Consider the following 62,933-nt stretch of genomic DNA (forward strand, 5'->3'; position numbering starts at 1 on the left):
TCCTACACTGTAAAACCAAGTTAACATGAATGCCAGTGTCATGAAGTCAGCATCTATGTCCTCGCACCAAAATATGGAAAACATGAGGTTAAGAGCAAGCAGCAGGCATGCATGACTGCATAGAGAAGAAGGATCTGGACTGAAGAGCAATTCATAAGAGAAACGAGAAGCCCTTTTGAACAGTTTTCTCTTAGCCTTTGAAATCAAGAGCCCTTATCCTACAGTCAGGTACAGCAATTGGGTACCTGTGGCCAGCCATGGATGAAACTTTCTAACATGGGGGGACTAAAGTATATTAACAAAATGTATGAATGGAACAATATTTCAAAGTAAATTATTTTTGTTTTTACAATTCCCCTCCTATGTCCACGCTACCATTAGCAGTCAGGACTGAGCCTTTTTTTCTGTTTCTTGCCATTTGTAAGTGTGTAGTAGAAATATCTCAGAGACTTGAGCAATACTATCTCATAGATAGTTCAGACCTAGAGTATGACCTCACTATTGTGTCTTAAGGAGAGGGATAAAAGGTTTTTTACTCCTTTTTAATACCTGAGCCTGAGCACACACTCCCATATCAAAATAAGTTAATCATATAGCTGCAAAATCTTCCCGTTTATATCAGAACTTTATTCTTCCACCTCCCCCCCCCACCACCTCCCACCTCCCCCTTCCCCCCCTACTGCCAGCAGAAATAAAAATTTACGCCTATAATATACTTAGCAGGAGTGGAAAATGTCTTTATCCCTACAGAGGTACACAGAACCTGGACCTGGACCAGGAGATACTCTGAACATTAGAGGAGGAAAACTAACCTTGGGTGATGCTTTGAAAAAGACAATGTGAAGCTGATAGGCCCTGGTTTCCAATACCAAAAGAAACAAACAGACTGAAACTTCACTACAAAAATAAATATTTTGGTCTCCATTGTACCTCTGAATGCTACATTAAGTATCAGTTCTTTTCAGTTGAGCAACAGCATTTTTTTTTTTTTTTAGATTTCTCAAAGGATTTGGATGCTCCATTGTGGCCAGACTGTGATCTGGCTTCACTTCCCACAAATCAGCATCAAATGCAGAGAAGCAACCTGCTACACAGGCATTTTGCAGACAAAAATAGTGCAGAGCCTAATCAGGAATCTCACGGCAGGAAACAGGCCTTCCTACAACAGGAAGCGTAGGAAAGACTACTGGAGACAGCCGTCCAAAAGCAGCTGCCTTGCCAAAAAAGACAAAATGGCTGTATAGTGGCAACTCTTGCAGCAGGAAATCACTGAATTTAGTACTCAATCTACTGAGCAATTTAGTATGTCATCTGTTCCTGGCAACAGATATTTGGAATCATTTTACATTGCATTTCAGCTGTATCTCATAATTGGGTTGAGTACAGTGTCCTCTCCAGCAAGCAAAGAGGTCAAGGTCAGAGGTTTCTCTGACTCCTTCCCAAAATAAATATTTTTTAACCCTTTTCCTTTCTTCATTTTCATCATTTTATCATTTCTAATTTAGGGGCCTGACATTCCTGTTTCTAGTCTGATATGGGGCCAGGGCAGACTGAGTCACTGATACAAGTCTGCCAAAGTTAACTGTGGTCTCCATGGGGCAGTACAACAGTCTGATAGGAGATAAAAATCAGGTCACAGTGAAACAGGGAAAAGAAGACCAGTGATTCTCCCTGTGATTTTTTTGATAGAGTGTCAGGAAATTTTCAGGAAGTTTCTTCTCAACGTATGTAAAAAGGTAGAGGAGAGTGAGACAGAGAGGAAGACAGAAAGGGAGTGAGGTGGAAGAGGAAATGAGGGAAAGGAAAGGAAGGAAAGGAAAGGAAAGGAAAGGAAAGAAAGGAAAGGAAAGGAAAGGAAAGGAAAGGAAAGGAAAGGAAAGGAAAGGAAAGGAAAGGAAAGGAAAGGAAAGGAAAGGAAAGGAAAGGAAAGGAAAGGAAAGGAAAGGAAAGGAAAGGAAAGGAAAGGAAAAGGAAAGGAAAGGAAAGGAAAGGAAAGGAAAGGAAAAGGAAAGGAAAGGAAAGGAAAGGAAAGGAAAGGAAAGGAAAGGAAAGGAAAGGAAAGGAAAGGAAGGAAGAAAGGAAAGGAAAGGAAAGGAAAGGAAAGAAAGGAAAGGAAAGGAAAGGAAAGGAAAGGAAGGAAAGAAAGGAAAGAAGAGAGAGAGAGAAAGAAAAGAAAGAAAGAAAGAAAGAAAGAAAGAAAGAAAGAAAGAAAGAAAGAAAGAAAGAAAGAAAGAAAGAAAGAAAGAAAGAAAGAAAGAAAGAAAGAAAGAAAGAAAGAAAGAAGAAGAAAGAAAGAAAGAAAGAAAGAAGAAGAAAGAAAGAAAGAAAGAAAGAAAGAAAGAAAGAAAGAAAGAAAGAAAGAAAGAAAGAAAGAAAGAAAGAAAGAAAGAAAGAAAGAAAGAAAGAAAGAAAGAAAGAAAGAAAGAAAGAAAGAAAGAAAGAAAGAAAGAAAGAAAGAAAGAAAGAAAGAAAGAAAGGAGAAAATATTTCTTTAAACATGTATAAACAGTATACATGTATTGATGCAGACAGTTGACAAATTTAGGTATTTATTCAATCCTTACCTGATATATGCTTGCACATCTCACTGAAGACACAAATTGCAGTTTCTGTTCCTTCACTGTTCCTTAACACAGAACAGCTGAGGTTGGAAAGGGCCTCTGGAGGTCATCAGGTCCAAACCCAGTCAGTTACAACATGTCTAAAAGCCTTTGAATATCTTCATGGATGGAGACTTTACAATCTCTCTGGCCAATACATGCCAGAGCTCAGTCATCTTCAGAGTAGAAAAATGTTTCCTGATGTTCAGATGTCATCTCCAGCATTTCAGTTTCTGTCCATTAATTCTTGTCTTAGTCACCACCAAAAAGACCCTGGCTCCATCCTCTTTACATCCTCCTTCAGGCATTCATATATATTGAGTATATTAATACTAATACAATAATATTGTAATTGTAATTAATATTGTAATATTAATACATATATCCTTTAGTATATGTTAAGGACCCATTGAACATGGTTTTCTCTAGGATGAACAATCCCAACTCTCTTAGCCTTTCCTCATAGGAGAGATGCTTTCATTCCTCAATTATCTTTGTAGCCCTTCACTAGACTCATGTGTGTCAATGTCTTTTCTGTACTGGGGACCCCAGAACTGGATCCAGCACTCCAAGAAGGGACCCACCAGTGGTGGGTACAGTGGTAGAATCACCTCCCTCTCCACACTGGCAACACTCCTAATGCAGCTCAGGGTACCACTGGCCTTCCTTGCAACAAGACATGTCTAACACAGTCATTGTGGTTTTATCATTGGCTTTTGAAAGTAGACAATAGACTGTGGATAAAAGAAGAAAGAAGAGAGAAAGAAGCCAGACAACAGATAATCACAATGACAGAGTACAATTTTCTGCTGTCGCATAGCAAAACGTGCATCCCATATTTAAAAAGAAATCACGTCATTGTGGCCAAAGGAGAGAGAATGTTGCAGCCAATTAGTTGTGAATTTTTTAGCACAGTTATATAAAGTAAATGAGTTTGCATAAAGTGACTGATGCCAGTTAGATTTGCTGCTGTCAGTGATGTCCATCTACTACTTTGGTCACTACAGAAAATCTCCCAGTTCAGGAGATCTGGAAGTTGTGAAGTGCCACGTGCTAGAGATTTTTAGGTGTCTTTAATATTTGTTGAGTCAGGAGGCACAAAGTCTATGACAAAATTAGTCTAACAGCAATAATACCTAATTGAGTTTCAACAGTTCTAAGAAAAAAATATCTCTGGTTTCTTACTCTATCCTAATAGTTTCAACATACATTAAGAGCAGGTTTTTGTGTCTGAAGAGACTGGCTTACAACATCATATTTACAGCAAGCAATGGAAAATAGATTTTTGAGGAAAGCTTACTCTTACAAAAGGATATGTGCCAAGTTTATAATATAAATGAGCCAGGAGGATCATGAACACTTCATGCTTTGCTAGAAAGAAATGACAAGCAAATTTTGAACTAAAATTTATTAATGTGGACACTAAAGTTTTAACCAAAACTTCAAAGAACAGTCTGACAGTTCCTAAATCATGTGTTTGCTTCTTTCATTTTGCTTTCTTGTTTTGTTTTTTTTTTCTGTCACATTCTTTGGTTTCTTATTTGTCATGTTTTTAAATGCCTCCTGTGACAGAAACAACTCCTATGGCTATGAGCATTAAACACTTGGCCAAGTTTCAGTGTCAGAATAAGAAACTGCACTTAAGTTAATGTTTTTGCAGTAAAGAGTTGTTTGACAATTAAACATTACTGGGCAATTCTGCAGAAAGGGCTGATGTGTGACAGGATTGGATGAATTTCTATGTGTGCAGGTTTCTGTTCTATTTTATTCCATACAGCAGGGCTCTGCCAGGTAAAAAAAATCAGGAGATGATCAGGATGAAAGCTGAACTATTTAAGGATGAAATAAACACTTCTGAAGTCTTGGCCTTGTGTTAGAATAAAATTTATTAATTTGTTGCAGTTTCCATTGTTTCTGTTGTCTCATATTCTTCTGCTTTGCCTCAGAAATAGGAGGATGTGCACTTCAGTGAGATGATTTTCCTATGTTAATGTGAAGGGATGAAGCATGCGGCTTTTTTTCACCCTGCACTGAAAATACAAAAGAGCATGTCTATTGTCTTGTCTCCTTAAAACCCCATCCCTGGGCTTGGAGGCATTTGAGTCCTCAGGGCTTCTTCCAGCTACTTGCAACACATCTAGAAGTTACATTCTCCAAATATATATAAATCAAAGCAAGGCCAAGACAGCCTGTGTCTAAAGAATCCTTTGGCTCCCTGAGTTGTAATAATAGGGCAAAAACCAAATAGGTAAGTTTTTTCAAAGTGAACCCACAAGGATCTTGTCCTTGTCCTAAACTCCCTGCCAGTAGCTAAGGTCCCTGATCCATCTGAGCAGCATTTAAATTTAGGGCTTTTGCTCAGCCTGAGTATACCTAAGACAGCATGTGTTCAGTGAAGTCTCTAAACAGATACAGAAGGGCAACTCTGCCTGAAGGAATTCCACTTTGCATAGACCAGTTGAATAATTATTGGACCAGAAGGAGAGAGAAAACAATGCTACAGCCTAGGATCTGGGACAGCCTCTGACAGTGCAAGCAAGGTAAAATGTTCACAGCGGACAGAGGAAAGAAACAGAGGCCAGTGCCTGCTGCCCCATGTGCAGCCAGGCTTGCTCTGACCACTAATATAAATCTACCAATGCTGTCACTTCTGCCTAGCTCCTCTCCTACACATTTAACTGAGGCCCTGACACCAAAAAATATTCAGTCAGTAATTGAAGACTCCTCTATAGCCCAGAATGAAACTTCAGCTGGGAGACTTGGCCAGCTCTGCACCAGGAATCCCACCTGGCTGCTGTGCCCTGATCTGCTGCCGAACACATCCTCTTGAACATCTTCTCTCGGCAGTTGATTGTAAAAACAGGCCATGCTGCAAGTACCATAAAAGTTCACAATGCAACCTGATGCTTCTTTCCTGCCAGATGCCCTCTTGATTGTTCAGTTTTGGCCTCTCCTGGCATGAGGGAGATTTCCGATAGACCAAAGGAGTGAAGGAAAAGGAGAGAAACTAAAAGGAGAAGACAAAATAAAGAAAAAGGGAAGTTTGGACTGAGAACAGAAAGTGAAAGGCCTTTGGAAGAGGGTAATGTAGACAAGGTGTGTAAAGTCTGGTGTTCCACTGTGTTGCTCTAGTTCTGCCAAGACACAGGTAGGAGATGTGGACATAAAAATATGGCAAGGGCTCCTGGAAGGACTGACCTCTAACTGGCACCACACGTCTCTAATGCTTCGTCAGTGTTAATGACTGTGCAGAGCTTGCAGGGAACACAGAACACAATTGCCCAAGGTCCTACTCCATTCAAATCATTATCAGTTCCCTTTCTGGCCCTTTCCTTCCTGCTAGACACAGAATTATAGCAAAATCCCAGTATCTAATGTCCCTGAACCACAAGGAAATTTTGATGATCAACCTCTAACTTCTATGTGCTATGATCCTTGAATTACACACGCATGGATGGAGTCCAGATGTTGACCCAAACCAGGATTTTGCAAGTTGGAAACACTTGAAATTCAAAAGAAAGTTGCAAATTACAAAAACAGCTCAAGTCTCCCTGTGTATTGTGGGACAGACATCCATTAGCACAATTTCACATGGAAACTAGGTGGGTGGGTAAAATGATTGAGTTGAAATGCAAGGGTGGATGATGAGAGGTGAATAGGGAGCTGAGGGTGGAATGTTAGCAGCACCACCCTTGATTTCCTTTCAACCTACTATAGCCAGGCGTGTATCCACCAAGCAGTGCAGCACGTAACCACCGACTCCTCCATCTGAGAAAAAGAGAAGAGAAAATTTAAATTAATTTTCACAACATTCTCTTTGTGCTTTCTCTTTTCTCATATTTTTAACTTTCTAAGACAGCTTAAGGCAATAAACACAATGACAAAGAGGGAAATTAAATAAGTTCTAAGTATGATGCAAATGCCACATGTGCAGCTTACATGTGCATTGCAACGGCATTGTTCCTTTCAGTAGCAGAGCAGCAGAAATTATTTTAATGGCAGTGGTCATCCTAGTCCTCCAAATGTGGATTTATTCAAGTAGGCAACTTAGAAACGTGGCAGAGCCATTCAGAGGTGCTCAGCACCAGGTGAGCTCCTCAGAAAAGGACTTGGTCAATACTTAGTTGGGTCAAGAAGTTCCAAAATTCTGCACCACCCTGAGAAGCTTCAGCACTTCATAGTCACCTGCCAATTTGTGTCTTTGATAAACTTTGGTTAGTAGGGAATGCTGCTGCTTGTGGCAGTGGTCTCCCACTTCCCAGGCTAAGGCTTGATCCCTAGAATGTCATAAGGAATACAGCACTTGAGCATAGCAAACAGCAGGCTTACACAATAGTGACTGCATTGCAGAGCATGGAACTGCAAATAGGAGAGGGCAAAAAACTCCCCTTCAGTCCCCTTTACCACAAGACAGTGGTAAAGAATGAACATTAAATTAACATTAATTTTTTTGGTATAAACACCTCCTGTAGAGATCTAACAACGAAAGCCTTACTTCTTCCTAGCCCAACCCTGAAACCATGAGAGAAAGAATTGACAGGCTGAGGACATTTGTAGGATGGACAAACACATTGCTCCAGAGGTTTTGACATTTTCTATCTGAACCTTAGTAAAAAAACTCAGTTGTGGAAGTCACACAGTGCAGAAAGCACAGCATGCCCTGCTGTGAAAGAAATGAGTCTGACAGTCAAGTTGGAAATTGCAATGCCACCCTGAATGAAACTGAAGTTGTTATGCAATATCTATTAGGGCTGGTGGCTTGGGGGCATAAAAAGGTTTACCTCTCCTCGACTTTTAGAGACAAGCTTCACTTGTTCTTTGAGTATTTGTGTCTGCACACAATACCAGAAACTATTAAACACAGGTTTTTATGTTGTGTGTATAAAAAGTAATACTTGTTAGTTTTTTTAGAAAGGCCAGAAAAGCCATTGTGAAAGCAGTTTGAGTGTTACAAATGAAAACGGCAAGTTAAAATCTACAAGCATAATAGCCCATAGCAGGACCTCTAGACAAATTCCTAAAAGGTCACAGAGCCATTATCTGGTAAAAAAGTCCCAGCAGGTATCTTATTCCAAGTAACTTTGTTTTTAAAATACAATTCTTCTTTTCTAGCACAAATAACTCCACTGAGAAACAAATGACCACTTCCACAAATATTTTAATACACCTACTTTGTCAGCATTATATCACAATTTCAGCAGAAAAAATTTTTTGTAATAAAATTATCTCTACCTACTATTGTTTAAAACCTTCCTAACTACCACAACTGGCACAAAACCCCACTGAACTGAATCTGCTAGTCCAGCAAAAGCTGCAGCTGAAGCTCCCTAACTATCTAAGTAGTAGGTAGAAAGACAATACTCATCTGCATCTTGAAGTGGTTACATACAGATTGCTTCCCATCCACATTTCCTCTAGCAGAATAATGTATGCCACTCTCACTTGCCTTCTGATTAATATCCCCAAACCCTGAGAACACAATTAAAAGCTCGACAAAATATTGCTATGTCGTCCTTACCCTTTGGCTTCCAAAGTATGATTACTGATCTAATAAAACTCTATTTCATACCAAAACACAAAACTATTGCTGACTGGGTCTCTTAGACAATTGACTGAAAAGTCTGGCAGCATCCCAACTATTTTTAGCTGCTTCATTTATACAAAAGAACACAATGTTATTATTTGATTTATGTGAATTTTCTCCTCCCTGTTTAAAAAGCCCGGTTAAGCATGGTCAGTAATATTAAATGAGTAAAAAAAAAAAGCACACGACTTAAATAAAAAGTAGTCAGTGTTCGTAGTCCATTCTGCATGAAGGCTTTATGTCACAACTAAGTCTTTAAAGTCCCACTATGCTTTGTAGCTATTTATAGCCATGTATGTCCATCATTTGCATCCTATGGTTTGGGGTTTCTTTTCCAGATATAAGCAGAGCTTCCTCCCTGTCTTTGTTTATGTGTCTGTCTGCCTGTCAGCGCAGCGCCAGCCACTGTCTCTGCACTGGGCTGCTGCTGCTCCCTCATCCTGTTTATAGGTCAGCGACGGCTTCCATCGCCTCCCCACTGCTGAGCAGAACTTCCCATAGCACTTCAGGATGTTTTAGTCACTTCAACCTGTGCCGCCTGTCTGGAGCCAAATGTCTCCTCTTTGAGCTAGTGATGATGCAGGCAGCATCTGCCTCAGCCAAACTCAGCTTTTGTGTCCTGGCAGGCCCAAACCTTTTCAGCTGTTCCCCGCATGGAAATGTCACTGGGTCCTATTCATTGTCCCATCCCTTGCAAAGACCACAGACAGACACACAGTTGAAGGGTGAAAAATTTCTTGTATCCTTTCAGTTCCAAGCACATAAAGCCTCACAGTGGACAGCATCCTTGCCAACCACTGAACATGGAGAAAAAAAATTAGGTGGATATTAGTTTTTATTTTTCTGATCTAACGATGTCGAAGGTCCTTAATACAACAATCCTTTAGGTGTTTACATCAACAGGAGACACAGTGAGAAAAACAAGCCAGTAACATCATGAGATGAACATGCACAAGACACTGGAGGAAGAAGCAAATCAGCTGTTGAGCACAAAGCCAGTTGCTGAAATGGAGCCAGAGAGAAAAGTGTCTATATCCTCACAGCACTGGGAGAGGATTTTCCCTCCAAGAAAGACAGAAGAAGATTAATAAATCAGGGACCTCTGAGGAACATTAGGACTTTGTGTTTTATGAAATCCATAGGAATAGGAGTGCAGCACTTGTGCAGATCACCTTTTTCAGTTACAAATACATAGTAGCAGAAAACTATTTGTAAATTCAGAATATTTTTGTAGGAGGTTGTTGAAAGACAATAATGTCTGTCTCCACAGCCCACAACCTCCTCCATATTACTGCATTATAATTCAGGGTCCATCTGCATCTGTCAGGCAGGAGTATGCAGACATCTCCTTTGACAGCAAGTTCACACAATCAATTTAACAACACACCCAGCTAACAATTGTTGCGGGGGTTGTGATGTGTTTCACAATTGTTCATGTGCTACCTTGCTGCATTTTGCTATTTATAAAGACACCCAAAGAGCATATACTGTTTAAACTTCTCTTTAGGCTGGAAGATGGAGTGCAACAAATCAAAATAACAATGAATGAGGGTCCTCATGACCTGATATCTGCCAGAAACTACTGCAAAATCTCTGCTAGATTACAATCTCTGCAGAATTCAGAAAAAACCTAAATGACAATTATACACCTTATTTTCACAAGTTTAACATTGATAGTGAGGTTCTTAGCTATCACTTCTGCGTTTTAAAATTTTTCTTCCCAGTCTTTACAATAATGTCAAAAAACATGATGCACAAGAAAAATCAACATCTCAAGTTAAAAAAATATTTTATCAACACTTGAGCAAAATGAATATATTATCAAAGCATTGTTGGAATGCAGATTAAGTTAAGCACATGGTACAAATGCATATTCTTAGAAAAAAAGGCTGATCTAATAATTATGTTTCTTTAGATTCCAATGTAAACTTTTACAAACCTTTTACTATAATGAAAATTTGATGATTCAAACATCCAGGCAGCTTCCTTTGCACTCAACAGCCACTGATCTGTGTTGAGTGACAAGATCACAATTTCACATGACCCAGTGTGACCAAGCTTTGCAAATGCTGTTATGAATCCCATGATGTACTTTCTCTGTGATAAAACCAGCTCCTGGAGTCATATGAACAAGTATGAAACTGTTTGGGTTCTCTGCTTCATAAGAAAGCGTATCTTCATCCCACATTTCGGGAAGATGAAAGATCTGAAATGATTAGAAAACATGCAAGATCCTAATATTTAAACTTGTTTTTTTTCACCCCAAGGTATGCTTAGATTTCACTTCCTGCTATACTCCATGGCTCTGTTACAGTGCAAGAGATTATAGTGATGTTTATCATTTCCTCGCCCTGTGACACTGAAACAATTTCACTCACAAAAAAATTACTCACTTCAGTAGTGCTGAGGGAGAGAGGTCCATTTTGGTTTGGTTCAATATCTTATCAGAAGACTAGTCTAACAGCTAATTGTGATAATTTTCATTAGCATAAACACTGTCTTTCTGTGATAGATTCTTTTGTTTTTTTTCTTTTGTATTGTTCCCCTCTTCATTTATGTAGATCTGTATTCATTTCACAAGCAGCTTCTCTCTGAATCTATTATTCAACTGCTCTCCTATTCTCCACTTTCTTTTCAAAGGTTCCAAATACATGTAAAAAGATTTGATGGTCCAAAGAGATGCATATACTTGATATGTTCCAAGATGCTCATCTGTGCATTACATTCTTGGTTTCCTAAACAAAAAGGACAACAAACCAGAAAGGATCAGTGTACCTGAGCATGCCCCTGTTATTATCAAGCACCCACTGAGTAATGCTAAACTTATCTAATGTCTCTGATGAAAAAACATAATGACAAGCTACCTAAAGGCAGGATGACACTTAACTCGTTTCCATTACTTCCCAGCCAGCTTCTGATGGTGTGCAGTGATACAGCTCACTCATAGAAGGAATGACTCTTCTGTTTGTAGCTGCTCTCAGTGCCAAGGCCTACAGATGTTCAGAATTTTCCCTGTGTGGATGGGATATGAGGTACAATCTTACCTTCACATCTAGTCCTGAGAGAAACCAGAGGTGAGGTCTACAAAGCAGAAAGGGACCCTTGTTTTTGAGGAACTGATAATAAGAGTTTAATGGGGGAAGGACCAGGGGGAAGTGAGACTTGGGCCTAGAGCTCCCTCAGAAATGATGGCCCAGGAATAAAATAATTTCTCACTGATCTTTTTATGCAATTTCTTCACATAGAAGGATGCTCAGCTTTCTCTTCTGGAGACTCCCAGTGATTTGGAAGGAAAAAGTCTAGAAAACTAACAAATTCAAAAATATGTCTAGATAGGTCAGAACATGAAAGGACAAGGAGCATTTCAGTGAGACAGGGAAAAACTGGAGTCAAATAAATGCTACACACCCAGGAGTTAAAATTTATTGAAATTAGAATAGTAAAAGAAAGTGATCTAGATCTGCATAAAAGGAAAGTATGGGAAAGAAAGAGTCATTGGAGAGGAAAAGGAAGGGGAGGGGAGGGGAGGGGAGGGGAGGGGAGGGGAGGGGAGGGGAGGGGAGGGGAGGGGAGGGGAGGGGAGGGGAGGGGAGGGGAGGGGAGGGGAGGGGAGGGGAGGGGAGGGGAGGTGTTTAATTCAACCCCTTAGTACACCTTCCATTGGTGTGATCTGGCTCATGGATATGTCGTGCTCTCCAGGCATATTCAGCGTGAGCCCCAGGAGGCAGAGTGGGAGGTGCCTTGTCACCTGCTTTTCCAACTCATTTAAGTTAAGACCAAATCAATATTTGTCAAAAGTCAAAACTGGTTCTAACTCACTTTTAATTTTTTTCCTGCTTTCAACATGAGTGTAAGGGTTATTTTTCAGTGTATACAGATTTACATATAAATGCATAGATACATGTATATCTGCACACATGGATGTACATATATCTACATATTACATTGCATTATTATATGCCTACCAAAACAATTTCAGACAATTCCAACCAGTGCAAGGGAGCCAATTTGAACAGCTGAAAAACTATCAACATACATCGATTGATTCGTAGGATGTCATACACGGATAAGGCATCATGGGTTAGAGCTACTCACAGCTTTTTACAGTGGTACTTCTCAAAGGACTTTTTCTTTCCCCTAAATGCAAATAACTTTATTTACCTTTACAGAAAAGTATTTACCTTTGCAGAAATACAGATTAATGTGTTTGCTTATTTGTTATCAGCTGTGCGTTGTGTCCTGGGACAGGACCATTGGCTGCTCCACTCGGCCAAAACCAACAGTTCAAACAGCGTCTTGCTCTAGGAACAGCTTTTCCCAGGTGCAGACAGCAGTGTAAGAGCGCCTTCTATGCTTAGGCAAAAGAAATGCAAGGCAAAAAAGCCATGGGAAACTTGAGACTACAGTACTAAAGCCCATGTCTCTTGGGTGAAAGTTGTTCTATTCTTAAGTCGGAGAAAAGAAGGGTAGAAGAGCTCTCTCTTTGTTAAAGAAATGGGTCAGGTTCATCCTCAAGGTAGGAAGATATAGCTGTCATCTTTGGAGTATGATTACAAATACTTCATACTGCAGCGTAGGTGTAGTTCTCTGAGGAGTCTCAGTTCTATTGCCAATTAAATTTTAAAATAAATTTTTAATACATGTATAGTTTTCTCTGTGGCTTTTAAGGACCTATATGGACATTAATAGGGTGGGTTCACAGGGCAAAATGCCAAAGAGAGGTGTGAAGAAGCTCTCATTACAGAGAACTACTTTTTCTCCTGGATCACTTCAGTGATTCAGTTTCCCAGGCAGCTCCACAACCAGCTGTAGTTGCACAACTAAAGTAGCAGCAAGCTGTGGTGGAAAAACACAGAAACCAAACCCACAAATAGCTGGAAGGACAGGATGGGAGCTACCTGAGCTAACACAATGCTGATGCCTTAATTTTTAGCTTTCATATTTTCCGGATTATGTTCTGCCTTAGTGTGTAACTCTGAACTTCATACAAAGAGTTAGCAAGTTCTCTTCACAGTGTAGGTAGACAAAACAATCCTTTTCCAGCCCAAGAATCAAGGACACCATTGCAGCTTCAGGCCCAAAATGTACAAACAGCAAATTGAGAAGAACAGTCTGGGAGGATGGGATTTCATAACCTTGAAGCTGTAATTGCACAATTAACCAGAATGTGTAAATGGACTGAAACTTATAAAAGTGTGAAAACAAATGGCTATCCATTTTGTGACCATTTTGGGTCCATCTTGGGTGAAGCCCTGGCCAGGCTTTTATATTTCCCAAGGTGTATCCTTTCAAGGCCTTTTAATAAACACTGATTTTATTCCTTTAACTCTGTCCAGCATCTGTTCTAGGTCACCTCTTAAGGCATCAATGCTATTGCATATAAAACTAAGCAGAATTTGGACACCCAATAGCCACCTTCTACGTGAGAATTTAATTCCTAAGATGGAAAACCATGTTTTTATTGGTGGACAGATCACCTAGTAATGTTGTGGCTTAGCAAAGCCTTAGGAATATGTTCAGTTTAAACTGCACAAATATGCCATGTCAATGGGACAGCCTGCATCCTTAATGCTGAGTGTCTTGGCAGCTGGACTTACTGTAACCCATATACAAAGGGCACAGAGCTAATTCCCTTGAAATCGACTGCACACTAGTCTTGCATTTCCATGCAACAGTTCTACCTTGATTTCAAACTCCCTATATTTCTTCATTTTACTTTTTCTGTACACCTTGGTTTTGAAATAGACTCCTAATCCATACATGATCTCCATATGAACAGAAATAAGTATAGGCAGAGTGAGTTACTTTCCTACTCCTCTCTGTCCTTCCATCATTCTAGTACATTCAGTACATCCAGTTCTTACCCATTAGTAAATACTTTTGTGATACAGCTCTCATGGAGCTGAAGGCAGCACCACAGCACTGTAGCAGTACCATTTTGCAACCCTAACTGCTGTCTGTATACTTCTAGCCAAGACAAGAATACAGAGCCCACACTACTGTCCTTACATGCCCTAGAGGAGATTTACTAGCTAAACTATCCTGGAAAACTCTCTTAATAGAAATGAGACATATACCAGCAAAGTATTTCCCTCCCTAGAGTTTACACAAAAGCTTTCCACATCAGTTCCAGGTCTTAGCCAGGCAGCTCCTTTATTTGGTTGTCTGCCTTGTGACTCAGGTGTGGTCTACTTTTGTCAGAATATTATTCTTGTTTGGGAGCAGAATAGGTGAGATATTAGACCAGAAAAGAAACTATAAATATCACTGGATATAATCTTAAATGCCCTCTCACTAACTGCAAAATGAAAGATTTAGTGTAATCCTTAAAGGATGTTTTCTTGGCAGCTAATAAAGTAATCTCACACACACACACAAACACACATGTGAAAGGATAGGATATAAAACTCAGCATTAAGGCAAGGCATAGATTTTTTAACTTAATACAGCCATTTCAAAATATATCTGTCTCAAAGGAGAAGAAAGATGTGACTGGCTGAACAGTACAAAATCTAAATCATATAATGCTTCATGTATTTTGGCCACTTCAGTCTTCATCTGTGACACTGGCTTTTCTAAAGACATTTTAATCTTCTTGAAAATTAACAGTAGAGGCTTTTTATAAAAAATACTTTCATTGTAGGCTGCAGGCAAGGGATAGTATGAGATCATTTGTCAACCACAATGAAACAGGAGGCAAGAAAACAGTTTCTATGCAATCTTGGGCTTTCCTCCACCCCCTACATGTATGTGTTTCAAGCTTACCACCCTTTAGACAGCAGTGCAGTTATTCATCCAGGGATGTGCTGGAGACAAATTGGTTCATGTTTTAAAAGAGTGATGAGAGGTGGCTGTTATGTAAAGTTCATAATATTCAGCATCCTACCTCTGCTACTTATTTGATCATCACAAAGCAATCCAGTTTGATTTTAAATACTGCATATTAATCATACAAATCTGAAATTTTTTTTTCTCTGTTTTGTCACTCACCTCTTGACTTCATATGTGGGAAAGTAGTTCTGCTTCTCTCTTCCTCTTCATCTATCTTGTTGATTGATGCTGAAAGTTCTTTGGAGCCATTTCTGGACTACATTTCATGTATGGGTCCCATCGGCTGAAAGATGTCCTGGGCTTCCCTGCAAATTCTCTGCATCACTGCAAAATATTAATAATTACATGTGCTTGAAGAAATTTGGTCTGACAAAGACAAAGGTGGTAACCAGTAATTTAGCAAGCAGCTAGCTGGCTTAAAATTACTCTCTCAGATCTCTCACAGAGTAAGTTAAATATACAACTCGAGAAGTTTTGTTATTCTTGGAGTATATTACCAGAAAAAAATCAAATTTTAAAGCTCTTGTGGAAGACAGGTAGAATTGAGAAGCTGCCACATGATCAAAACAAACAAAAACTCTCAAACACAGCATTTTTTCAACATTTTTTTGAGGCAAGCATGAAGATGGATGGTTTAAATAATTGTATCAGAGGGATCTCAATATTTAATCTTAAGAGATGAGAGAGTTGCCCTAAATGCTATGTGCTACAAAGTTTCAGTGACCTAATTACACAGCTAGTGTATGCAGGAATGCACAGGTGAAATTTTCAGCTTGCAACACTTTTTAATAAATCTTAGGAAACTATATAAAAAAGAGTAGAGCCAAAGGTTGATATTTCAAAGACTAATGAAGTTTTTGATACCGAGGAGCTTTACTTTGGTCCATGAATACTTACATTAAAAACCTGCCTCAGATTGAGAGAAAATAGCCTAGTTTTCACAGCGTTCACTTGAAACTTTGAAGATCCACAGTGAATTCATTATTCCGCCACTAGGTACCATTTTACCCACTTACTGAGAAAATTTATGCAGGGTAAATCAAGAAAGTCTGCAGTTTTCAGAGACAGAGTTATCTATTTCTAACTATCTCAAGTCATCTCTAGAGACATGAGTCTGCTCAGTTCTGCATTCTGTGGCTCACTTTTGAAGGGTTAGTTAATTTTTTTGTGCATAACAGATTGCAAACCCACTCTCCTGGCACTGAGACGAAAACCTTTCCAACTCTGTACAGAAGCCCTGCAACAATGAGACAAGAGTCAAGATTCATTGAGGCAGAAATGACAAAGGAAAAATTTGGAAAAATTATTCTTCCAGGTTCATCTGGGAAGAAGGAAATCTTTGTACCTATGAAAGCTTTTTACATTTTCTATTGGAAAGTTATTGGATAAACAAGCAGAAATCTGACCACCCACTGATTTAAACCTCCCCACTCCTTTGAAGTCTCAGCCATAGAATCGTAAGTAAATTAAAAAAATTAAATACAGGAATTATTCAATTAAGCATTGCAACACTAAAGAGACCAGTGCCCGAGTCTCTGTGCAAACAACAGACAATTGCATATGGGCTGTGCTCTAAAACACACCCAGGTGCCTAAAACTGCCAGAAGACAGTGTATGCTGTGTGTTTAATATTTTGGGGATCTATGGTCTCCCAATATCAGCACTCCATCAACACAGTGCTGTAGGTAGCACCCAACAGAGAGACTGTAGCATGCTTAGTTGAAAACAATCTCAAACATTAATACAGATTCCTCTTTCCTCTTACTCTTACTGCTTGGAAAGATCATACAGGTTATTTTTCACAGCCTCAAACTAATACTGCTGCAAACACCAACATTTTTATGAAACCCATTAAAAGTCACAGACTTGGATTGCACTGGCATAAATGCAGCAAAACTTGCTTCAGATCCTCTATGTATTCCACAGCAGCATATGCAAGCATGGTCACAGAGGTGTTAATAACAAAATTTACTTAGACAAAACCTGTCTTTGTGTCTGTTTAGTGTGCTGTGGAGTGCTTGCAGACATACCTTGCATTCCTATCCTACCTAAGCCCCTGACTTAGATGTACTTTCTGTGCATGGGAAACACATGTGGCTTCACTGAGCAGGAATCATCCCTTTTTGTCAGTCCTTGAGAATGATAAGGAAAAAATATACCACAAGGTTTGGGTACAAGTAATGTTATCTCCCAAATTTTCTCCAAAAGCTGCCAAGGACAGTAAAGATAAACCAGGACCTGACATTTCTACCAAATGGAAAAAAGTTCATATAGAAGGTGTAGTTCTGCCATGCAATATCATAGTGAAGTGCCCACATACGGTGTAGAAAGCGACACCAAAGGAAGATGCAACAGACACACATATGTACATTTATTTTATTGTTTTGACAATTACCTTCAAAAATACCCTTATGAATTCCACTTTATTAACATGGAAGCATCTCAGAAACCCTTTAACTTTACCTAGGTAAGTAATTGCATGATGGGGGTTCTGGTTTGTTTGTATTTCTTTGAATCAGTAGCACGGAATGTACCAGAATATCAGACCACAAAACATTCCTGACATTTTTGAAAAGCATGTTTTTATACTTCTGCTGTCAATCTTTCAGGTGACCATTTCATGTGTTCTCACAAACACTCCCCAAATAATAGAGGGAAACCCCAGCTTAGTGGCTTTATAGGCTCTTTGTGTGTCCACAGCACCACTGCAGCTAAGTTCCACATGCATGTAGAAATGATCTACAGAACCCACTGCCATGCTGAAAACTAATTTTATCCTGTACATTTTGATAGATACCTGATTCTTACTACTTTTTCCTTGTTAGCTGGAGCACATTTATCTTTATTTGCAGGTATGTGTGTATGTACTGCACACATACAAACATGTATGAAAACAAGTCACACAAGTCTTGAATAGACTAAATATTATGGCAATGCACTTAAATGGAATCAGATGCAGAAATTTTCAGGTTCAGGTCAATGTTTAACATCATTAATGTGATTCTTCAGCTGTCCTTATAAGTATATGCACCAAGAAACTCTTCTAAACCATGTAATCTTTGTTGCATTTTTCAAAAAAATTGTAGGAAAGTAGGGTACCTTTACCATGCAAAAACCCCAGAACTGAGTTTAGGACTGATGTGCTCAAGAAGAGGCATTGCTTAACAGACCTCAGTGCCCACTTCTTTCAGCTATCTGTAGAAATATAATTTCTTTTCAGTTTCTTTCCTTTTTTCTTATATTGTCATTACGATTAATTGCCTCCAATTCCATAAATTGTTGCATATTTTTTTATATTCATAAAAAGTAACTCACCAAATAGCAAGGTCCAATAATATTTTTCTGTCACAGTTGACACAGTCTGTCTTAGAACTGGTTCTGCTGACTGCTTTCTTAGTTAAGGCCAGAAATTATAAACTGTAATACTAGTTGGTTGCTGGTTTACAAATTTTTTTTTTTTTTTTTTTTTTTACTGTAGTGAACACACACACGGAGAATAAATAATAGCAGCTTCCTAAAACTTGACATATCCTCATGAATTGTGAATTCTTAAAAAAATATGGGTAGAGAGAGCTGGCTATACTAGTCCACTACTGTATGTAAAATAAGATGGTAAAAATTCACACTTAAACCAGGAGCAGCAAGATACCCAGGACTCCATTTGCCATCACTATTCAGATTAGTATCTCAAGTGATAGGAAATAATGATTTAAGACTGCTCAAAATATATTATTAGATTAGATATGATTATTCCTCTTCCACTGCTGCTAGCTAGTGAGAAAATTCCACATAATTTAGTCTGTTCACATAATTTAAGGCCTAGAGGGACTACTAGGTTATTTGTTGCTCTGTGTAGTACATCACATGTGAATAAGTTTCATCCAATTGTCCCTGTGCTAAACTCAGGAACCTGCCCAAAGAAAGGGATTTTTATTTGAAGAATTTAAAGTGCAGCAAATCCACTTCCTAGCTTGTCCTGAAGACTCATGTACTCCACTAATGAGTTGTTCCTCCTTGAAATTTGTACAGGATCAACTGCTAGCATTCACTCTGCTGCCCTCCTCCTCTGTGCCTTTTTATAGCTGACATGTGCTTCCTAGGAAGACAGATTTCAACCAAACCACCTCCCCAACACTTCTATATCCACCTGCAGGGTGCATTCTTCAGCCTTCGGATCACTTGCATGCATCTATTCTGCTGTCTTCAGTTTCTCATCCTTCTGTTTCCCAAACAGCCTTTGTGCTGGCTGCCAAAGCCAAGCAGCTCTGTCACAGAGGGACAAGCTGTCTCCCCAGTCCTGTTGTTTTGAACAGCCCAGTACAGCCTTGGTTGCCGCTCTCTGCAGAGGGTTATTGCTGAAATCTCTGCACAGGCAGCTCTCCAGGTCCAAAGCCCATGTTTGTCACTAGAGGACACGAAATGATTCACACCAACACCTCTCAGTGTCAGAACGAAAAAACATTCTTTTATTCTCTGACTCCAGTATTTATGGATTCTTGACAATGACCAGAGATTGGATAATTAAGTTACCACCTTCCCAAGCACACTGGTCATATGAAATGTCCATCAAAAGATGTTTCTTAGAAGGAATGTGATAAACAACTTTATGTTACTTTCATGGGAAAGTAACTAAAACTATGAAAACACTATCAGAAGACTTCAATCTCCAGGGCGACACATGTTCTGCAGTCATGTCCAGCTTTCTTCAATTCTGGGCTATATACTGTCTTTGGAAAATGGCTGGACAGCCTTAATTATCACATTGTTTCTATCCCTCAATTTAACAGTCTGCTGATTTCTATATTATTTCCACTTTTTCTCAGTAATGAACTTGGACTCTTGCTAAAAATAAGAAGTAGTTTCAGTTTTGGAACTGTCTTGACAATATCTCGCTTAATCTATGAGGGCTCCTCATTTGCAAAGAGTTGTCAGATTTTTCATTTACTTTGATTTGACCTATAGCACTACTTCATACAAAACAGTACTAATATATAAATCAGAATGCAGCAGTGCTGACAAAGCATCTTGTCAGTCACTGATCACACCGATGTACATCAATCATCTCTTTAGCCAATTTTTCTATGCTTTATATTAGTACAAGTTTCTATTACAAGTATATTATCTTTATATTAGTACAAGTTAACTATGCCTACTGGCTTTAAAAAATTGGCCATGGATATTTGCCATCATCCTTCTCAGACAGTAAAGGTCTGTAAGAGTCTCCACCAGGTGAAAATTAATTCTTCTTTTTTTACAGGCACAAAGAGTTATATTCAATGGGGTATTTTTCTTCCCATTTCCAAAAATCCACCTAGTAATGTGTCACCTAATTTTCAAAATCTACTTTATTGCTCAGGTATTTATACTTTTAATCCTTTGTTTTCATGGAACTTGTCTTTTCTCTTTTTTCTTTTCTTTCCCTAATATATTTTTTGCTTTTACATAACCTGACATTTATTTGATCACTATACAATGATATAGATTTTAGTTTTGTGTGCATATATATACAAATATATATACATACGCACATGTAAATCTTTTTTCCATTTAGTTTTTGAGTAATGAAATCTTTTTCTTTCTGACTATTTGGTACACTACTACTCCACAGAGTTAGAAAGCTGCTGTACCAAGAACAAAGAAAGTAGTAGTGTAGTAATAGTAGTAGTGGTAGTAGTACTTAAACAAGGGACATGTTTTCACTGACATAGACTTCGCAAAGCCTTACCGCTGTTACAAAATTAAGAATCTCAATGACTGCCTGAATTTACAATTTCCTAGTTCAGAATATGATATACAGAGTTCCCTGGGACTGCAATTTGCTGGCCCACCCTGAATTACAAAAGACAGCAAGAGAGGAGGCTAAAGGCATTCCCTTTTCTTCTTGCCCTTCTAAATGCCTTCTCCTTGCAGCCAGACACCTCCAAAGATCTTCTTACAGAGCAATGCTGGTCAAGGCTGAACAAAGTGTTTTAACACAGGAAGAGACCTCAAAAGGGAAAAAAGCCACCACAACGCCTTTAAGATCTATAAATTGTAAAACTGAGGTGAAAAATATCATGAACAGCTCAGAAGTCGTTTCATGGGCAGCAGAATAAAGTTTTTGCTTATGTGCCAGCAGAATAAAGCCTTTGCTTATGTGACGAAGGAAATCCAAAACCCAAGCTGAAGTAACCCATTCCTTGGCCAGTATTAAGTTTACAGACACAAGTCACTTTCTTCCCTGTGCAGATAATGTGTCTCCAATAAAGCAAGTTTTTAAGTATTGCAGCCTGTCAGGGAAGAGTGAATCCATCCAGTGAAGAAGCACAGAGTATTTCACAAATTTCAACTTAGGAAAAGATAAAGGCATGGGGAGACAATTTCAAAGGATATATTGTAAACATTGGAAACTATTATTAGGTCAATTATCAGCTTATAAGTGTCTGATACTCATTTATCTGTACTAAACAGAAGCTACTAATACAATACAATACAAGTCATTAATATCTTACCCACTCTTCAGCTTCCTCTTCCAAGCCTCTCCATTCACCTCAAATGTTTGTGAAGTTCTGACTCAGAAACAAATCCAGTTTTAACAATGATTTTTAAGCTTTTGAAAGAAAAGCACTAGATTAATCATGAAAGAAATATTTTTATTCCATTTTGTGTTTGGCCCTGCCTTTGTTATCAGGAAATGGAGTATTTTAAAAGGATGATGAATTTCTTCCCAGCTGTCTCTCTTATTCTCCCACCAGGATGAAAAGCTCTATATCCCAAACATAAAGATCTGACATTTAGGAGAACAAGAGATAAGTTAATGGCAAGACCAGGTGCAACAGTAGCCCCTTGTCTACTTTTCATTGTTTATAAATAACTAGTACAGCTGTCCAAGGAGGAGCCCTTCCAGCAGAACTATCACAAGACCCATCTGAAAACAGACTGTTGGCTCTTTTTTTAATCCTGTCCTAAAGAACTTGAGTATTTTTATACTTCCATTTTTGCAGGCTTTGAGCTAAGACAATTCAAGGAGGTCCAAATGCAAAATGTCTTCAATGTTAAAAGGCGAGAAAGTAATGAGATTTCACACCCCAAAATGGCTGCATGGATGTGACTTTGCTGTTTATGGCTCAGCTCTAACTGGAATTATATTGCTACAGTTCTGCCCAGAAGCTCTTCCCCAAAGCAGGTGCTTTGTAGATCCACAAGACAAATCCCTGACCTCTCTCAATGCCTGAGCAACAGTCAAAATCACTCCTGCATAGCAAACGAAGGTGTGTTAGAACTACAGGTAGATATCACTCCAGTAGCTCCAACCCTTCATTCACAGTGAACAGCAGCTGTTAAGATATGACAACAGGAATTTTGGAGTTGTACAGTGTGCCAGAGATCCAGGAGATTAAATCACTTTTTATCTATCCAGTAATTTGCAACACTACCCACAGTTGCTAAATTAAAGCTGAGAGGGTCAGCTAGCCTTATTACAATCTGTCCTTTTATTCAGCTTTCTAAAAATGCCTAGTCTGACCAGAGCCTTGAGTAAATTCACTACCTGAAAAGCTAAGTCTTGTTTAAAAAGAAGGACTGCCTGTTCCCCCTGCAACCCTGTGTTTTATTTAACATGCATTATGAATCATGCAATGCTCCTGTGTCACCATTTCGCATCAGTCATTCTCAAGGATTTACAGGGAGTGGGCATAGATGATGTGACTGGATGAAGTAACATGGATTTGCAATTATCCCCTGGTATACACTTTCAGTCACTGGCATTAGGAAATAAGAGTTCATTGCACAGAGCTAAGCTGCTTTGGGAAAATACGCAGGAAACATGTGGAAGAGATAATGACAAAAGCATTTCAGCTACCCCTCATTGGTGCCAGATGCTGAGTAGCCAGCAGAAGGAAATTATTTTTAGGTTGCTGCTCATCATCTGTCCCCAGGTCAAGAGTTTATGCCCTTCAGAGAGGGGAGGCATGGCACACTGGCAGGCAGCAGGGTGATGCTTCTGTAGATTGAGCTTCCTTTGCTTTCCTTTCGAGTATATGATAGTCTTTAATGAGAGTACTCTAGAAGGGGGAAGAGTTAGTGGATAGAAGCAAAGAAGAAGTCTGAGACTTGTGAACAGACAATTCACTCATTTCTTATGTTGATTTCTATTCTGTGTAATATTCCTACACCATGTACTACATTAGATTTCAGGGCCCAGTTAATCAAAAAACATTCCTCTACATGAATAGTCCAGTCACAACTCTGTTTAATTTGCCACTAGATCCTGCTCTTATGCTAATAAAAACCAAGACATTTTTCCAAGATCAAGTGAGTCCCCCTCAAATATTGTAAAACCCCTGAAGAAAAACTTTTCTGGAGAGACAAGAGATTGCGTAAGAAGCTCCAGTTAAAGGAACTACTTGAGCTCTTATACAGAAATAATATTGATATAACACTTTAATTGTATGCTATCAAATGTGTTTCATATATTAAACACACACATTTACACTTTCAGCAGGCCTGTTTTCACCAATATTTGGTGTGCAAATGTTATTTGTAAAAGTGCTTACTCCTGTGCATAGTTTCACATTACACAAAGAGAGGAATGCAAAGGTCCTAGGGTGAGAAGGAGAACCAGAACATTTAGTTCTCAGTCACTGACTCAGCTTAAGGTCAATAGCAATCAAAGTTATTTCCAGATGAGTGGAGTTCAATGGTTCACATGAAATAAATCATCACTCCCGGCAATGAGATCCACAAAGCTAATCACTCATGTTCCCAAAAAACAACACGAAGAAAAGAGAATCCAGAAGCTTGTTCCTGAGCACACATGTCCTGCAAAAATACCTTGCTGCTAGCCCCTGTCCTGAGTAGCACTGGCATGATGGGGAGGAGGAGCCATGTATCCACCAAATTTCTTGAGCCTATTACATTAATAAAGAGATTTCCTTTTCCCAGTATGCGAGATAGTTCTTGTCAAGGGAAGAAAATCTTCAAATAAATGAAGGCTTTATTTTGAAGGAATAGGAACTTGTTTTTGCACACCTCAGGAAGTAATTTGAATGAGCACAAAATGCATGAAAAATGCCACCAGAGTTGGTAGTGTCACAACTTTGAAAGAATGCAGGAGGTGAGGAATGCCCCACCACTGTCAGCCAGTCCCTGTATGCTGATCACTTTTGTCTTGGCCAGCTTTGGGGGAAGCTCTTCCTGAATCTGATAGTAGCTTCCAGGATATAATTTCTCTGCCACTGACCCACAGCTCAGACTTACTTGTGACAGCAATCCAGTGTCACGGACCAGCATTTGGTATGAACCATCTGTCACTAAGAAGTCAGTGGCCAATGAATGCCTTTCTACAAGGAGGCAGATTTCAAAATCCAGGTGCTTCTACTCAAGGCTCACCTTGGCCCAGCTCTGAGCTCCACCTCAGCCTAAGAAGACCCAAAATAATGAAGGAAAAGAACCAGAGAAAATGGAATGTAGAGAATGAGGAGAGAGAAATCTTTGATTTCTATGGCCCCCTGAATCTCATAACAACATCACTGTGCAATGCATTTCAACACTGATGTGGACAGATTTTTAAAGGTACTTATCAAGGACTTGAGCAGACCTGATTTCAGACTCCTTTGTCACACACTTGGTCTGGGTCACTCAAAGGTACTGCTGCACATGGAAGCACTCCTGAGAAATTTTTATTTTAGGGAGATGTGACTGGGACAAGTCCTTAGTGTTAACAAACTAAACTGAGGCCTGTTATTAAGGCATATGAACTTTCTGACAACCATCAGAAGGCAAACTAGCTTAGTATCCCAGCCAGTGGTCTTTTCTTCCAAAAAGGAAAAGGCTGGCTTACACTCCATGAGAATCTGAGAAAATTGTAGCAATAGGAGGAAGAAAATGAACATCTTTTGCAAACAATTTGTACATATTTCCTGGTAGCTTCACATACTCAGTTGGAAAAGATATAGATGAAAACTTTCTAATGACCTTTCTGCCGTAAAACTTATCTAGGTGAGGTCATACTATACACTATAATTCATATAGCTGTGCTACAAAGCAATAATGCTGTCTGATCTTACTGTCCCAAGTTCCTCCAAATTACCGCTTTATTGTTTTGTTCAGACACTCCAATTCATAAAGGAAGGAAGAAAATTTAATGACAAACTGTTCAAGGTGTTGTATAGACAGTGTAATGAGATCCTGGTTACGCTGTACCTCTCCCTGGAGAACAAATCAGCTCAGAGTGTCTTCTTGTAGCAGAGACTTGCAGTGGAGGTTTTATCACAGGCTATCAAAAAGCACTGGGGATGATTTCTTCTGGTTTTGTTTTATATTACAGCTTTGATTTTTTTTTTAAAAAAAAGGATACAGTGTGGCAGTGAGAGCCACCAGAGGAGCAATTCATAGAGGAGAGCACCAATTACTGGGTGCTTTTAGTTCATGCTAGGTTTAACACACGTAAGGCCAGCACCCCAAAATCAAGAGAGAAAATACACCAAATAGTGAGCATCAGATACCTCATAACCAGTCCACTTTTGTGTTAAGCCTGTCTGTGTTGTTTGATTGACTTATACAGGTCAGACTCAGTCAGTGCTGAGCAGTGGAAAGGGAATCCAGCAGCAGTCACACGGTTCCCTCACAGATAGGCTGGCAAGGCAATAGGTTGACAGTTTTGTACAACCAAATATAAGTGACTCAAAGCAAAACTTTCGACTTGAAACTTATAATTGCTTTGGCAATCCATTTTTAAGGCAGCAGCTACTTTCCTGCACCTACTTCAGTGACTAGTAATATCAACTATTATTACCAAAAGACGCCTCTCCTCGTGACTCAACTACCAGAAATATTACATGTGTTAAGTGTTTAGAAATATTACCTACACTCCTGAATAGAGTCCCTATTGACATATGAATAAATTCAGTATTTCTAGGCTTTCAAACTTTTGTAATGGGTATTTGAAGGTCAAAGAAAGAGGAACTATCTTAGATTTACTCAAATAAGCCTAGCTCAGCAATTTGTAGGAAGGAATAACCATAGTAATGAAAGGAAGAAAAGGAGGCTCAAGGGAACACCTTATCACACTCTACAGCTACCTGAAAGGAGGTAGGTGGTGATGGTTGGTCTCTTTTCCCAAGTAACACAGGGGTTACTTCACAAGAGTAAACAGCTTCAAGCTTCTCCAGGAGAGGTTTATATTGGATATCAGGAAAAAAGTTGTTCACCAAAAGAGTTGTCAAGCATTGAAACAGGCTGCCCAGACAAGGATTCACTATCTCTGAAGGTATTTCAGGAGTGCACGTGTGGTTCTCGAAGCATGGTTTACAGGCGGGTTTGGCAGTGCTGGGTTAACAATGATCCTAAAAACCTTTTCCAACCTAAACAGTTCTGTGAATCTGTGCTGGCTCACAGAAAGTCACATAGTGACTGCAGAGTGAGCAGGAATTACACAGCAGGGACACCACAGAAGAATTGGTCTTGAACACTGAGCATTCCTACTTGAGTGAAGCGCTGAGGACATGAAGAAGGCAAACAGAACCATACTAGAGTCATCCTCCTTGAGACAGGACCTGGGTTCACATCATATCTGCCAATTTTCCTGCAGTTTCTGAATGGTGCAGCATGGATGCCTTGAGAGCTGCTGCCAAAAGGTGCAGCTTTAGAACACAGACACAGTAAAGGGGAGAAGGGTCTTCAGAGTCTTCTCTCTTTTCAGGCAGATAATGCAACCAATGAAAAATACATCACTCAGCCAGTTATCCCTCACAGCACTCTTCTGATTTATTTCCCAGGAAAAAATGCTGTTTTGATTCTGGTACTGAAAGGTTCAGAACCTTGTTGGGACAAGCTCTGATTACTAACAGCAGTCTGCTGTTTTATTCACAGCCCACATCAGGTTTCTGGGTTTGGGAATGGGAACAGTTCAATAGATCTTGTCTTTAGAAAGGCATTTACAGGAAATGTTCTGCAAGATTTATGCTCAAAAATGCAAGCAATTTTTTTTTTTATGAGAACAACTTTAAAAATACTAAAAATTCTGCAATATGTATTCCAGTTCCCTTCAAATAAAATAAAGAAGAAATACATTCAGTTTTAAACTGAACCATTCTGTGTTGAATCAAACCACAAAAAGTTGAATTTTTTTTTTCCATTTTGCTTTGGTTTTAATCACAGATGTTTCCTTTTTTTTTTTTTTCCTTTTCTTTTTTAATCAGCACAATTTTATCCCAGGGAATTTAGACTAAATAACATTAAATCAATTTTAATTAAAAGCTTTAGCTATTTCCCTGAAGGTTTGTTTCAAAATCAGAAAGAGGCATGGAAGTTACTGGCACTATTCAGCAAATAAATTTTTACTAAAAGCGTAGACAATTTGGGTTGGAGGGAATCTCTAGGGATCATCTGGTCCAATCTCACTCACAGCAAGAGTGAGTCTACTCAAGGCCTCCTCAAGCTATGTTCTCAAAATCTCCAAGGATGAGGAGTCTCTAACCTTTCCAGCATTAAGTTGCCTGTGTCAGATACATTTGCTCCATGAAGTAGCTTTTGTGGTGGTCTCCCACCATGGGATGTTACCCGCAGTTATCAGAGGTGAAGTTATAATGGCTGCGAGTAGAACAAACTTCGCCTGTTTATTCCTCTAGATGAGAAGTAAGTGTGGACAGCTTTCAAGAAAGCTTAAACCTTCAGTGAATTTTCCTGAGCTGCAAACTTTCACAAACTCTTCCTCAGGAAAGCTGAAATTAATGTCCTCATAAACAGCAATAGTTCGTTATCTTACCAAATGCCCATTCAACTTAGTCTTAGCATTACAATTAAAGAATACTAATAGCGTTTATCTAGGACATCCTTGACGTAAGATCTGAATCAGACTCTGCAGGTATCGATCTCCCTTTGCTGTGGAAGGAGCTGCCAGTCAATGAGGAAACAACCTTGATTATTTGCCCAGATATGGTTAGAAGGAATCAAGGTCTACGTGTATGTCTTTTAGGAAACATATGCCCTGTACTTGCATCCAGCAGTTAAAAAGAAACTGACAGTTTGCCATTGCTTTCCTTCTTTTCAGCTGAAAGAACCAAGCAGCTGTAACTACAACATCATAACAGGAAAATACAAGACCATTTAAATCTTTACTCTTGTGCATTTCCTGTTCATTTTTGGTGTGCTCATTTCCACACAATTACCAAAAAATTTTCAAAGCTTCCAACAATACTGTCATAAGAATTTAAAAAGCAAATTATGTCCAGGTTTGTCAGATGCCAGAAAAGACTCAACTGTTATTCATAAATCTCTAAGTATAAAGCCCATGACTCCCCACATACTGATAGTGCACAGTGGTCCCATGATAAGCAGCAACATTTCAAAATTCTGATTCTTTTCTTCTGTAGTCTGTTTGCTAACTCCTATTTATCTGGGATCTTCAGATTCAAATCATCAACATGTTGCATGTACTGATAGTAATATCCTGTAGATGTAGGAGTCCTTGACAATTTTCTTCACTTGATGTCTCTAGATCTTCATCTGGCTTCCTTCATTACATATTTCTTTCTGCTCACCTTCGTGGTCCTCCCCACATCCCCTGCTTTCATTTGTTATGCCCCCTTCTTCCCAGCCATATATTCCAGCAAACTACTTTCCTGTGCTTTTCCAGTACTTTTGTCCTGTGTTTTTTAATTCTCTGTCCATAACTGCTTCTAACATTCTTTCCTGGTGGGCATTCTGTCATTCTTGAGCATGCACTTGCACTGAAGATGTCTATAAACCTTAGCTCTTCCACCAAGAAAACTGCTGATTGACCAAACGAGGTAGAGAGAGCAGATGTTCTTGGGGTGAGACTGGAGTCAGCAGAGCACAGAGCAGAAGCAGCAGGTGTTTGATACTCTCCTTTCTTTGACTGTGGTGCGTGTCCCAGCAGGTTTCTAAGAAAATAATTTCATAACTACCTGGAAAATGTCTCACTAATAATAGTCATAATAACCATAGTCATCAGTTCTGTCCAGTTAATCACAGTTATTAGTCTTAAAATTTTCAGGGAGGTTTTTCCAGGCTGAAAACTGGCAGCAGTGCACCAAAGCACAAGTGCACCAGGCAACAAAACCTCAATGCTTTACCACTCCTTGCTTCCTGTTTCTGGAACAGTCGTCCCGTGAAGCATCTCAACAGCCTCATGCAAGAAAGGTCAGTGTCTTTTGTACAGTTTTAATTGGCTGGAAAGTATTTTCTGATTCTCAAGTCTTTGAATTCCAGCTTTGCCAAACGAAGTAGTCCCAGCAGGGTCCCATCTTCTGCATTGCTTTATTTGAAAGGCTCATTCACTTGAGAATGAATTACAACATGTGATAGTAATTAGCTGCGGAAGTCTCATCAAATTCTAAATAAATTCCTTGTGATCAAAATCAGATTAGGCAAATAAATACAGAAAAAATTGATAAACAAAGGCTTCTGCAGAAGTTCATTGTATGAAGAACAGTTAATGAAAGTATTGTGTCCTCAAGAGCTTCCCCAAAGAATGGAAAAGCAGCAGGAACAGAAAGGCATCAATAACAGCAGAATTAACATGCTCTTAAAAGGAAACAGAAATTAAAATAAGACAGGATTGAGGAGCTGGCCAGAGGATGTGGATGGCAAAGCCTGAGTCATTCAAAGATTCCTGGGCCTGGAGGTTACATGATCACTTCTCAGCCTTCTTTAAGTGCGCTGAGATGAAGTAGGCTGGCTTATTTAGTACCAAAAAATACAGCTCTGCTGAGCTTAGTCTACCTCACTAGGGCAGCACTGTTATATACCAGAGGAGAACCTGTCCTACTCATTAGACTCATTCTTGATACCAGCGGGTTGTTTGCTGGCTTTACACCATACAGTAGAGAACATCGTTTGCCCTTACTTAATTTTGAAATAAAATAATCCAAATCCATTTGGAATTTTTTATTTTTTTTTTATTTTCATTACACTCCATGCAGGAAGCTGGGGGGTGGGGAAAAGGGGAAGGGCAGGGGCAGGCCTTTTGCAAAAAGATGACAACCATTTGGATTTTCTATATTTTGTTAAAAAGAAAATGAAGTATGAAATTTAGAGGAGCAAATTTTCTCAGTGAAAATCAAAATCCACTGGGCCATGATACAGTTTCAAGTTATCCCTTTGGGGATTCATAAATCTCTGGTTAATTTGAGGAAAGATACCCTCTAGGGAGATAATACTCTTAATGGAATTGACAAAACAAGCAGAAAATGTCTTTCCAGTCAGATTCACACTACTCCTTACTCAGGAGGAATGAAGACACAACTGAGAGCTCAAGGCAAGGAGTTCTCTTGAGGTTTCTTAAGAACTGGAAGTTGGAATAATCATCTTAGTCATCAAAAGATAAGTATTTAATGTCCTGGATTTTAGAATCAGAGCGTGCAATACTAACTATAAGCCATAGTTGTCAAAGACAGCTTTGTCATTTGGAAGAATATAAATAGAAATGTCCTGAAGCAGAAGAATTTTCTGTCCAAAGATTTCTTTTCTAATTTGAATGTGGAAAAAACAAATATGTATAAATGCAAACAACTGAGGAGCAGCAGGTAAATGAAAGTGAAATATTTCAGTGAAATATTTCTCCTCTTATTGCACAACGGTTTCATGTTGTTCATCCAACAATGAAGGACCACACTTTCAATCTAAGGATATTTTCTCTGGAGAGAGTTCTATTTGGAAGACTTTAGCTCCATCTCTGAAGCAAGGTACCTAGATCTGTGTCAAATAAAATAGTGCCAAATTCATTGCTGTGATGATGGGACAGTCCTACAACAAAGACCACACACAAGACAAAGCAACTTGGTATCCTGAATGGTACTTTCCCAAATCATCTATCTCTGGGCATCAGGGAGGAGAAACATTGAAACTTTTAGCAGGGAAAAAGAACATTTCTCGAAAATGCAGAGGTGAATAACTTGGTCCATGTCAAGGTTAGATAAATTCAGCAGCTGAAATGGACTGTGCACTTTGCTGCATCTGTGATCTTCATCAGGTGAATCAATATGAAAACGTGGCCAAAATCTTGATATTTGGCAGTCAGCTGACTGGATTTGCTAATAAATCAGTCAGTGCATTTATAAAGATCTCTGTGATGATCTTCAGGATTCAAGGATAAAATTCAAACTTCTTTGAATTATGTCTTCAATAGAATACATTTTTGACGGCCTTCTTTCAAAGCACAGCCGTGGGTTTTCAGCATGATAGAAATCTTTCCTCTTATTGGAGTATGATATTCAAAGCTGTGAAGCACTTTCAAACAATATTGTGTTTAAACCCCAAATCTCAGAGCAGCAAGGACATACTCAGAATTAATATAGCCAAAGCATTCTTGACACCACTTCATTTTTCCCAGTTGGTGTGCACACTGTCTGCATGCCAATAGCTCTTAAACAGCAAAGTGTGCCTGGAATAAGTCTCTAGGACAGCTCTCAGAACTGCTGGAATGATTCGGCAGGAAGGTTTTGCTGCTTGGTCACTAATTAAACTCTAGCCTCAAGATAATAATGACTAATCTCTTTTAGCTAGTGTTTTAATATCACATGGAGAGTAGGGCAGTGGTTTGAGCCCTGTTTCCAGCAGCCAGAGGTGATAACACAGAATGCATTTGCACACCAGGAAATTTGTTAGTTTTTTATTTCTTTGTTGCATTGAAAGCCTCCAAAGACTGAAGGATATAAAGGACATGGAAAAGAAAAAGACATAACTGTGACATTTGTTAATGATACAAAACGTCAGAATAGTGGCATGGATGAGCTTCATGACTATCTATAGGCCTATTAGTCATCCCAGTCACTGTTATGTCAGGGCAAGAAACTGTATTCCAGTTTTCTTATACCAGGGCCCAAGAAAATCAGGCTTTTCTTCTACTGACATGTAAAGAGGGTCAGGACCTATGTTCCCTCTCTCCCATTCCATTGTCCTGCAGCAACACATGCTATGTTCTTCAGGCATGTCCTCTTTCATCTCCTGCCTAAAGTCCACCTTCTACACCTCCAACTCAGTCCCATTCCTTCTTCTTTAGGAAAGCAAAGGCTTTGCTTGGTTTGGAGAAGTCCTGAGCTGGAGGTAGATCTGACCTGCTCCTGCCCCAGTGAAATGGAGATCTTACCCACCTCCTGCTCTGAATCTGTCACCCCACCCACTCACCCACCCACCCCCAGTTGGTTGTCATGCACCACCACCTGATGTCTGGCTGTGGGACCTCCTCCATCAGCCCCTTTGCAAAGTTTTCACTGTAAGAATTCACAAAGTAATTATTCTAGGATAAGAGCTTTGCACTGACAAGTGTAACATTAAATCCCACAGCTACATACAATGGAAACTTCTGATCATTACAGTAAACACATCTCTAAATTCAGTTTTAAATCCCTTTGGCATTTCTTCTGGTATGCTGGTTGTTTTTGTTTTTGTTTTTGTTTTTAATAAAGATGAAATTGCTAGAAAATTTGCTTCTGAAGACTTGACCTTGAAAAGAAATTCAAACCCTCACATGTCTAGACTGTGCAGTGGAACCAGTTACTTCCCCTTGCTAACTCCAGCATTTCTCAGAGGACTGCAGTAGAAGATAAAGGCAGCTGGTGACAAGGAGTAGTCAGACAAATGTGTACACTTAGGATACTTTTTCTCTAGAGGATTTCAGCTTTTTTCCTACATTCCTTTGATGAAAATATGGAAATATCAAACTTCCAGAGCAGTCTGGACTTTCTTCTGGACCTCTTAAGAGACAAAGGCAATAAAGACCAGGTTAGGAAATTACTTTTAAAAACCCACAAGCTGTTTTCTGCAAAAACTTACCTGCTCCAAAACCCCTGCTGATGTAAAAGAAGAGAAAAAGCATGAGCTGTTTTTCAATATCAACCCTGTTAAATGACATCTTACAAGCACTTCATAAAAGAAATCCACTCGACTATACAACAGCTGTAGAAATTTGCAGGCATGCATTAAAGCACACTGAAAGCTGTGCTCAACATTCCTCCCCAGTCACATGGAAGCTGGCTGCTCCTGTGGTCACACACGTGAGGCAGGAGCACTTGGCTGCAGCCTGTGGAACGCTCATCCGTGACACGTGAGGGTGGTTCTCCCCCAACACCAGACTTCCCCCTGGCTTTTCCTTCCTCCTGCAAATGTCAATTCTACAGTTATCCACTTCTTAAAATATTTTCATTTATTTATCACTGCTATTTTGAACTATATAACAAATTCTAAACCCATCTCAGCTTTTACATGAAGGGTTTTTTTTGAACAAAAATCTCAGAGGAGACAGGGAGTCTGGAACAGCCATCTTAGTGCTGAGGGAGCCTTGCAGCACAAATCCTCACAGGCTGCTTCATTAATTAATAATCTGTAAGCATTTAATTGGTACCACTGGATATGTTCAGAACATAGAAATGACAGTCTGAGAAATGAGGCAGCCGGGGTAGAGCTCTTTCAGGAATGCTTTTCCTGTGAGTATTCCTATAACTTGTAGCCTGACACTTTAACAACACGGCACTGCCTTCCACATAACATCCGGGGTGTTTCTGTGGGAAATACACATCTCATACTTCAAAAGCTGTTGTCAGGACTCCTGGGGCTGTGGAGCAAGAAGAAAGGCCCACTCCTGGGCCTTGACCAGAGGTCCCAGAGAAACAGAAAAGAGAAATGGAAAAGTTCCTGCTGACTTTGAACATAGCTTTTGCTTAGCATACACTCAAGATGGGTGATGGGCTTTCTATGTAAGGGCTTGAGGGTCTGCTCCAGCAAAGAGTTTTGGTGTCAGTAAAATCTTACCCAGCTGAAGGACATGATAGTGCCCTTAAAAGGTCTTTTATTACCTAAGGGTAAGCATTAGATTTGTTGCAGACCATTCCTAAAGCATCAAGGGAGAAGGCTGAGTCCCATTAGACACAAGGACATCACTTCCTACCCTTCCCCTTGCTAAATATGTGCATGACCTAAAAGGAAGCACATACCTTCTTTTCTAAAAAATAGAATTAACCAATACAAATTAGGGCAGCTGTGAAAGGGTTTGGAAAGCATCTTGGTAAACTAACATCTTCAAATAAGTGTATAAAATGTTCATTGATTCAAAAATCCTACATTAAAGTACTTCTTTGCTTCCTCTACAGATGGGGCCATGTCCCTGCATGTCCCAAAGTGTAGGAGTGTAGGAGTGTGAGCATGGCAGCACCTTCCCAGCTGGACTGGAAGATGTGCCAGCGCTGTAGAGGCAGCTCAGAGCTCAGACTTAGAGCTGCCATCAGGCCAATATGGAAGCTGGATGGTGCCCACTGCAAGACCAGAAAGACCCGTGACACTGGACACAAAGGTGTGAGAGATGGAAGAGAAGATGTCAGCTGCCTGACACCTCTTCTTGGCTCCTTGCCTCAGAACAAGTCCCACTGCACACAGCAGGAACAGGATTCCTTCCTGCCACATCTCCAGGAAGATCTGAGAGGACTCAGGGCTTTGCCCTGTGGAAATTTGTTGAATCCAAAACCTTTTAAACAACACACTGTAGTTTCAGAGAAAATACATGTTTTGGTTGAAGTGCTTTGCCATAAGGTTTCCAACTAACTCTAATTAAAAGAGCTTTCAAAACTCAACAGCCCCCAGCTTCTTGACTCGTTTTGCTAATCTTTTTCATGGCCTCTCATTCAAACTTCAGCTGTTTGAATGAGAGAGGCCATGAAACACTCTTACACTCTTCCTCTGCTGAACCTTCTAATTTGAAATCTTCTCTGCAGTTTCCTACCTTCCCTGTAACTGCTATGAAAGCAAATTTGAGCTGTGTGCCCACATTATTCAGGTTGTTGCTGACTAAAAGTCTCCCTGTGCCGTCTGACCTACTGACTTTGGCTTTCAACTACCCACTCACCATCTCACCCAGGGCTTTACACTCACAGCTATGAGAGTGACTCAGCTTCTGTGTGATGTGAAATGGTTTCTATTTTACTTTCCACCACCTGCAGCCTGAGAGGGAGCTTGAGCTCCCTGCTCTGTGAGCAGAGCATCAGGCATGGAGCAGGCTCTGCACAGGAAGGGTGTGGGGGTCTCCAGGCAGGAGGGGCTGCTGATCCTGTCTGTGTGCTCAAGGCACACAGGGTGGGCATGCACTTCCAGGTGAGCTCTCTTGCATAACTTAGGTTGCCATACTCGAACCTCCTTCTCTGTTCATGGCCTTGTTTTTCAGCTGGGCCTTTTGGAATGTTGGCATTTCTCTACCTCAAGTGAGTCATGGTAATATTGAGGTGAGCACAAAATTCCTGGCTCCCCAGATCAGGGTACTGACCCCACATGCCTGGGCTCAGACACTCACTCAAGGAGGGAGCTGTGCTCTTCTAAAGAAAGATGATCAAACTCAAGGTTGAGTTGAAGGGCAGGATTGCTTAAGTTGTCTTTTCAGATAAGTTCCAGCTAATTCTCACCTTAAGTACATAAGGCAACAGTCTTACATATCAGTCTCTATGCTAATTTAGATTTAGTAAATACGGTCTGCATGATTCATCTGTCTGCCAAAAAGTATCTGGCAAATATAAGGTTAATGTAAAGACATAAAAACATTCCTTTGAATGCTTTCCAGAAGCAGTTAAGGAATTTACACAATTTTTTTCAGAGGCATTCATTACCTTATACCTGCTGAGTTATGACAGACAGGTATAATAGCAAGGACATTCTAACAAACAATAACTCCTGCTGAGGAAAATAATATTTGCTCCTAAGGTAAACCAGGTAGAGTATGTTCTGATCATCTGGTGACAAAACCTTGTAAGTGTGTATAATAACTGCCAAAGGCATAGCTTCCAGAAGGTGGTGATGTGCTCTCAATGGGTGACATATTTTTACTCTTTTGTGATTTTGCCATGTTTTTTCTTATATACCCACTATTATATTGAATTTAGTGATAAATATAATTTGTGGGCAGCAACACAAGTCAATCATAGAGATCAGTGGTCACAGCACATTAGCACCATTACAGACCATAGGGAAGTACAGCAGAAATTATTACTTATTTTATATTAGACACTCATTAGATTACTCATCAGATTACACCCCCCTCACATTTCCTTTCTCCCCCACTGCCCCAATAAAAGAAGAGAGAACTAAAAGCCTAGAGTGACAAAACTAACCACTAAAGTGTTAATTCAAACATTAAACTACTATTATGAAACCTGTGCAACCAATTTCTCTCAGGAGACAATTATAGGCCATAGGACCACCAGTTATATGTATTAAGTGGCACTATGAATATCTTTGAAAGCAAGAGAACATCTGATAAGTAAGCAGTAGAGAACTAACTGTATTTTAGAGCAATTTACTAAGGTTTTATCTCTGTTCACCTTTGTGTTGCAAATTTTGCATGCCATCACCTCTCAACACCTGCTTAACAGTATGGTGACAGACTGCAGGTGTCTGTCAGACTCTTGCTGAAATTATAAATGCAAGGGAGGGGTGAATTTAGAAACTGCAAATGGACACATCACAAAACACAGCCAACAAAAATATCTGTGCAAAATGTTCTTGAAAATATTTTTTCAGAAATCTCTCTTCCTCACTTTGCTCATGGCATTTATACACTGATAGCTCATTTCCAATAATAGCAGCTGCAGAGTTTGGGTCACACATTCAGAGCTTCCCCAGCCTGTCTAATTCCCTGCACTTATCCCTTCTCCTAGCCTAGATAAATTTTTTTCATTGACCCAAATTTTCTTTTTTCCTTCCTTCCTTTTTTTTTTTTTTTTTTTATTCAGAAACGTCTGCATGCTTTCATTCATCTGAGGACTTACATCAATCTTTTATCTGTGCTAAGGCTCAGCCCAGCTCTGGGAATACAGCACTGTGTATCCAGCTCTGCTCCTGGCTACACAGAATAGCCCAGTCCATAAAAGCTTCATTCAACTGAAAGTCCTTTAAAATAATCAGCTTCCTAATACCAAGGCTGGATTCTTTTTCATAGAGACGCAAAGCTGAGAAGTTGCCAAAAACTTTAATTTCCAGGGATTTAATTACCAATTTTAATTTCAGATGTATCTGAATGTATTCTGATGTCTTCAGTGGAAAAGTTTCTGACATAACTGTACCTACACTTTGAAGCTGGCCGCATTACTTGTCTCACCTAAAGGATCAGCTCTTTAAGTGCATCTTCTTGTCTTTGTGGCCAATGCCACTGACTTTGAGGATGTACTTCTTGGACACAGGAGGCTGTAGACACCCCTTCTGAAGCTGGGCCCAAACTTTTTCAGCTGCTGGTCCTATGCAGTGGCATAGGATTCTTTTTGAACAGAATTTCTGGGTTGTCTGCTCTCTTAATTCTCTTCTGACAGTACAAAGTTGATAGTTATAGCTCAGGGAAATAGCTAGAGGGTAATTTTAAGGGGCAAATATATGGTAGTGTTAACTGATCAATAACCAGTGCTTAACTGCATTAAAGAAGTAAATTCACAGGAACTGTAGGTTCTATTCAGTCAGGTATATCAATTGAATCCTTTAGTTTCATACTGCTGAACTTCCTGAGCTGAATACTTCATGAAGAAAGGAATGAACCTGACCTCTGAGTATTATTTGTAATGCTCCAGTACTTGTAATTGAGCCAAAATCTTGGACAATGTTATCTGTTTAACATAGTCTTGTATTTCCTAAAAGTTTTGCTATGGGGCCCACCATTTGTTAGAGAGATTTTCAAGAGGCCTGTGGAGCTGAGTTCATCTGTCAATAGCTATTGCAATTCTTTGAGCCTCTGTTGTGAAGAACTGTGCGATTGTCTTTTGAGCGTCTCTTAACACCAGGTTTTTAATTGTTCAGCTAACATCATTAATTACTTTCCTACAATCTGAGTCACCAGTGTTGTACATCTGGTGCTGTCATTCACCTTCCAAAATAGTGATAGATTATGAAATTTCACTGTTCTGATTGGTAACAAGCCAAGAGATTCATTATATTATTCATCCTGTTAAGATGCAACCCTTTCTCTAAAAAAAAAAAAAAAAAGAAAAAAGCAAGATTACTTCTGCTGGCATAACATTCACTTGCTCTAAAATTCCTCTGATGTCTTCTGCTGGGCTGTATATTACAGACTGAAAATACCACTTTGGCAATTTGGCGCAGGGAAGTTTAAACTTTAAACTAAGGAGGCAAGATTTTCACTGAAGTATAGTGAATGGTAAAAATTTTCTGTACCTGCTGATGGCAGGTTTTCCAGAGCATTTGTGAACATCTCCTACCTTTGCCAATTAAACAATGCTGTGCCTACACTGCAGCCACTAATCTCACTTCTTGAACAGCAGATTAGAGAGCTCCACGCTGCCTCACCTGCCCATTCTCCCACAGTCCCTCAAGCCACTTCACAGGGCTGACAGGCAGCACAACCCTGGCTGACAAACTCCTCTAATGAACTAAGCAGCATTATTGAAGACCAACCAGAGTAGTGGCACGAAGGCTTCATTTTTCCACAGAGCTCCTTTACCTTTTACTTCAGTGCTGGCTTTAATGGTTCATTTAAATTGTGCTGAGTAATGGTGGTGTTCCATTAAGCCAGGTCCAGATGTTTCCTTGCTTGAGTCCTGTGACCCCCCTCACACATCACAGCCTCTTCATTCTGAGCCAGCTTTAAGTCTTACCCTCACGCTCAGCAGTTGCTGCCAGCACTGTCATTCCCTGATGCCAGTTTTGAGCCTGCTTAGTGGGTCTAGGTGACATTGTAGCAGATGTCACCCTTTAATAAAGGAGAGAGATTATGTATATTCTCCTATCCTAAAAGAAAGGATGGGAAAATGTATATGCAAATAGCATAGAAGTGCATTTCATCCTTTCATAAATAACAAATGATTGCAGTGCCTTGAGAAACTGAATTCAATTAAGAAAAATTTACATTACCATTTTTTTGCTCTGATCCTCCTGCGTTACAGTTCTCCTTGGAAGTCTGCCTTCCTAGCAGAGAGCTGCACTGGTATAAGCACTTTATAAAAGCACTTTGCAGAGGCATCTACTTCTAACTTGATATCTGGGCTATTATAAAGCAGTTTTCATGAAAGAATGTTAATTCAAAGGAAAAATCAGAACAGCTTCTGCTCTCTTCTTTTAAAAACAAAGAGTTTTTAGTGATGGAAAGCAGACATGTATGCCTAAGGGAAACCATCAATTCCACTGTGTGCAGTCAGTGGAATACATGAAACCAACAGCAGCTATGAAAAATGGGTAAGAGGGCCACTGTTGCCTAGGTTTGCATGAAACATAACAGCTGGTTTTACATAAAGGCTTTTTTTTGTGTTTGTTCACTGCTACCTGATTTCTCAGTGGTCAGTTTCCTGTTAGGCAACAACTGAATAATCCACTGTTTCTCTAGTGTCCTATGCAATCATCTCTGGAATTTAAGATTACTATGTTGCTTACCATAATTGCCCATCCCTTGGTTAATGACTACAGTTCTAGATGGACAAAAAGCCTCTCATGTACTTACACAATCTGCCAGACACAGGACAGTGTGAAGCAGGGCTCAAAGTCCAATTGCTTCTAATTCCACACAGTGGTAATTTTCACAGCAGCTGTCCTCTGAGGATCTTGCTGAGCCTCCCTATTTTCATGGGAGTATGAGAGTGACATGACTCCCCCAAATACAATAGCAGAAAGTGTCTTACCACCCATACAGCACTCCTTGCCTAAGAAGGGCATATTCTCTGAAGAACATCATAACTATCCCGACTTTTGCTTTTCCCACCACACTGGCAGTTCTCAGAGCTACCAGGAAATTATGAAAGAGTTAGTTTTGATGAGAGAGTACTCCTAATAATGAGAAAAAAATATTTGATCCACATAATTTCAAGAGAAAAGAGACATATCCAAAAATAGATGGTTAACCAAAATATGAATCAGATGTTGAAAACTTTGAGAACTTCCCAGACTCTGGGGGCAGAATTGAATTTTAGTTCCCAACTGCCAGCAGTGTCCACAGGACTTCAGATAACCTTCCTAAAACTACATCTACAACACAGTCTTCTGCCACAGCATTAAACTGTACACAGATGAGTCTTGGCTGCTGCTTTGTCTGAGTTACAGTGGAAGCTCTTCTATTTTGCTTACACCCAGGCCTGACAGCCAGACCAATGAATGAATGGCAGAGTGTTTGCACACATTCTAATGTAACCTATATCAGAATGTATTCTAGGTATAATTTATCATTAATATGGAAGTAAATAACATTGCTCAGACAAAAGTTTCTAAGGCCAATCTATTTAAGAGGTGGGATGAATGAGCACTTCCCAGGATGGGACCATGTGCTCCTCCAATTGTGTCCTAGCTCAATGCTAAAAGGAGACATGGTTGTGACCCCTCTCCATTACACCTCAGAGTCCCTCTGCATGGCAGAAGGGAGCCAGAGCACATCCAGGGTTTCTTCAGTTGTCAAAATATACCTGTAATATAATTGTGAAACGCCTGAGTCTTCTCCTAAGTGCTGCCATCTCACTACAACTTCTCATAAAGTCATCTGGCATAAGAAAACCTCTGCAGCTCTCAGTGTTCAGCCTCTGCACTAGGGGTGATCAATCTTTAGCCTCTGGCATGACGGGGGCATGAGCCACCAACACTATGGCAGAGACCCTTAGAAAATGAGAATATGCCTCATGAGAGGAGAAGAGAGTAAGTCCAGATGCTGATTTTCTTATGGCTCTACTACCACACTGTATGGTGAATGCCAGCTATGACAAATTATGAGATTTTCATATACCTACTGATATAAGCAGCAGATCTGTGATAATGCAGACAACAGAAAGTCTTTAAAACTATGTCACTGAAGAGCTTTCTTAGTCAGCTTGTGAGACAGAGGTGCACAGTAAAGTGCAAAGCTGCAGAATTTCCCTACCACTGCCACTTCCTGAGTGCATGCTGTCAGGAGAAATCCACTCACTGGGTTGCTTCTGATTCTCATTTTGAAGTTATTATTGCAAGTGCAATCCCCAGCAATGAGGTAACAGAGGTATTTTAGTTTCTCAGTGGGAGGCCTCTATATATCAGGCTTGTGATTGCAGGGATCTTCCAGAGCATTACATCTTCCCTGCCTGACAAGTGTATCACATCAGAGGCGTGCTGGAGGGGTGGAGAAAGCAAAATGATGCTCACACAGCAATGTCACCCACAGCATCACTCTGCTCTGGTGACATGGGTTGGAACGTCTGCAACCAAACTGAGAGGAGCTGAATTTCTATCAAAAGGCACAGCCTCAGAGAAGGAGCCTTACAAAAGGAATCCTATGAGATATATGCATATATATATATATATATATATATATATATATATTTGTATGCATATGTGCTTGTGGATATGAATTTCTGTAGGTGATGCTGTATGGGATGCTGTGCCTCTGGCTGGCAGCTGGCAGGCAGTGCTTGTTAGAGCCTGGTTCCCCCTCCCAGGAGTGAAAAAGCTGCCAGCTTCCAGTGCAGGGCTGACTTTCACACAAGATTGTCCTTGAAAGAGATAAGGAAGCATAAGGATAATTAACCTGATCATAAGTGGGTCACTGAACTGTGTTACTATTGAGCAGGTATTATAGACATGTTTTTCCTTTAGTTAAAATTTCCAGTCCCACAGGAACAATTGATATTTCACAGATTCAATTTTTTATGTGTAATGTTTGGCTGTAAGAGGACTGAAAAGAAGAGCACTTCTGCTTCAAACCCACAAGCTTTCTATGGTTTACTATGATAAAATATTGTTGCTGAGGCACATTGTTTCAAGGAAACTTGTTTTTCTGGAAGCATCTGGAAGTTTAGAAATAATCAAGAATAAGACCGAAAATCAAAATGACCATTAGGTTCACCAGTCAAGCTAAGTAAGAAAAGAAGCTTTTGAAATCCTTCAAGCCACAGTTACAGGAAAAAAGGCAGTCCTCAGAGACATGACTGACAGTTCTGTCTTTTAATCCCAAAAGCTGATTTTGCAAGTTTTAAATTTTTATGCAATTAACTGTGGTCACAGAAGGTTGTTTGGGGGGGTAACCTGATTAAACTATCAGTAAGACATATATGCCTCTAACAGGCAGTATAGGGTAATTAAACTAAAAAATGTGTTTATTAATTGGGTTACAAAGGTGAGTGCCTGTTTTGACTATTAACAGTATTTAGCTTTATGTCATTATTTTTTCCTTGAGAAATAAGCAAAGCCATTTGCAAATATGAGTGAATGAAAGCTTGCCATGCCTTTGCAGTTATTAGTCCCACTTCCCTGCTGAAGACACTATATCATGCTCTGTACATCATCACAGAGGGGTAACAGGACCTTGCAACAGCAGCAGAGAGGCTCATTGTCAGGCTAAAAACAGGACCAGGGTAACCAGAGTCCTTGGCATGCATGTTACAGGCATCAATCTGAGTCTTCCCATCTAACACGAGCAGAAATAAAATGAAAAATGCCACAAGGCTTCAGACTACACCTTATACTTGTCTCTCAAACAGCAATACCCTCCTTCCTCTGGGTCACCCAAAGTGATCTGGCTTCTCCTTCCCTCACCAACTGGAAAAAAACAGCAAAGCTCAGCTGTGGCTGTGTGGTGGCAGCAAAAGTACACCAGGCACAGAGTCAGTCCATCACTGAGCACAGCCTCGTGAGGAGGATGTGCAGGATCATCACAGCAATTCAAGCAACCTGGCCTGCAACTAGCACATTCTTTTTACCAGCAGGAGCACAGAACTAGTTTCTACAGTCACCCAGTTCAGCCCCTGGCATAACAGTTATTATGAAATGCAACCTGAAATCAATAATAGCTCATAGAGGAAAGTGGGAAAATATGTAAAAGGGAAAAGGCAGTGAAATTCTGAGGTTAAGTTCTAACTTTTCTAGCTCTGGGTACAAGTATAGGGACTTGAGACAGATATTTAACATTATTTCATCTACCATCTCTAGATTTCTAAGCATAATTCTGCATTTCTCAATGCCTTTCCAAAAGGAAGAATGAAGATCAGCTTTATGGGACTAAAAAATTTTACCTGGAAAAGAAGGGCCATTTTATACTGTGAGAGAACAGAGATGTGTAACTGCACATATTCATTTAGAGCAGGGAATATGGTGAAGCAAAACACAGAAAACTAAAGCACAGACATGGTTATCAGTATGAAATCTTCTCATTTACTTCCCACTGTGTAATTTATTCATGTCATAGCATAAGGGAGCATCAAGAGAAAAAAGGAAAAAAGTGGTTTGTCAGAGATCAATCAGTGTTGTTGAAAAAGAAAAAGCCGTCTTTATCCTCTAGGCAGCCCTTAATTGTGAACACAGTCCAACATTCTTACAAGGATGCTTGTTGCAACTTCTCAAAAATAATTAGCGTGGATGATGTTCACAATTATCAATTCTAAAAAGGCCAGAGGAACTGAGACATCAGTGTGAATCCCAGCTTCCTGCCACACAGCACTGGAACAGCAGCAGCCCAAACCAGCCTGTTCACCTCATTATGCTGCTGATGGGGAGTCGTGTCCTCCACATCCCCCTCCCACACTCTCAATGAGGGGGAAACAGGTGTGCAATAAGGACGGTCTCTTTGTTGAATATTTTATGGGAGTGGAGGGATCCAGTCACTCTATTTTCTTCCCCTGCCTCCGGTGCAATGAAAAGGAACTTCAGGGCAGCAGAGAGTAATGCCCAAAGAATTTGATTCCTCAATTTTTTATGCCTTTTAAAAGTTTTTAAAACCCTGCTGTATAAGGATAATGGCATTTTCTACCAAAAGTGCATTGCTGCTGACAATGGCAAAGCATTGAGTATTCAACCCCCGCTTTTATCCGATTCCCTTCTGTAATCTCCCAGATAAGAGCAAGCAAAGCGTTTTACTTGTAGACCTTTCATATCCCTCCTGGGAAATTAAAAGTTGCAAAAATCCACCGTGGGATACTGGGAAGCTTAAGGGAGAAATAATGAACGCTTGTTAGTGAAAAAGGAAGAAAAGTCTGAGGAACCTGAGGACAGAACTGTAAGGAAAATCAGTAATAACTGAATGGCTCTGGAGAGGAGGATTTTAGCCAGCAACAGTGAATGGATCATTATGTATAAGGCCTTAAGGGACTCCACCCAGAGAAGATAGCAGGGGAAGTTTTTGCAAGACAGGAGGGAGACATAAAGTTTTTCATCCCTTTCTTTCAGATTCATGAGAAAAAAGAAGCATCACACCTTAAGGATGGCTCCATGCTAAAGGACAGCAATAACCCATCTGGCCTGCAAAACTGTTGGGAGGAGGGTCAGGCTTTTCAACTGAACTTCATTTCAAGTGAAGTATTTACTTTGAAGAGCCACACAAATCTGGCATCCTTTCATTTTTATTGTTGCAAGTTATTTGCAGCGGATATAAAGAACAATGACAGAGAGGATATACTCAGTTTTTGAAGGAATTTTTTATTATTTATAGCTGAGGAATGAACACCAACATGTTTTACATTTCCCAGTTGCAGATGTCATTTGATTCCTGGTGTTAAGTGTCCAGGTTGCCCACTGCAGCCTACCTGCCACCCTGGGCTGCTGGGCGGCATTTCTTAAGAGTTAGGGCACTCACAAGGACTGGGGCAGCAACTGCTCCCAGCAGAGATGAGCTCCATGACCTCACTCTGCAATGCCCAGCACTGTACGAGACTGATGGAGTAGAAAAAAGCAGAGGGAATGTGTATAAGGGAGGTTCAGAGTCTGAGAAAAAGACATTGGGAGATGAGGGGCAAAATTAAGAGCTGAATATCATCTGAGAAACATCACCTGATATAGTACCATATTCCTTACTTTTACCAATACTGGTTGTTCTTAGCACTCTAAAACACACACAGATCCAGCTCAGGCAAGTCTCAAACCATGAGTGCTTAACAACACCCTGACATACAGGGTTCAGGCAGGGTCCTGTGTGCCAAGACAAGCCAAAACAAGAAGTCAGTCCTAATGTGTCAGCCTGTGATGAAATGAATCTCAAAATTCAGAGTGTGTGAATAGCATGCAGCCATTAGTGAAATATAAGTCTACTTTTCCAAAACCTTAGATGATAACTTTCTAGCCTGAATAGAGATGGCTATCGACCTTATTATAGCAATGTGGGTATAATGAGTACTGAATCCAGAGAGTAACCATTTCCTGGGTACAACATACAGATGAACAGGTGATCTCCCCCTCTACAACTTACCCTTGCTTCATAAGCAGGAATCATGACCATACCAAAGGAAATCAGAGAAAGTCCCAGTCAGTAGTGTTCACACTTCTGTTTGCAAATAGCTAATTTGAGGAAAATCAAGAACAACCTGACTGATGATGATGAAATACTTCCAGTTAATTTGCAACCAAGTAGGAAGCATATCATACAATTTTAATTGGAGAGAAATGGATGAGTAGATCAAGACAATTCATACCAAAGAGTGCCAAAAGTGATGGATGATATGTTAGCTGTTGAGAAATTTTCATGCTTCTAAAAATTTCTGACGCATGTCAGTGTTTTATTTTTCACTAAAGCAAAAATTGAGGTAATTCATTTAACTATAGCTGACATCAGTTTCAGGCAGAATTATGGCAAACTAGACCAGGAGTTTATGACTAAAAAGATTGGAGTGCAATGGAAAAACAAGCCTGATCCCACATTCTAGTGAGATTTCACTTCTGTTTGATAAAGTTACCTGCAGTGGTGTAGAAAATTCTGGCAAAATCAAGAGAAGTAGCAGTACAAACCTGTGATGAAGGAAATGCACCTGTAGCCCTCCAATCTTACAGGCAACAGCAAGCTCCTGTTGGAGAGGGAATGACACACATGTAGTTTTACATGCCCTCTGGACCTGGGCTGCAAATTCAGTTTGGAGACTAAAGATCGGAATAGGAGCCTGCCACTCTTTATGGTATGGATGTGATGTTTCATATGGTTATAAAACCATGGACTATGGTTTATATATATGTATATATATTGTCATGATATATATAATGTATATTTTATTTTATTATAATATATTTTATATAATATTTATATAATAGATGTTATTATGCTTATATTATTTTATATTTATATAAAATCACAGAGTATGGAAATGGCCTTTGATGCCAAAGTTCAGGATGACACAAGAAGATCTGGCAACAGCATAAGAAAGGAAAAAGGAGGAGGGAAATATGCCAAAAATTGCAAATTAACAGTTATTTATAGGAATTGTTTGGTTGAAAAGAAATTAACTGTGTGAAAAATACACACATTGTCAGATTCTATCAGGTTCATAAATTCTCCCCTTTTTACTAACAACCTTAGCTAATCCTAAAGTCCTAGAGATCTGTGCACAGTTGGAAAATGAGCTTTTCAATGCACAAGTGGTCCAAACTGCAGAGGGAAACAGCCCCATGTGGTACTAGGACATGGATTCAGGGGGAAAATGGGGATTTATGGTGCTCCCTGGAGATGGAAATCTGAGAAGTCCAAGCCAGAAGAGATCTGCAGCTGCCAGGTGAATATGAAAGAGACTTTCCACAGATAAGACTTGAAGTACTCCCACTTCAAAAGGGCAGAGATGGCTGACCTGACTGCAGGCTCAGAGGGAACTTATAACAACTATGAAGCTGAGTTCATCTCTAGATTCAGGCATGCTGGTCATGAAGCAATAACAGAGCTATTGCATTTCTCAGTGAAGAATTTGCCCTGATGTTGAAATATATTATTTAAAAATAATATATATAAGGCGAAAGGCTATTTCACCTTTATAGACAACTGTACCAGGACATGGTTTTCCCACATACTGAATTATGAAATATGTAAGATAGATATTAAATATATATAGCCAGTGATTATGGGCCAAAAAAGTAACCTTCAGATTCTGTTTGCAGTACAAATCTGCTACAGCATTCAATAAGGGCTTGTTAAACACTAGTGAAGAGAGAAAAAATAGGGAAGTAGCATACCAGAAAGATACCACTTAAGAGTTCAACTAGCTGTCAAAACCATTCTCTTTTTAATCTCCAGCAATTCAGCATTGTTTGGCATTGTCATTTGTCTCCTCTACTTACACACTCACTCTTTGAATGCTTGCAGCAGTCCGATGGGAAACATTAGTGGAAAAAGATATTTCTGAAAAGATTTTGTTGTATTTGGAAGAACCCAATTCAATAGAGCTAAGAAGAAAATGCGATTCAAGAGGGCCACAAAATACTTCCATTTTATTTTTTGGTTAAAAACAGTGTATCTGACCAGTATTGTCTTCTCGTTACCTCGGGTTCCCTCTTCTGAGTATTCCTCTAGCTTTAGCACATGCCCAGACTACAGAGCACAGTGTAGAAGTGAATGCCTCCAGCTTTGAGCAAGCTTCCTCAGGCAGCCCAGCAAGCAGACTGAGCTGCACTTCATGCTCCCACTCTGGAGAGGTCAGGCTCAGCAGCAGTGGGTCACAATACCAGCAGCAAGACGGTTGCTCACAGACTGAAGCTGCCCACAGTGATGCCACAAGTTTGGCAGTCCCCAGGACATGGGTACTGTCCCGACACGACACTAACAAAGTAGATGTGCTTGTTATAGTCCTCCCAAAATTCAAGATCTTTTGAAGAATCTGACCAGCCTTGCAAGACAAATCCTCTCCTATAGAGGAGAGAGCAATTTTTAAAGTGGGAATATTCTCCATTCAGTGGGTCTCTGTGCTATAACTAACCATTAATGTGATGAAGCCCCTGAGGATGGTGCAGCCACATACCATTGCTCATTAACTACCAGCAGCAACAAAAGCCAAAGCCTTACTGGCAGGGTTTTTTTTTAATCTTGATAATTTGACATTTAACAGCTATGAAATGCACCCTCAAGAAGAGGATTGACAAGTCAGGGTGGTCACCAGGGAGCAGGATACTACAAAATAAAAACAAGTCATGATTCATAAATTGCTGTAGTGCCACTGAATGTAGCAGAGCTCCCCTGGTCCATGTAAGCTCAGGCTCTGTCTGACAGGACCAGATCCTGTCAGGTCTCTAAAACAAATAAGTGGGCCACACTGCCCACATGCTCATTCCTTATGCTGTCCCACAGATTTTCCCAGTCTATCCACCCCTGCACAGTTCTTTGACAGAGTGGTTTTGCAGCACAAACATTCATATGAAATACTGCTCACTGCTGCTAAAGGATCACACTGTCATTTTCACCCAGGAGAGGTGCCAGGGAACTGCTGCTCAGTCTATGTGGGGAAGTAAGATATGCTTCAAGGAAAGAAATCATGAGCAGTAAATTAAACACACTGAAAGTCTCCTTGAAGAGTGATCTGCAAGCCCTTGTGCTCATCCTGTGCTGACTACACAATGAAAAGCTCATTTGATTAGGAAAAAAGGCTGACAAATCCATGTGACTAAGAAAAACATGTCCTGAGGAGGCTGTCCCTGCTACAGTACAAGAAAGCACATTGTGAAACCACCATGATGTGGGTGGGAGAAGCAAATTCCAGAACTGCAGATGGTATGTGGCAGCATATTGATCACTCCCTGACAGGACTGCCCCAGCTCCTCACAGACAGTTTGCTTGAAGAAGACAGAAAACAGAGTAGAAAATACTCCTGCAACACAGGAACTATTCTAAACAGTCAGCTCATCATCTCCGTGAAGTTGTTCACCATTGTTAGAGTTGTTCAGTTTCTTCAAAAAATTTTCATATTCCTGGAGTTTGGGCTTTGAGACGAGAAGCTGTGAAAAGGACTTTCCAAGTCAGCTGTTAGACTGTAACTTTAGCCCACTGTATAATAATACAGGTTTTGTTTTTATAATAATGTAGATTCCTTTGTTTTTCTAAGGCCTTATGCAAACTTTTAGCTATGTAGCACTGAACTTTTGAAGACTTGACCTTGTTCTTCATAACAAAAATATGTGGTAGGGAACCTCTAAGATGAAAGGCCCACATTTCAACCTGTGCATCGTATTCAGCTGTAAAAACAGTCTTCACACTCCTCTTGAGAGCTATTGAGCAGGTTTAGCAGTAGAGTGCCTCAAAAGGAATTGCATTCATGGCCCTGAGTGCCAACAGCCCTGTTTTAGCTCATACTGAGGGAGAAATCATAAGGGAATGCTGATGAAAGGCCATCACATGCTGGTAAGCGCACATGGGAACAGATTCAAGTACAGACATGAAGTTTTTGCTCCTCATGATGGAGGAGCATGTGGACTTCTTGCTTTGGCCATTTCAGGCTTTGTTTGACCCAAAACTTTCCAAGTCATGCACCCACAACTCACAGCCTGAGTAGAAACACTTAAAAGATGGCAGCATCCCCTGAGTCCAAGAAAGCAAATTACATCTGGAAATTATTACCATGCCTTCTGGGAGACCTGTGGTGGACGCTGGACCTACCTCTGGTCCATCCAGGCTGCCTAAACAAGCAGACTTGGGTCTGCAACATACCTTCAGTTTATTTGATGCTCTGGATCTCCAGAGGCTGGGATGGATTTCAAGTTGTACAGAGGTGGTGAACAGATCCAGTCCTTGGTCACACACGCAGAAGTTATCAAAAACTTGTTCTGCTTCTCCTGCCATGTCTTGTCTTACTTGCCTGCTTGGTGGTCTTCAGAGTTCCCTGAGGTAAAATAACAGCATTTCCTATCACTCTTCACACACCTTTGAAGACAGTCACAGTGAAATTTTCTTGTAAATGAACATTAGAAGTAGCCCTTATTGGAGTGAAATACATGCCATGAACAGTGACAGAGAGCTCCAGGATGAAAAAGTATCTCTAGCTCAAACCAGATCTTGTCAATGCAGACACAGATTCAGGCTCTGTCAACTTTTCCCCTAAGTTCTATCCAAAGCAGGAAGAAATACTATTCTGCTTCAAGCTGGATCAAGCAAACCACCAGACAACAAACAAACACACAAAGATCAGCTATTTAATTTCATAATAGACAATTTTGCCAAACAACTCTTCCACAGCAATAGGGATGATGTTTTACATCAGTACATCAGCTATATACCAGCACCCTGACACAACTTTGTAAGGATGAAAGATCAAGCTTTGTGGTAGACTATTTCTTTTTGGGCAATTGGACCAATTGTCAGAATGCCATTTAACTTGGCACTTAAATATCAGATTTAAGTTGGGTGCCATTTAACTTGGGTGCCTCATAATCTGGGTGCCAAATTTAGGATATAATGACACAGATTTTCAGGTTTCAGGCACCAGGTAGTGGCAAGTTGGTTTCAGACATGTGGAAAATACAAGCTCTCCACACCTCAGAAGGAATACTGTCCTCTTTATATTTTAAACCAGGTGATACAGCTAGGGACATAAGATCAGACAATCTTTCAGGTACACAAGCTTTTGAATGGAATGAAAGGAAACTCACTCTGTTTTACTGATGCTGTGCACCTGCAGACTGAGTCACATCCCAGTGCAGACGTACTCTTTTACATCATGGCACAAGGAACTGAAGAAGTTGTTTGCTTGTTTTATGTGACAGCTACTGATGTCCTATTGAGAAGCAGAACCACTCTTTTGAGCTTCTTTCTTTGCTTTAGTCACTGGATCGTGCTTTCTGTATTGGAACAGCTCAGTGAAGAGTGGGAGGGCTGAAGCACAAACACCAAATGGTAGGACTTTTCCTCCAATGGCACTTTAAAAAAGTAGAAAGCCATAGTGAGCTGAGCCAGATGATAAAATAGAAATACAAATGTTCTACATTGCTAGAACAATGGGGAAATAAATGAAGGCAATCAAGATTTATGCCTGCTCAAAATGTAGTCATGTCCAGGTAAAAATGCACTCATATAGGGCAAGGCATAATTTTGCTTTTATCACAAGTACATCATGAGTACAAACTCATGACTATAGGACCTCACAGACAAGTATTAGCCCTTACTGAAATAATTTTAAGTACTTCTAATGATGTGTACTGAAAATTTCTATGGTCCAACTTAATGATTAGGTGCTAGATAACTTAATTTTTTTTTAATTCTACATAAAGAAACAAATCCTCCCAATTAATTCTAGTGCCCTCTAAATTGTTCCAGTACTAATTTAACATATTCCCAACCAGGCTGAGCCATTCAGTATAGCTTACTGCAATACAGATAATCATATTATCCTGTGCACACTGTTTGTTACCTCAAAAGCTTTTAATTCAGGCTGTAAAAACCAGTTATAGATGGAACAACAGGGTCTTATGGGCTTGGAGAGGCTAGAAAACTGGCAGACATCTGTCTCTTCCCCAGCACGGCTGCACCCTGACTTCTCAGGGCAGGGAGAAATCCTGATCACATGTGGAAGTACAGAGAAGTGAAAGCATCTCTTTGCTGTCAAAAATCATACTTATGACTTTCACTTAAGAGCTGTGAGCTGTAAATTGTGCATTTTAGCTATTCTCCCTTCATTTTGAATGAATAAAAATGCTTTCTTGCAAAAGTTGGTGACTCAGGGAAAAGTTTGTTTGCTCTCCAAGTGATTTGGGAAGGCAGAGGAGAATGCAGTTGGGGAGTTCTTGGCACAAATTTATGGTGTGGAGACAAGAGCCTGCAATGGAAGGTGGGAAATATTTAGAAAATTTGAAAACAGATTGTGTTTTATTGTTCTTGTTTCAACTGATGTGTGGACGGTGCTCACCTCCCAGCGGGAGGGATGGGGGTGAATGGCCGAGGAGGGAGCCAGTGGAATTCGCACACTCCGGTCCCACTGGCCTGTGCTTTGTTTTGGTACAGGGGAGGATGGAGGCTGAGGAAAGGACACTGCTTGTACATCTGAAAAATAAAGAGGATTTTTAACTGTTAGAAATAAATTGCCTTATATTAATAGTTTATGGGCAAGAGGAGGCAGGGAGAAAAAAGGTGGAGGTAATTTTTACCCCCAAACTAGGTAGAGCAGGAAAGCACACATTTACACAGTCAGAAATATTTACCATATTAAATTTTGCTAAAATTTTGCCCATTTTGTGAAACACATGCTGTCATTGTTTTGACAGGAAGGAAGGAAGAGGGTGGGATAGTGGAAAAAAGTAAAGAAGAGAGGAAGACAAAGCACATGAGAACGTACACACGAAGCACTTCCCAAACAGTTCAGAAAAATATGCATAGCTTAAGAATCATTACAGCACTTCAGAAAGCTGGGGGTTTGATTAGGATCACCTGGCAGTTTAACCAAAGCAGCCAGTACATAATGACCCCTAATAAACCATCCCAGATTTTCGCAGCATTACAAAGGGCGTTTTCAACATGATTATTTGCCTTCCAATTACAATCAGTGATGCTTTGCTTATGTAAGGTTACCCCTATTACATCAGGTGTAAAGCAGATCAAGTTCTTAGAAAAAACAAAGCTCAGTTGGCTCTGCTTCTAAGCAGAAATCTTATATTTCAAGATCCTTGCAGTTCAGGCTTCCAGGACTGCTCAGCTCAGAATGCAATGGTTGACAGTAGCTGTAGAAAATAGCCATGTTTTCACCTTCCCTGCCTGCCACTGGCTGCAGCAGTCCCAGACACATGGCAGGAAGGGAACTGGAAGTGCCACATGTGGTTACAGAGCAAATTGTCTTTGCATGGTTCCTAGCATCACTACAGGCCATTGCTTAGGGGGAAAGACTGTTTGGCAATATCTAGGCATCTAAGATTTAAAGTCAAGAGGGGTTCAGGTGTGTGCTCCTCAATGCCACGTGCTGCACAGCACTTCTACATAAGCCTTCCTCTCTCCTTGACTGAGAAGGAACAGGCACTTGGCTGCCTAGTGCACATGCAAGCACTCATCACATCCTGCTCAACCAGAGGGACTAGTGCCAGATTTCAATGTTCCCTACCTCCATCAGTCCGTTTCACTCCACTTACATCATCTATGGGAATCATTTGGGGAGTATTTGCACAAGCTAGTCTGAAAAAGAAGGTCAGCCAATGCTAATCTGCTGAGAAACTGGCAGCCCCTATGAGTTCATAGCACCAGAACCCATTTGCTTTCAAAAGCAGCAATGTCAGATGCAAACAAGGTCAGGTCAATAACCTCCAGTTTGCTGCCAGTCTACATCATGGGCAGACTAGAATGGATAGTCTTGCTAAATGTGATGAAGTACTTTATCATATCTACCCTGGCATCTAATTTCCATGTTAACCCCTTGCTGAATTCTGTATCTTCCATCCCTTATCTATCATAATAATGTGTTATTTCATGTGGAAAGAGTCAGAATTAACACAGCTGGGGAGATGGGAATGTTTCCATGGTAGAGCTACCAGCTCCAGGCATTTGCTTATTGCACACTAATTGAAACCTACAGTCACATGAGGTATCACTGCTATTATGGCCAGCAAGAGCCATGCAAATGTTAGGGTGAAAAATCTGAGCTCCCCTTAATAAAGGCAAGATAAATTGTCCTCTGCTGTGTTCACATCTTCTTGTGCATTCTTACTGGAAGCAGTCAACCACCTATTAAATTAGGTTACAACATCTGGAGAGATGGAACTTATGCTTACACATGCAAGGGTTTTACATTTTTACACATGAAGTCGTCATGCCAGAGACCTGGTTGCAATAATACTTTCATATTTGAGTGCAAAGCAAGAGTGTCTCTTATCCAATCCAAACTTTCAGTCCTGAGCTACAGAGCTTGCCTTTTGCATTCTCAGCTCTGAAAACATAGGGTCAACAAAAGCCAGGAACAAGTTTGTGAAATAATTTTGATTGATGACGGTAAGTTTGGTCACAGTCCATTGCCTCACTGAGCAGTAGGAGGCCCTTCTGTCAGTGTCTGTAGCTGGAACTAGAAGTCTAAGAGCAGGTTAATACAAAATTTAATAAAAAGGGATCACCAAGGTCTAACTAACACCAACAACAAAAAGTTGCAGCAGAAAAAGGGCACAAATATGCTTAAGCGTGCTCTTGTCACATATCCCACAAAAACATTTCTCCAGATTAGCACTGGATGGCTTTCTCAGGGACCTGTTGTCAGTCAGGACTCCCAGATGTTTATCTGGGGCTGTGATTACAGGGCTCAGCTCCAGTATTCTCTGAAGTGCTCTCTGAAGGGGAGCACACAATGAATGTCAGTTGCCTTGAACTCTTCCCATGCAAACTGGCACACAGACATGCTGGTACTCTCTGAGACTCATCTGAAAGCAAAAAGTGATGCAAGCCTGCATCATAATGACATATTAGATAGTTAGAGGTACATCAGGTTCTGCTAGTGGGTTACTAAACCCTTAAGGAACAAATAGTACGTTTGTCCTGTACTTCCTGAAAAGATCATGGAAGCAAAATGATCCAACTTATTTCCTGTGCTCCCTTACTGGTCTTGCTTTCTAAAGACCCACATTTTTTGGCACAGTTGTCTTGGCAAAATTCAATGTTTTTAAAGACTTAGTACAGATGCACAGTCATAGATAGCATTTTTCATCATACACACATTTGGATACAGATCTTTCTATTCTCAAGAATGGATGGTAGGTGTTATCTTTGTCTATGGATTAAAATTTTAAAACCACTCAGGTGCAACATTTGCCAAGAGGGACTCTGCATCTGAATTAACACACAGTTTTGAATGAAGCACTAAGTATTATCACATGTTTTACTTGTATATGCCTGCTCAGTTCTTCCATGCTCATCATGGAATATCTATTGACTTAATTTTATTAAGTCAAACTAAGCAAAAAATTTAGCAGGTAGAAACCTGCCTACTTTACAGTGAAGGCTGAGAGATACTTGTTAGTTGGATGATTTCAAGTATCCAGTTTGAGAATGTTTTCCTCTGTCCAGGTTTTGAGCTGAGATAATCATATTTTATTAGATCTGCACCAGAGCAGTTCTCCCAATTGAAATATGATAGCTAGAACACTCATCTGCTGAAAAACAGTCCATCTGGAATGATGAATCATCAGCTCTTGTCTGCCAGCACCCACCCATACAAAACGTGTGTGTCAACCATCCTTTGGATTTACCAAAAGTGGATTTACCACACTTGTTTCTAAGGAATCCACTAAATTAAAAGCCCATTCATTAAAGCACAGCTTTAATTCATTTCAGGCTCTTTCATGCCCTGTCATGTTATGGATATTCCTATTTCACAATCCAAGCAAGCATAAAAGAACAATCCATCCTTTGATTTGCCAAAACATTCACATGAGCTGATGACAAATATCCATCATGGAAGAAATAAGAGCTTTCACATGATGCCTAAAAAAGAAATGTTCAAATGGAGTAACTTCAGTAAACAATTTAAGTTATTTTGAACAAATATTTGTGCGCATCAGGAAACAAAACACTCATTTTGTTTTTCAGCTACTCATCATAAACAACAAGAGATGAATAACTTCTGCAAATTCAAAAACACCACCAACTCCCTTCTTTCCCCTGATGTTTGTAAATTGTCTGCAGCAATGTCCTACATACACTGAGAAAAACTGCTGATTGCTGTCAAAAACGAGACAAATGGCACTACAGAGAAAATCTCAGACTGATGAGGAGGTGATTGACCCTTCCATCATGCCCTGTCTGGAGAGGGGCTGCTGCTGAGTTGTGAAGAAACAAAACAAAAGAGCAGGTTTTCCTGGTTCTTGGGGCAAAGGGCCTGCAGCACAGTTTGTATCTCTATCCTTCACTCGATAAAAGGCCAGAGTGTGCTAAGCTTGTTACTCCCAGCTGCTTCTGGAGCCGTGCAGCAGATTCACTTTACCCTCAGTTATGTGACTCAAAAAAGCAATATAATAGTTACAGAATACTGGTAAAAACTGAGGGAATTTTAGAGTCTTTTAAGTGTCTCCTCTCCTCATATATAGTTTTTTTTTCCCTTTCTTAATTTCCAGATTGAAAGTTCTCTTGTGCTAATGGCTTTTGGTCTTGACTTTTTAAACCCTGTGCAGGATGTTTAAAGCTCTCCTATCTAAGTGCACTAGATCCCTTAAGGGGTTCAGCCCTGAGGACATTGACTGTCTATAAACAGCAGGCAAATGATCCATCTGTTATGAGGGAATTGTATTGCAAAACCATACACAACAAAATTTTGACTTTGTATACACTCCACGGCTGAGCATTTTTTCTTTCCTTTATTTTAATCCACAGTTTGCTCCTTTGCATTCAAAGGCTGTTGGTAGAAAAGGAAACAGGAGGAGAATTACAATAAACAAATATAAGAACAGCAGAAGTGTCTTTGTACATTATTTGGTCCTAATCTTTAAGAACTTTTGCTTTTAGAAGGTCAGCAAGAAGGTACCTACTGATCATACTGGACACCATTACTTAGGCAAAACAACTAATCTTAAATTAATTTTTACTTTGACTCATAATAATTAGTATGGAAACTTTGAAATAGACTCCTCTTGCCTTGACTCACTCTTTAAATTGGCTGAAAACTCAAGGCAAGGGTCTGCCCTCCAACAAAGGGATACAAAAGTCAGATAATCCAGTCCAGAGGCAACAAAACTACCCCCCTAATTTTTCCCTTGGAGGATATGCCCACAATGCTCCCTACTACATTTTTTTCTGTTGAACTGCTCGCAGAAGATGATGCAGAGGATGCCTGTCTGACACCCTCTGGCAAACATCTGTCTCACAACTTGACAGGTGACTCAACAATACAGTGAAAGTTTCATTGTGGGAAAGTGGTCCTACAGTATGGAAAAAGATAATTTGTGGCATAAGTGGGAGGGAAAGAGCTCTCTAGCAAACTCAAGCCTGCTAGAACAGGTGGTCTTGGTTTGTCAGCTCAGCTCACCAGGGATAAAAAGGGAAATTATTTCAGCTACTTAGTTCATTAAGATTGTATTTAACAACCTCAGGCAGGAACCATCAGGCCATAGGGCATCTAGGCCAGTTAAAGGATGTGGGAAGTATGTATGATTTGCACAGATGGAATAAAGGATTTGATTTAGATAGATAGACAGAAAGAAGGACTTAGTGCAACTGCATCACTTTTTCTCTCTCAGTCTCTCTGCTCTACCTCCACTCTTTTTTCACCAAGAAATGGAGGCAAAGCAAAGGTCACAGTTCTCCAGAAACCCGGGCAGCTGCTGCCAGCAAAGAGGTAAGAAAAATGCAGTTATGTAACTTTATGAACATTTTGCTTACACAGGAAATTTAATCAGCAAAGACATCGTGTACTTTAAGACTTCCTAAATAGCAGTATTATCTATAAAAGGAATGAATGCTATTACATTAATTCCCCTTCCGGAGGCAGAAGTACATTTCATCCCCTTTGCCTTCTTGGCGTCCCTGTAAACTCCGAAGTATTTACATGTAGTGTGCTCCAGGGCTGCTGAGCAGTGAGTGTTTGATTTGGGCAGCTCTTAACCTCTCAAGCTCTTCTGAGTACCATATGCTGTGTGATCCAAGATGTCAGTTTTAAAAACTCTTGGTTCTTTCATACCAGTGACTTCCAAAACACTCATTCTTCTATAGAAGTGGTAACACTGCTCCTGCCTTGTGATCTGTCTCTTCAAAATACCTTAAAATCTCTCCTCTTTCAGAGTTACACAACTGAAAATCACATTATAGGTCTGAAATAACAGAGTCTTGTGCTCTAAACTGCAGCATCCCCAAACATTTCCCAAATTCCATTTGTTGAAAATGAAATAGGAGGCAAAGCTGTGTGCATATGCTCCTTGGAAAGATACAGATCTAGTCAAGGTTTAATCTCATGCTTCCTTGTCAATCTCTTTTGGTCCCAGAAGAGACACCAGGAGGCAAAAAAAGAAAAAAAACTGCAATAAGCTGACTTAACCTGTATTATATTCATCTCTTCTTGAGCTGAGCAAAGCTAACTTGCTGGAGAGCTCCTTAGGCAAATCCATGTCTCTGCCATGCAGGAGCTAAGGGTTTCTTAGCACGTCTTACAGGACTCTGCAAGTCCCAGGTGCTTCACTACAAAAATTAAGATATTATTATGAGAAAAATTGCTAATATTATCTTTATAATATTCCTTAAAACAACACTCTTCTTTTTTCCTGTTTATCAGGGAAGGAAGAAATTGTAAAGAATTAATCTACATATTAAATCCTTTGAATCTCCCTCTTTTTAACAGTCAGACTATACCAACAGTACCTGTAATGTTTGAACAGAAACCTCTCCTACCTACATATCCATATTATATATATAATACCTATATGTAGGAGCATGCAAGTCAAGCTCATTTCATGCACATAAATTCTTTTTAACTTTGTTAGAAAAAAATCATATCCTCTTCTTTTGTTCCTGATCCTGAGGACCCACCTTAACTTTACACCTCTTCTGCCCTGATTTTCAAGGCATTTACTTCAAGGTTAGTCCTGCCCACCTGTTGTCTGATTTCTCTCCACCTGGCTCACCATATTGTGAATGGTGTTTATGCACAGACAGATGAGGCTTGTTTAGCCCCTCACATGTTCAGCCCCATCCTGTCACATTATTAACTGGCAGCATTTCTAACAGTGACTACAGCTACTGCTGTGACTGGTACCCCAGCTGGGACTTATTTCCTTGGGCTCCAGAGCTAGTCAGGAGAGAAAATGTCACTTCAGTTAGAAAGCAGACTCTGCAAGGGAACTGTAGTGGTCTTCCACCTGTGTGATCCAGACAAATAAAAGATCCTCTAATCCCAGTATGTAACAACAGTAGTGAGGAGTACAATGCTGTCACAGGAGATGAGTTCAGACAGTGACCGAACAGAGAAGCAGAATAATTCATGGGCAAAACCTATTCCGTCTTCAGGCAAAATCTGTGTAAATAAAAACAAAAATGCAGCAGGAAGGACTATGAAGATATTTAGGCAAAATTGTTCAACAGGACTGTGTTTGATGGAATCAGCAACTCTTTAATAACAACACTGACACTCTTCAGGCCCTATGTCTGGTGAATGGCAAAGTTCAGTGTAGCCTTTTCTAGATGCTCTCTGTCCTTTTATCCACTTGAGCAATGAGCTATTACTCATTCATATGCTAGCATGTCAATAATTCAGTGTGGGTGTTATTATACTTGCTGGGGAATTTCCTAACAAAATAGATTTTTATTTTGAGAGTATTGACCAATCAAAACCAAGAAATTTTAGGCAAATTGTAGTGAAAGACAGGAGCCTGTCCAGAATTTGTCCTCCCACTTTTCATTTGGGGCATCTAATGGTATCAAAGGTTCCAGCATCTCAGCTTTTTGCGGATTTTTGCCATAACCAGCACCAGCTCACCCACCAGGTCTCAGGCTTTCTGTCTCCTTGACTTGATTTTGGATCATAAGGAAGAGCCTCAACTACCAGACTCTATCAATTTTTCTTCCTCTGTCAGTTTCCCATTCATAGTCCTGTAAAATGCTACCCCAGATGATCAGCTTCATTTATTTCACATTGCATTTCACTTTTTCAGGTCTGCATTTTAGTTTTAGGAACAACCTATGCTGCTATAATAACAGAGACACTACAGTTTGTATAAAGCAAGGAGATTTCCACTTGAGAGCAAGTTAACTCCCAAGACATTGAAGGACAAAAATTGAGAATGCTTCTCATTTCACCTTATGCCAGTGTAATCTTTGTTGCAAATATCTGAAGAGACAATTTCTTCTTCTCAAGGTGAACATTAAAACCTGATGGGCAATATGCTGGCCAAAATAAAGCCACAGAGCCATATCAAGCACTGTTAAGGCAAATGAGCTCTGCTTGTTAGGCATGCTGTTGAAAGAACCAGAATGAGCATTAGAAGTGTCTGAAGACATCCCCTCAGAGATAAAAAGAACAAGCTGAATTGAATTTGATCTGTGAAAGATACACTACCTAGAGGCCTAGCAGCAGAAACTCAGTAAATTAAAGCCACGCTATGCTTGGGCACTGCAGGAGAAACAGAACAAAGGTTGAGCACATTAATTATGTCTGTGTAATTGATCATTAATCTGAAAAGAGAGAAGTGATATTCATCATTCATCTACTTCAACATATGACATTAGAATAAATCAACACTTTCATAAGCTTGACAAATTTGGGGAAGAAAACATTGTGTTCTCAAACAGAGAAAGCCTGAAGATTCTAATCTAACCTATACCAGTGAATGACAGAGGACAAACACAGGTGTTTGATGTCCTGAGAATCAAAATAAATCAAGGGCACAGGGGGAAAAACAAGGAGGGCTTCAGTATTCTTCATTGGTTTTAGATTACAACAGGGAAAAAAAGAGGTCCAGGTTTAGATCTTAAGGAAAAGCTGAAAACTTTACCCAACTATGTACTTTGTACTATTGTTATTATTTTATTATTAGTTTAATATGTGTTCTCAGGTGTTGATATAATACTGAAAGAATAAGAAATCAAAGTTATTATCCTGGAGTCAAGAAAGGATTTTAACTGTTGCCCCATTTTACTACACGTACAACTATGACACAGTAAAAATCAATTGCTGGTTGATAGCATCACTGTATAAAACAGAGTGACTATATGCCACTTGGTAAATCTTCTGAGGATTGTAGTTCTCTTCACAGAAGTTGTTAAGATGTGAACCTGAAAGACACAAGCCAAAGCTCTTAAGCAAGCTTCTACTAATTTGGCAGGTGGCATCAAATAAACAACCAACACTTCAAACGAATTCCCCATATTCTAAGGGAAAATCAGTGTGGAAAAACTCAACACTGGAATGTTTTTTTCAAATACTGATCAATTCAGACCTGTCTTTGTGTATGTGTGTGTGCATCCCCAAAAAGAGGGAAATTCAAGTTTAATAAACCCAGCCTTTGAACATAAATTTGCCACTAAAAAAAGAAAAAAAAAAAGGAAAAAAAAAAAAAGAGCAGTTTCAGCTAGACAGAAATGCTTCTTTTCCAAAAATTAAAGTTATTTTGTTATTTCTGTTAAGAAGAGGTAGATACTCTTTTCAAGATAGCATCAATATTGCAGGTTTTAAACAGGGGGAGACCTTTTATTGTTCTGCTGCCAGTTTACTGATCCTAACTTCTTCCACAGCCCCCATCACACACCTCAGAGCACTACAAAATCTTTTAATCTATTTATCCTTATGGCACCCCTAGGAGACAGCAAAGCACTGTTATCCCCATCTGCCGGGTGAACTGATGAAAGGAAAGTCAGTCCCTTGTGAACTGATCATGAGCAGACCAAAGTCCAAGGGCAGAGCAAAATCCTTCCAGCAAAGTGGCAGGAGACTTTATCCATGGCTAAGATACCCCACTAGATGAGGAAGACTTTGAGTCTTTGCTCACAGTTATGCAAAAAAACAAACTCTTCTCTTTGTCATCTTGGATATTTTCAGTGTAGTCCAGCAGCTTCTTGCATGTTGTTTGGTACCACATTTGAGCAATGAGACCACTTCAGGAAAAAGTGCAAACAGATAGCAATTCTGTAAAGTAATTATCCACTTCTGATGACACCCTCTATGCTGGTGCCAGAAAACCTTGCAGTGTATTTTGCTCACTGTTTTCTCTACACAGGAGGCTGCTTCTCCTGGCACACAGCGTAGGAAACCTGCACTTTCAACTCAGTGCTCGGAGTGGCCCTGAAGGAGTCAGGTCTTGCAGCAGTGAGGAGAAAACCTGAGTACAGCACCTGTGTCTGCCAACAGTAATAGGAAAAAGGTGGTTGAAAATGAAGCAGAGATATAAATTTAGGCATCCCTGACTTTGCTTGCAAATTCTGGTGTTCCAGCCCCTGGACTATTTTCACTTTTGGACCTTGTAGATTCTTGAAAGGAGATGAGAAGCATTCCTGCCCTGACCATCCAGGACTGTTTTTATCCAGAAATATATTAAAAATCTCTTCCCTTTACCATCTGTTAACAAGACAAGCACACATGGAGTGGGAATGTTAATCCATGACATTATCTTCCTTCACCTCCTCCAACTGATACCTAGAGTATACAGCTATGTGAGTCTGATTTATGCAGAAAGAATAAAATCATTAAGTGTGGCTAACTTGGCCAAAAATCTTCTAAGATGGAGGTAGCTGTAAGCACTTGGAAGGCATAAAAAATAAGTAAGGAAATTAACTGGCAAAGTTAATCCAAAGGAGTGGAAATTGTTCTATATGGTGATGGTTAAGTACTGTCAATTTTTATACTAGACTAATACAGAGACTAAAAATATCAAAAAGCCCTATTTTCACTTACAGCTCCCATTAAGACATGTATTTCTAGAGTAAAATAATGTTGTCTGGGTTTCAGTATCAGGCACAAAAAGGGCATAAACAAAGGACAAGTGTATGACAGAGATGAAAGGATTCAGCTTCTGGATCAATATACACAAGGCCCAAATATATCAATATATTAAAGGCCCAAATTGCTGCCTACATCTTTTCCACCTAAAGGCAAAATGGCCTGCCATCATCCCTATTTGCTACTTTGCCACATCTCACAGCTCAGTCATCATAAATCCCAAAGGTTTTTGCATTTACATTGAAGCCAACACTTAATGAGACAGCAGCAAATGCTTCTGTCTATCCCACCACAATATTTCAGGTGTGCTTTCCCCCTTCTGAATTTTATTCTCTAATCTCTGCTGTATTTTACAGACTCACAGGCTGGTCAAAGTTGAATGGGAGCTCTGGAAGTGATTTGTTCAAACCCCCTGCTCAAACAGGGTCCTCTAGAGTTAGTTGCCTAAGTCTATGCCCAGATGTCTTGTGAATAAATATATTTATATTGTCTAAGACCTTTAATCAACAGTAAAGTCTAAAACAAATTAGAGCTAGCATATATTCTAGGAAGCAAACACTTTATGCTTCTAGGCATAGTGATCATTCAAGTTACAGATGTCCTTAGAGAGCCCACATATGGCAATGACTATCCACCTACAGCAAACTTGAATATTGACTGTTACTGACTGTCATCTAAGTTAGATTCCCATCATGTTCAGTCTAAAAGGATACAGTGGATGAATAGAAGATCTGCCCCTCTGAAAGTCATTTGAGATTTTAGGTAATATTGATGGATTGGACCTGAATCTCTGTCCCGAGATGTTACAGTGTCAACAAAGCTAATGAACATGAAAAGGAGGGCCAAGAGCAGGATGAGATGTCTCCCCCACCTTTCAAGGGAACAATGGCACAGGGAAGAGATAGGCTTCAACTAACTTGAAGCACCTAGTTCAATGCCTTGTACCTT

General features: G+C 39.9%; 1 long non-coding RNA gene across 1 annotated transcript; it reads right to left on the reverse strand.

Annotated features, from left to right (window-relative positions):
* Nucleotides 1-4,246: 4,246 nt before the first annotated feature.
* Nucleotides 4,247-33,066, reverse strand: LOC131578275 (uncharacterized). The gene is made up of 4 exons (XR_009277423.1): nt 32,791-33,066; nt 15,175-15,339; nt 10,124-10,919; nt 4,247-6,368 (listed from the first exon to the last, which is right to left on the reverse strand). It is a non-coding gene; the product is annotated as an uncharacterized LOC131578275 (long non-coding RNA).
* Nucleotides 33,067-62,933: the final 29,867 nt, after the last annotated feature.

The sequence above is a fragment of the Poecile atricapillus genome, chromosome 3, assembly GCF_030490865.1.
Source record: "Poecile atricapillus isolate bPoeAtr1 chromosome 3, bPoeAtr1.hap1, whole genome shotgun sequence".
In the NCBI taxonomy this organism is placed as follows: domain Eukaryota; kingdom Metazoa; phylum Chordata; class Aves; order Passeriformes; family Paridae; genus Poecile; species Poecile atricapillus.